The following is a 72,089-nucleotide window of genomic DNA, read 5'->3' as shown; positions in this document are numbered from 1 at the left end:
GTGCAGTCTTCGCATATATAGAGGAATCAGATGAAGACGAATACTTAGAACCTACTACACCACTTTAGGATTATTAGAAATCCTAGAAATTTTGTCGACATGAAATACAACTTGTATTGGAATAAACTTTACTCTTGTAACTACAGCTAACTTGAGTAATATGAGTTGCGTCTATTTTAAGCCTAGAAATTGCAAATGATTAAAGATACTTTGGCAAGGAATGATAGTCATAATGTGCAATGAATTTCTCTTAAGTCATTTCTTCTCAACTAATATAGATTGGGTCTTACTAGAATGTCGAAGCTTGGAAGTATTCTTTAGTATTACAAGCAAAGCCAATTGTCCATGGAGCTCAGTCTCGAACTAAGGGCAGGACAATTTGGAAATGTAGTTTCCAAGATAAAGAACCACTCCAATTTGCTAAAAAAATCCTAGGACACTTTGGTCTAAAGAAGAAAATCCTACCAAGGACAACCAAGAATCTTGTGACCACAAGTGATAAAGCTCCGCGTTGTTTCTACTGCAGGGAGTTAGGTCATTTCAAAAGGGAATGTCCAAAGCACCCTAAACACTGATGCTCTGAGTGCCACAACATTGGACATAACTATATCAATTGTCCCAATGGAACTCGAAGAGAACTTGAGCTTACAAGAAATAAGCCGTACAAGCTCCAATGATCTAGAATATACCAAGTGCTTAGGAAAAACCTAGAAAGATATCCATGAGATGTAATTACAATAAATTCTCTATTGTAACCAAGATTCGAACATATCAAATACCATAGGTTGTTTTTTTCAAAAAGAGCATATGTCTATGTGAGATCAGAGTAGCGCAGTAGAAGTGTGGTGTTCCATAACCCACATATTCCAAGATGATACCCCCTGTTTCTCTCGAGATGAGGACATCTCGATTTCTCTAAGGGGAGGAGGATGTAATATCTCCGCACAATAAAAGTTGGTTGGTTCGTAAGTTAGTTAGTCAATTAATAAGTTAGTAAGATTACTAACTAAAAACTAACTAAGGTAAAAACTAACTAACATTAATTATTGATAATTTTTATTTAATTTAAAATATTTTATTTAGAAAAATCAAGAGTCATAAATTCGATATTTTTCTCGAATTGGTAAAGACTGTAGCTACCCTTCACGTAAATTACAAGGTGAACGAGACTTATGAGTTATATTAATCACTAAGTTCATGTGTATAGTTTGGAAGGTCCAAAAACATTAGATTTTGGATAAAACTAGTATATTTTAGATACTTTAGATATTATCCTAAAAAAACGATATGGAACTAGATGTCATTTAAAAGAAAAGATAAGTGATATTTTAGTTAGTTTGAAGATTTAATAAAAAGAAAAATAAAGAAAAGTGACTAGCGAAATCGCGCGCGCCGCGATCGCAGTTTACAAGCAGTAGACAGCACTTCGAACAGAGAAAAGAAGAAAGAGTGAGCAGAGAGCTTTCTAACCAAGTGTCTTGGAGTTTTACCCCCCTTTCGGAGCCAATGGAACCATCAGATTTATGATCTGAGCATTAGATCACTGATCTTTCCAAGACCCCCCTCCACAAAGAGCTCCACTTCTCAACCACAAGCCCTCTTCTCTAATTCACTATAAATATGAGGCATGGGAGAGGCATAAGAAGCATAAGGAGGCACCGAGAGGCTGCGAGAGAGAGGTAGAGAAGAGGATACTCCTCCAAGAGATTGTGAGGAAGAGCTTGAAAGAGAGCTTGAGAGAGAGAGAGAGAGAGAGAATAGTCACCCCGAAAGGTTGCAAGGAAGAGAATTGGCTCAATTCCCTCTATCTCGATCCTTGACTTAACCATCTTCTCTTACGCTCTCCCATCTTGAATCTACTCCACCTTCTTAATCTCTTGAGTCTACCTGCGGACGATGGCCTCCAAGCAAGGAATGTCGCGTGCGGATGACAATCCCGCAACCAACAACAAGGCTTCGGGCAAAGGCATCACTATCAATCCAACTGCGGTTCCGGTCGTAAGTAATGTATTTTCAAATTGATAGATGCTTGCTTGGATTCTCGTATGAGATTCGTTAGGCTCCATACTATTGCACGTGTATAGGTAATGGGAAAGGATAATTTTCATCTCACCTATTCGGAAGATGGAGTTTGCGAAGTGCATATATCAAGGGTAGATAATTGCATCCAGTTACATATGACGTATTTGCTAGTAGAGCAATTACAAGGAAGAATCAGTCAAACGTTATGAATGGCATAGTCGTAAAAAAGAAGGACATTAAAAGATTGGGCATACAAGTGCTAGATTAAAGTATAGTCAAGGGTTATAAATAGCATAATTACTAAAAGAATATGACATTGAGAATCAAGAATAGAAAGTACTAGTTGAAAGTTAGATACTTCAAAGGTACTTAGCCTAAGAGCCCGAATATTAAGAAAAACTAGATTCTAGCTCAATGCACGGTCTATTAGAGTCTAATTACTTGAGATCATCTCGCACTTATCTTATTAAGTATTTACACGTTATGCCTATAACATGTTTGATATATGAGGATAAATTTCTATTTGCCTCATGACTTGACTAAGAGCTAGTACAAGAAACTGATCATAAGGGTTAAAACTAGGATGTCTTGAGATCCGTTGGATAAGGATGATTTTTGCCAATCCAAATTCAGGGTTGGGTTATCAATCAAGATAAGTGACCTATAGAACTTACATCATGAATAGTGTTTGAACCCTTAACATATGCCCTAGTCGAAGGAAGGAAGTGTTAAGAACATGTTTGCATGGTATTGCTCTTAGATCCCAAGGGGGAGAGCAAATATACGATGGAAATGTTATATCGACTATTCTTGCATTGTTTGGAAAGAATGCAATTGGTTTTGTTGATTGATCGAACAACATCCTAAATGTTTTTACATTCAACTGGTTGTTAGTTGTTGTTTGGATTATTATTCCAAGTGCTTGTGATTTATGGTAAATGCATGGCAAGGGTCTGTGATGACAAGTCGCCATGGGATTAAAGGAATGTTTTCTTGGAAAATGATATTAGGCTGAATGCCTTGTTTGTGCTTGATTCTTAAAGGATTTAATTAAGGAAGGATATATTGTACGGGTGGATCACCTCCATGGTCGCACCACGTATTAACCCGAAAGGGCACTGCTCGATTCATGGGCCGAAGGTCGAGTGGTGAAAAGGCCAACCACGGGAATGATGTTTCGCTCCTAGACAGCTTGTGGGTCAGTTGGAGCTCTGGACACCCCTTGCTAGGTCAAGAATGGAGTTGAAGACCTCCGTGGCCCCCAACATCTGGGTATGTTGGGAGATCCTATTCTAGATAAAGGATTGAGTTTTGTTGCCATGTGAATTGGACCAGTTACTTCTGCACGGCAGAAGGGATACTTTTGTTGGACAGAAGTGAAACATAATTTCTCCTGTATGGGCGGGAGACAAAGATTAACTTGAAGATAAGTTAAGGAACCTGTTTGATCTTGTTTATCAATAGATTGCTTTGCTCTGTTTTCGTGTCTGTGCTATAATTTACGCGAATGAACCTTGTTCCCTAAAAGGCTTAATTAATGAAGCTGATTTTAAGTGTCACACATAAATGTGGTAGGACCTAATTAGAAAACTAAAGCTATTAACGGAAGCGGGTGGGCGGAATCCCTGACGGGTCCGTCCTATGGCAGGGTGGTCCCAGAGAACTGGGAGGCTTCTCACAAGTTTTTATCGTCATTCGACCTTTAGGTATTGATAGGTTAGAACCCGATTCATGCCGTTTTAGGGGACCGGAATGGGACTATGCCCTATGGGCAGAGAGGCTGAGCAACGCATCCCTCTCGTTTCCCATTCTCTTTGAACCAAGTGTGGCATGGGTCTGCTTCGGGTTGGGTATCTGTGCATAAAGTAGGATGTCCAATACCGGACGCTAGAATGCTAACAGGAGACCTTGACAACTAGGAACCCAAATTTCAGGTCGATCCTAGTGGGTTCGGTCGTAAACGTTCCGTTGCGAGGTGGATTCGGGAAACCCTAGGCGACAAAACTCGAAACATTCCTTGGGAGTGCTGGGCAACGACGCTTAGATTCGTTTCTCGATAGACTGCTAAAAGAGTGCCTGGAAAGTCGATGGGCGGGCACCTCACACCAGGTGAACATACCATGGTCAATTCCCAAGTGGATGAGACCAAAGGCCATAATGATACATCTAAGAGTATGCACCACTTTGGGTTGCATATATGTGATGGGCCTAGGATTGAGACTTTGTCTAGTTTGGGTTGTAACACTGACATATACAATAATCCAAATAGGGGAGGTTTAAATGATCATAAATATGTGATTCTCTCTGTAAAGAGCTATTTTAGAGGGTATGTAAAGAGCTATTTTAGAGGGTAGTCCTAGTGATCCTATCCTTCTAGCCTACTAGGGACATGGTACGAGGAATCCCTATGTCAAAAAGAGATAAGTGAGGTAAAAGATGAGCTCAAGGTCAAGGAAGAAGAAGAAGACAGGTGGCAAGCAAGGCTCGCCGAAGAGACACAGAACCTCATGAGCCTACAACGACGCTATGATGATCTAGTAGTGCTACATAAAAACTTGCAAGGGGAGATGGAAAAAGTCTAGGATGTCGTGGAGGAGTTAGCAGTAGTAAAAGAAGAGAGGGGCTGAAGGTATCAAAAGTAAATAGAAAATTTGGAGAAGAAGGTAGTCTTAGAACTAAAAAAGTAGAAGAGATTAGAAATAGAAATTGAGGAACAAGAGTAGAGACTAATGATCCTAGCTCAAAGGCATGGCAAATGCTTGGAAGAGATGAAAAAGAGAGCAAATGAATGGGTGGGCAAAAGTGAAAGAAGAGTCAAAGACCTAGTGCGTCATCTAGCTTATGCAGAAGGTGACAGGGTGCTAGTAGAGAGAAAGGCGTAAAGGCTTTGTGAGGCAACTAGGGAAGTTTGCCAAGTAAAAGAGAAAAATAGTAAATATATATAGCATATATATAACATGGAGGTGTATAAAAAGGGGTTCTAACCCCTGTAGTAAGGAAAAATAAAGTTTTTTTTTTCAAAGAGCTTATGCTCATTGCCTTATGAAGGTCTCATAGGTTCCTAGGGACAAGTCTAGACCCAAGGTAGCTGATGCCTTACCCTTCTGGGGGGTGGCATTTAGCAGAAAGAAAATAAGGATGATTGGAGCAAAAATAAAAGTGAGTGAGAATAAAAAGAAAAATCATGTCACCTCATGAGAACTTGGTTGGTTCTTGGGTACCGACACATTGATGCCCTATTCAGCTCCCTCCTTTTTACATATCGGAGTATCGAATAAAGAATAGAGATTGAGATAATGTAACAAATATATAAAGGAGACAAGCTATAGGAGTACTCGCCTAGTAGGATTTCCTTATCTAGTTATCTTGGGTCAAGTAGGTAGAGCAGACCAACACTTTAGGATGACTCTTGTGATAGCTCTTTTAGCTGACATGTGTGTTGGAGTAGTTGGTTAGCAACTAGCTTTTGAAATCTTTGTCACATTATGCTTGACCTATCCCCCTCATGGAATTCATACCTTGATTTTGTTAGGGGGATAGGGTGAGAGTTGTGTTGTGCTGTGTTGTGTATTTTATTTAAAGCAGCTTGATGCTGTTTACATTTTGGGTGTGTGTAAATTGGTTCATGGGTTCAATGGGCTAAGTCATTCTATCCCATGGGTTGCCAATGAGAGCTTATTTTAAGATAGAATTTTAAAGTGCAAAAGTGGCTCGGAAGTTGTAAATGTGGTAGTTTGATCATAGATCGAGGAGTTGGAGTTTTCTTAGATGCATTTCGACATCGAAAATCCAATGCAAGTGTATGTTCGTCAAGTCAGAGTCTATTTGACCTCCCATTTAATGATTGCAAGGTTTGATGTTAGAAAGAAACTATTTGATCTAGAAGCCAGAAAGTGAGCGATGGAGGCTAAAGTTATAGCTTTTGATGCTAGGAAGTCGCCGTCTAGTTGAATTGCGAAATCGAGGCCGTTTGCACCTCTATTTGGCCTGAAAAAACTACTTGTGTCGATAGTGCGAACACAAAGGAGACGAACTAGTTAATTTGCTAATAATATTTAATGAAGCCCAAAGAAGTTAGATACTCAAGAAACTCAATGAGAGAGGGGCACACTTTTTGGTGCACCCCTTCATGGCCCCAAAAATTTGATTTTTCACCTAGTTGAATCACAAGGAATTGCTTGGACAATGGATTCCTACAAACTTTTCACTCCAAATCAGTGCAACAAGTAAGAGAAGTGATGCATTCTATTGAAAGTTCAGATTTAAGTCTTTCTCTCTCCTCCTTTTCTCTCACCATAATTTATATTCGTGTGGATTGAGAGGATGAGGGGGAATGGGTACTAGTTTGTGGTAGATGCAAGGAATGGAGCAAGGAAGCAAGAAGGTAGTGTCAGCATTCATGTGATGGCGTTTGGCTCTATTTTTTGGAAATACGATGCGTTACATGTATTGGATTTAGCATAATTGTCGATTTATTACATATTATGTCGTATCTTTTGTGTCTATCGTAAAAAATGGTTGAAAATGCTAGAGTTATGTTTGCCAACATCCAAAATCATAAAAAACCCAGTCACTTTCAATCGTTCACATAAAAAAGGTTAAAATTGCAAAACCTAAGTGTAGGATTTAATGCAAAAATGGAGATTTTGTTAGGTTTTGAGGGTTCAATATTGTTTACATGGAATAAAAATTGATATGCTAATGGACCATAATTTATACTAGTCACATAGATAAAAGAAGTTAGGAATTTGTGTTTCAATAAATAAAAAACCATGAAAAATAGTCTTTTTGAAGAAAAAAATTAGAGAAAATTTAGTTTTAGTGCACTGAAAATTATAAAAAATTAAGAGTGTATATGTGGATGTATAATGAGGTAAGGGAATGAATATTTTCCTTAGCCTACCTCCATTTAGGTGTGCAAAGTGTGTATTTGCTGCTTATTCGTACCCAAAAATGACGACAAAATCCTTTTACATCTATGCATGAAAGAAAAACCTAAGCGGTAGGAAAAAAAGGGCTAAAAAGAGATAAGATTTGAATAAGTTCTAATCTCATTGCATATTATGGCATATAGGCTTCAATTTGTTTAATTTTGAAGATGAATAATAGCACAGGTCATCCTAGTATTGTCCCTTTGCAACGTAGCATAATATTAGAGAAAAGAAAACATAGAAAGACCATTTCGGATAATACTTGGCTGATTTGTAGTTAAAATTGTTTGAGCACAATGAGTCATACACATTGCATTTGCATTTGAGTATGGTATCAAAATGAAAACTTCTAGATGCATAGCACATGTATGCCTAGTTGTGACAACACTGAGTGTGTGAGGTTCCTTTGATGTAGAGTAGCACGGTGATCTTTGGGGAGATGTCATGTGAGGTTAAAATATTCTTGGATCGTTATACACATCATGAGAGGATTTTGTCAGGTTTATTATTTATGTTTGAGAATGGTGTATCCTAATCCTTGGGGTGTAGGAGAACCGTAGGAGACACATTCAATCAAATGGGGGGATGCTCTATTTGTGTATATAATGAAGTGTTAGTCACTGTATGTATGGGACACTCCCTTTGCTTGGAGTTAAGAAGGGCAGTACATTGGACTACAATTTGAAATCATGTCTACAAACACATTTGTTAGATAAATCATTTAGTAGCATTTGGATGCTCCTAGTCGTGAAGCCATGTGGACTGTTTGGGGTGTATAGGAATTTGACTAGAGCCTTAGAGCTAGTGTTAGGCCCATTTTTTATCTTGATAATGGAGGTTTGGAACTACTTATACTCCTTGCCTGAGCCACCCAAACGTGTAGCCACTATATCATCATTATTAACCTCTACTTTAATAGACCCAAGAGCTTCAACGATGCTTTTAATCTTCAATGCTTAATCATCAACAAATAGATTTACATGCTTAACATTATTCAACTTAAACTTTAATTGTAACTTTCAAGCTTTAGTATTTACGCAAACAGTTTGACTATGTTATTCCATGCTTGTGTAGGACTATTTGCATCCTGTATATGCCCCATCATATTATCTATGCTTATGGAAAGCCAATATATAAAATTTTAACCACCCTTGTTCCATTCTTTAAATAGCTTGGCTTGCTCAAGCATGGCATTTTCCTCTGATAACTCTGGAGCCTCAATATTATCTCCTTCTATTTTCCAATAACATTTATTCATAAGGAAATTGGTCAATTTGAAGCATGAAAGTTATGCTTGTCAAGCTTGTCACCAACAATTTGATTAAATCCATTAAATATTGTGTAGCAAAACCCAAAAAATTTGCTTGTTTTTCAGTAATCTTATCAGTACATAAGCATATCCTGAACAACACTTGCAATCTCTAACGATGTTCAAATACTTTCTACCACATCTAACACCTATAACCTATTTGCAAAATAACAAGGTTTACAAAGTTTGTGTGCCTTATTAGGTTCACACACAAATAGCCTTTAACTCACGAAAAAAGGTCAAAATGCACCCAGAACAAAAATTTGACGACAATGAAGGTTTGTTACACTCCCTTGAGCATTGCAAGCTTGCAAACACAACTCATTAATTGGAGATTATATGAGAGAGATCTCCATAGGCATACTTCACAATAGAGCTTCCTTGTAGACTCTTATGCTTGCAGCTCACAACTCCTTGCCTAAATGTTGCTCTAATACCATGAAAAGATGGGGGGGAGGGGGGGGGGGAGCTTGAGCTCATGCAAGACATACAACACACAAAGAATGCACACACGATAAGAAGTTGAGAACCCTAGTCTCTCTTCTTCTTCTTCTCTAGTATAATAGTCTATAAGAACAAGAGAGAGTATAACGTACACAATATACAAGTGGTCCCTAACATGAACATGCTAAGTAGAAATATAATTAGATAGCTATCTCGTAACTCAAGTAGGTAGAATAACTAATATCCATTTCTAAAGTATTACTAGAATGATATGTTGATGTAGGTACCAACCATGAAAATGATATGAATGCGAAAATGGCCAGCTAAGTACGTGAGTGTCAACTCGCATTGAGCATGACATCTCAACATATAACCGAGTGCATAATATATTATGATGAAATAAAAAACCCAATGACAATCATTATCCAAACATCTCATGAACTTGAATGCTCATGGATACCATGAGAATAAAAAATCGAACATGTATGAGGCTGCTCATCTACATGTACCTCTTGTGAGTGGCCAAAGGTACAACATCCATATCATATATTTTTTCAAGAGTAAAATCCCTCATCTTTACTTCTAATTATTATCCATCAAAATCTCATCAATATTTGATTTAGAACCATCAAAAGTGTGCATATCTTCACTATATCCAACTATTTTAGCACTTTCCAAAGTAGAAAGCATCTTTGCCATTGTACCATATTCAACCTACAATGCATCCATCCTCTCTTGTAATTTTCTATTCTCATGAATAAGAGATTCCAAATTTTTTGATATGAATCCCTACTGAATGAGAGCATAAGGACAACCAATAACTTGAGATATCCCACCAATAATATCATTTTGTCTAAAGCAATCATGACCAACTAGTTTATGCATCATTTGCATAATGAAGGCTTTAAGAAAATCCATAAATTGACCTATAATATCTTTTAGAATAACATAAACAACCAATTTTGAGAATAGTCCTTCAAAACGAGAAAAGATTGCACTTCCTATAGTAGAACCACAATAATGCTCTCAAAATTCTACACTACCTACAACAAGATTGTAAGTTGTTTTTGACAAATCCAAGAGAAAAATTTCAATTTGCATGACCAACATGTCAACAAGCCAAGTACAATCAATTATTCAAAATTCTTGACAGTTGCTCCTATCAAACTTCTTGTTGAGATATCGAGCTCCACTCATGATACGCCAGGGTGACCGTTGTGCGTTTATGTCACCGACTTGTTAGCTGCAGATGCAGTTGGTACACCGCACATGAATAATAGCTAGATGACAACTATCCTTATCTACTCTAGTTCGTGGCTCAGTTAGTATACCACCTTAGTTAGTTGAGTTTGGTTTGAGACCCATATATAGGGTTCTTCTATTTCTTTGTACTAGAGTTCTTTTTGGCTTACACAACTAAGAAGAGGAAAACTGTTTTCAGCCTCCACCTGTGTGTGTATTCCCCCATTGTGCAAGCAAAAAAGCTACAAGTGAGACTCCTTTCTTCTCTCCCACAATCTTGACATGGTATCAGAGCCTGGTTCGTGGTAAGGAGCTCAAGAAAGCAAACCAAGTTCGCGGTGTTCTGGTAAGAGGACCAGTGTTGCTTTCATTTTTTGAGTTTGGGAGCAAGTCTCTATAGGTAGCACAACTGGAAAGTGCAAGAGTGCATTGTCTCAGATTGAGAGACCCTTCATGGTGTATCAGATTGAGAGACCCTTCACGGTTTCCCCGTTTTTTTGATTCGAGGCCATTTTGGTGCCTGTTTTGGAGGCGGAAGTTTTCCGCATGCACTCAGGAAAAGGCCCTTTTTTTTGCTGTGCGACCACTATTCTACAGGTCGGTGAAAAGTTACTGTAGAAATTGCATCGTATGCCTGTGCATAGAGACATTGGGAGTTACAGAATCATCCTTGTTGCCTATTGATGCAAAATCGTCACTAGGAAGTGACTGTGTGGTCAAATACCACTTTCGTTAGTTTTGCAGATTTGCCCTTGTGAGGCTGGAAGCTGTGTTTTTTGCAGTGACAGAATTTTTTGCAGTGTTCTGTAATGGCGTCTGATTCTCTTTCACAGATTGTCATTGAAAAGCTTGACAAGAACAACTTCCAAGCATGGAAGTTTAGAATGACGAATTTCCTTATGGAAAAAGGATATTGGGAATTCATTGCAGGAAATGAAGAAGAACCAGTTCTTCTTGATATTCCCAATCAACGAATGCAGACATTTAAAGGATGGCATGAGAGAGCCAGGAAAGTTACGTACTGGCTGTCTATCAGCATTTCATACTCTATGATTGTGCATATTCAGGATGTAAGTACGCAAAGGAGGCATGGGATACTTTGTAAAAAATGTATAGCACAAATACGCAAGCCAGGAAAATGCAGCTCAAGCAAGAGTTACACAATGTGCAAAGAGAAAGTATGAGCATCAATGACTACCACATGAAGGTGAAGAAGATTGCAGATGCACTTGCTTCCATTGGTTTGCTAGTGGAAGATGATGATTTAGTTTCTGTGACCTTGAATGGTCTAGGAAAGGATTATGCACAGTTTCGAACATCGATTTCCGTCCGTGAAAGATTTTCTGATTTTGAGGAGTTGATTGCTCTTCTAATTTTTGAGGAGTAGAGAAATGGTGGTGCATCTTCTTCAGGAGGAACTTCAAAAGAAGCTGTCTTCTACTCAAATGTTGGAAGAGGTAGAGGCAAAGGTAGAGGAGGCTGATCTGGAGGCCGTGGTAGAAATCAGAATATGCAACAAACTCAAGAAAACCAGTCCTATGAAGAAGGATGTGGTAACTCTAGAGGCAGGGGGAGCCAAAGAGGTCGTGGTGGATGGCAAAGAGGCCAAAATGCAAACATCAATGTTGAATGCTACTACTGTGGAAAAATGGGTCATATGGCTAAAGACTGCTATAAAAAGCAGAATGACATCATGAATGGAAAATTGCAACAAGGGAATTATGCATCTTCTAGTAGACAGGGTGATGAGACATAAATGAGCATTTGTTTATGGTGCAGTACATGACCAATTCTGTGACAAGTGCAGAAGAAAGCAACGATGTGTGGTATGTTGACTCAGGTGCATCAAACCACATGACAGGTCATGCAGAATGGATGCAGGATACAAGGAAAATGGAAAAACCAGGATTTGTGGAGACTGGTGATGATACTACACATCCTATTATGTAACTTGGAAAAATTCCTTTGTCTATGCAGGATGGGAAAAAGAAATACCTGTCGGATGTATTTCATGTCCCGAATATCACCAAGAACCTGGTTTCTGTTGGTCAAATGGTTGAGCAGGGCTTGCAGGTCAGACTTAATTCTCATGGATGCTTTGTTGAGGATATGAAAAATAAAGGTCGCTTGATAGCAAAAGGAAAGAAGAAGGGCAGAATGTTTACATTGGATGCAGACATGCATGAATTGAGTGCAGCAATGTTTGCACATGGGACTGGTGTAGTTGCAGATATTGATATCTGGCATAAACGCATTGGTCATGTTAATGTACAACGACTTAAATCAATGCAAGCCCAAAATATTGTTGCAGAATTGCCTAAATTCAAGGTTACAGAAATGCATAAGGTATGTGAAGCCTGTCAATTTGGAAAACAGGCAAGGAAACCATTTTCTAGACATGTTCAAGAGAGTAAGAAGCCATTGGAATTAATCCACTCTGATGTATGGACTACTAAAGCTGCATCTATTGGAGGCTGTCATTATTTTGTCACTTTTATTGATGATTATAGCAGAAAAGTTTGGGTGTATTTTATCAAAAAGAAAAGTGAAGTTTTTGGGCATTTCAAAACTCTTAAAGCTATGGTTGAAAAAGAAACATGCCTGCAAAGAAAATGCCTAAGGTCAGATGGAGGGGGAGAGTACCTCTCAAATGAGTTTGCAAGGTTCCTGTAGGAGTATGGCATAAAGCAACAATATTCATGCAGTCATACCCCACAACAAAATGGAATTGCAAAAAGGAAAAATTGGCATATTGGAGAGGTATCTCGTGCCATGCTCAACGAAAAAGACTTGCCAGATTTTTACTGGGCTGAAGCAGTTGCTACAACAGTCTACATAATGAATAGGACTCCCACTGCAGCAATACATGGGATGACTCCAGAGGAGAGGTATACTAGTAGGAAACCAGATATTTCTCATTTGAAAATTTTTAGTTGCATTGCCTATGTTCATGTGCCAGATGAGTTGAGATCCAAATTGGATCCAAAAGCTGAGAAGTGCATCTTTATTGGTTACTCTCTGCAGCAAAGCAGAAAGGGTATAGATGCTATAACCCTTCTACTCGAAAGTTTACAGTGAGTAGAGATGTTGTTTTTGATAAGATGAGTAGCTGGTATAAACCAATAAATGTGATTGATAATGTAGATGCACAAAATGGTAATGTTGCACAGAATTCGCAGCAGTAGTCACAAGATATTAGTGGACCTGGAGTGTCCTCTAGTAGTGGTTCACATTCTTCGCCATGGACAGGCAGATTGAGATTAGGAGAATCTTCTCAAAGCAATGCAGATAGTGGTATGCAGGTATCACGAAAAGGAAAAGAGAAGGTAGATTAGCCCATGTTTGATGTGAATGCAGGTCACTCTTATGTGGATGGTGAATCCAGTGGCTCAGAACAGAGCATTGATGATGAGTTGGGTATTCATTCTATTGTTACACCTGGAGTAAGGAAGACCAGGGATGTTTTGAGTGCACCTGGGAGTGAACCTACTTTGCGCAGGTCTACCAGAGCTAGGTATCCTGTGGATAGGCTGAAATATGATGGATTTACAGCCATTCACTATGCCTATATGGTCAAAGTGATACAGGAACCAGAACCCACTTCTTTTGAGCAAGCCATGGGAAAAGAAAAATGGGAGAAAGCCATGGATGAAGAAATGGATGCCTTGGAAGCAAATGCTACATGGGAATTGGTACCTTTGCCTAAAGATAAGAATGCAATTGGTTGTAAGTGGGTTTATAAGGTGAAGCACAATGCAGATGGTTCTGTGAACAGATACAACGCAAGATTAGTAGTTAAGGGGTATGCACAAACATATGGCATTGATTATGAAGAAACATTCAGTCCGGTTGCAAGGATGGCAACCGTAAGAGTAGTCATTGCTATGGCTACATCAAAGGGATGGTCTTTACATCAGATGGATGTAAAGAATGCCTTCTTGCATGGTGATTTGCAAGAAGAGGTCTATATGGAGCAGCCACCAGGTTATGTGCATGCTATTCATCCTGAGTTTGTTTGCAGGTTGAAGAAAGCCTTGTATGGCTTGAAGCAAACACCTAGAGCATGGTCTAACAAGATAGGACAGTATCTTGTCACTATTGGCTTTCAGATTTCCAAGGTAGATTTCTCACTTTATGTGAGAAAAATAGAGAAATGTATTTTATGCTGCTTGTCATTTATGTTGATGATTTGATTATCACAGGTGATAGTGATGAAGATATCCTTCATGTGAAAATGCTATTGAAGTAGAAGTTTGAGATGAAGGATTTGGGAGAGCTGCATTATTTCTTGGGCATTGAGGTGATTAGATCACCAAGTAGGATACGGCTCTTGCAGAGGCAATATGGATTGGACATGCTGTCCAAATATGGGATGATAGGCTGTAAGCCTATTTCAATTCCTTTGGAGCAGAATGTGAAGCTGAGCGTAGATGCAAGTGAGCTTCTGGAAGACCCTACTATGTACAGACGCATAGTAGGAAGTTTGATTTATATGACTATTACCAGGCCAGATTTGAGCTATGTTGTTGGAATGGTAAGTTAGTTTATGCAGGCTCCAAGGAAACTGCATTTGGATGCGGCTAGACGCATACTCAAGTATGTGAAGTCCACATTGCGGTATGGACTATTTTATGAGACTGGGGTTCAGATACAGTTGCATGGATACACTAATGCTGATTGGGCTGGTAGTATTTCTGATATACGATCTACTAGTGGACATGTGTTCTCTTTTGGGAGTGCTGCAGTCACTTGGAGCAGCAAGAAATAGCCTACAGTTGCCTTGTCAATCACAGAAGCTGAGTACAGGGGTGTAACAATGGCTGCATGTGAGGTAGCTTGGTTGCATAAGCTACTTTATGACATGCATCAGCCTACAGATGGGCCAATTGTCATTTATTGTGACAACATGAGCAGTATACACTTGGCAAATAACCCAGTCTATCATGCTAGAACAAAGCACATTGAGGTGCATTATCATATTGTGCGGGAGAGGGTTTTACTAGGTCTTATTGATCTAGTTTATGTCAGCACAAAGGATCAGGTAGTTGACATATTCACGAAGGCATTGCGCGCAGAGAAGCTGCGCAAGTTCAGAGACCTGCTGGGTGTGCAGGAATTGGGATTGAGCTCGAGGGGGAGTGTTGAGATATCGAGCTCCACTCGTGATACGCCATGGTGACCGTTGTGCATTTATGTCACCGACTTGTTAGCTGCAGATGTGGTTGGTACACCGCCCATGAATAATAGCTAGATGACAACTATCCTTATCTACTCTAGTTCGTGGCTTAGTTAGTATGCCACCTTAGTTAGTTGAGTTTGGTTTGAGACCCATATATAGGGTTCTTCTATTTCTTTGTACTAGAGTTCTTTTTGGCTTACACAACTAAGAAGAGGAAAACTGTTTTCAGCCTCCACCTGTGTGTTTATTCCCCCATTGTGCAAGCAAGAAAGCTACAAGTGAGACTCCTTTCTTCTCTCCCACAATATTGACACTTCTTACATACCACATAAATATCCATTGAATCCTGCAATCTTGCTTGTGAGACTATGGTGGTCACTTGAAGGAAGTTGACTTCCACTTCATACTAAACTTGTGAATCATTTTAGGGTCACCATAATGTGGCCAGATTGATACTCTAATCTTGAAACCATTTATTGGAGGTTGGATAATGTCTTCTTATAAAGTTACTAAAATTAAAGCACTTTGACCTAACTAGATTACAATCTAAACATGACAAGGCTAGAAACCCATCAAGTAGAGTAACATCCACAATAAATGATAGAGAACAAATATATAGAATCATAACTGAATAAGTAGATTACTGCTCCAAGGGCAAATCACTCTAGCATCTCTTTATAATCTTCCATGATTTCAATCTACATCACTACAAAGTCTTTCTAATATCAATCCAAACTAGTATAATATGTTACTGCTAATTTTTAGGTTCTTGGAACTATTGATCTTCAAGTTAATTATTGATTTTTGGATTCTTTGAGCTATTTATCTTCAAGGTTCTATTGTACTTGCTATTTTCAAGCTTCCTATAGCACTTCTTCCTATTGTATGAGTTACAGGAATTTTGATGACTATTGCAAGAACTGCAAGAATGCATGTTACTATTGTAGGAATTGCAAGACTACGAGTTCATGTTTACTGGTCTTCCCGCAAAAATTTTACACTCCTTAATTGCTAAAATCTCCTTCAAACTTGAAAAGATACTTTGCAACTAAAAAACAAGAAACTTTCTTAACACAAAAATTGTAATATACTTGTGCAACTAGCATCTAACTCATTCAAAATCATCATTGCCATGCTAAAGAACTTGACAATATGAACAACATCAACAACCATTCTTGTTGTAACATGAATTATATAAATCTCCACTATAGGTACTTGCATATTTCTAGTTGCTCCAACTTCAGGGATAAACTGACTATAGTCCTTAAACATTGTAGAAATATCAATCTTAACTAAAATATGAACACCATCATTTGATGCATACAAATCCTCAATAATGACATCTTGACTTGGAGTATGAGAAAATGCTAATTGAGTATGCAAATCAACAATTTCATTATCCTTCTTCAAAACAACTTCCTCAAGAGCATTAACAAGCTCAACATAATGAGAAATTTGCAAATCCATTACATTCTTTATTCGAGAAACCTTTTGGTGCAACAATGTTATCTTTTCTTGAAGGCGATTAATGACACATAGAGCTTCAATTGCTGCAAATTTTTTTGCATTCCATTCACTTTCAAGGTTAGAAGAAAGCCATTCAATCATCTCAATTGGAGATTGATTTATAGAACAGACCTTGTGCTTGTGAAACTTCAAAAAAACCATACAAAATAATTGAATTCTACAATTATTCACATTCAACTACTGACTCCTATAGAGAAAATGTAGTGCCAATCATGGTATGCTCAAACTTTAATTTTGTATCGATTATTACATATTGGCTAGCCTTACCTACACTTTTTGAAGTCCTTTATAGTAGCTTGACTTCCTTTCCTCCATGGAATAATTGGTTACTTGCTCCAAACCACTACTTTCCTTCCTACCATTTTCATGCATCAAGTTACTGCTTTCATAGAGCAAATTTACAATCCCCTATGGCAAGTTTGTAATTTCTTGCAGTGGAACACTGACTTGCTCTTTTGATTCAACAATGCAATGACCTGAAATAGTATATTGTATGCTAGAAACATATGTATCCTAAATAAATACATCCAAAGATGGTGCATTTTGCACATGTATTAGCATTCCAACTACTTGCAAAGCCTCTCATTGAAATCCAACTTAGTAGTTGCATCATTTTCTCAAGAGAAATAAGAGACTCAAGGAATTCATCCATAATAACATCTTCATTGAGCAAAACATAATTCTCAAGCTTGTCATCCATGACAACTTCATCTTCTTGAATGCATGACTTATCCTCTTCATCAACTAACTTATCATCTTCCTTGTTAATAACTTTATTCCTTCTTCCTTCTTGAGTAAAGTCAATTAGATTTTGATTATAATGGTTTACAAGATACCAAAATATGAAAAATATCTAAAAGTTTTTGATGCAAGGTATGTGATGTTTAACTCTCTCATTGGCAAGCTCCTTTGTTGGTTTTGGGGCACTCAAGATCCTTGACTTCTTTGGTTCTTATCCTCTTTCACTCCTTTTACCTCAATCATTGGTAAGACCAAATGGGGTGACAGATCCTATGCTCACCAAACCACCCTCATGATCTTGCGATGATCGGGAATGTCAGGAGGATATATACTAATCTAGCTAAATCATGTGTTTGTATCAATTTGTAGTCCAACGATTTTTCCCATCCCAACTCCAAAAAAGGGAGTATCCCACACACACATGTGACTAGGACCTCATTGCATATACATACAAAGTACAACGTAGCCGATCGATGTGGCTCCTATGGATCTCCTACACCCCGGGCATTGGCCCAAGGATACATTTTCTAAACATAAAACACAATCATAACATTATTCACTCTTTTTCCAAACTGTACATTCCAAGAAATATTTTTGTTTCCTCACTAAGAGCTCCCAAAGAAATTCATTCTATCCTACAGCTCTCAGGGATTGTCACACTCTCATCATTGGCCAATAGTTTTAATAACCAATTGCAATGCATCCGAGAAGCCGTTGACGCTCTTTTACATTCGCTGATGTCTCCTTTGCACTTCCTTGTTTCATTCCTCACATCTCGTCCATAAACCGCACCCATTCCCCCTCATCCTCTCAACCCATAGGGATAGCATTTATGGTGAGAGAGAAAGAGAGAGAAAGACTGAAATCTAAATTTTTCATACAACCATCAAATCATGCGCACTCTAGAGAGCAATTTGAAGTGAAGAATTGTAGGAATCCATAGCTAGGAGGGCTAGGAGGAGGAGGCATGATTTGAACAGTTGTAAAAGCTAAAAATTTAAGGAAAAAATGGAGCACCAAAAAAATAATACCCCCCTCCCCTCCCCCCTTCGTGATGTTTCATGATGACTAGCTTCTTCTAAGCCTCTTTAAACTTTAACTTGTAAAAAAACTGGTTCACTCCAACACATTCACATTGTTCAGAAGTGGTTTCGGGCTAAACAAAGGGGCCAAAGACCTTGGATTTGCGATTTGCTGGACAAGCGTTGGATTCTTGGTGTCAAAATGCATATAAGAAAACTCCAGCTTTTTGATCCGTGATTAATATATTTTTCATTAGAAATGCCTCTTTTATAGCTCTTGAGCCACTTTTGTGCTTTAAATTTGGCTCTAAAGTTCAACTCTCACATAGGTAAAGACCACCAATCATCATCCTCATCACTTGAACTTGAATCTAAATCTGAACCCAAAACATCTTTATATATTTCCTTAAGCTTTTCAACTATTGTGAGCAATCTCTCAACATATCTAACACTTGAACAAGTCCTGAATTTCTTGCCTTCACAATCATCATGCTATTCATAAGCATCATGAATAATATTCTCAAAAGAAATCAACTTTTCCTATGCTTTATCGATCTTGGAACTTGCATGCTCCTTTGTGCTTCTGAAAACTTCTTGCGGATACCATTGAACTCCTTGCATAAATCAACCATGTAGAAATACTCTCATGATTTCCCTTCAGCATTTTGAGTTATATCCATTCTCAAAGCAATCTTTGTACATTTTTTTCTTCTTGGATTTTCCCATTGTATGAAACTCAAAGGTGACATAAATCTCAATGCTTTCTAGGGTTTACAAAATAAATATGCACTCTTTCCTAACCATATTGATGAGTGTGATTGCATAAAAAACCATCCATAGGAATCATAATTGTAAAGAAAGCTAAGGCACAAACCTTCAAGTACTTGGGAACAAGTATATTCTCTATCCTTGTCTCCTTCTTTTCAAGTTGCCCACTCATCACATATCTTCTTTCTACCATGCAGTGAGCTATGGTAACAACAGTTGGGAGGCAGCACCATCAGCTAGAAAGCACCTTATTTTTGTATGCCAATAATAGCATCATGAGGCATAAGGGATGCATGCTGCTTCTTTGCACCTATTTCTTCCTCTTCTTTTCAAATCTTTCTACATGTTCTTCATCTTCATGGTTATAAGGTGGCATCTTCAATCTTTCACCTTTGCTACTCCAAGTTCTTTTAGGTATGAGCCACCACTCCTTTTGCTTCTTGGTACATGAGGGATACCTAAAGGTATCAAATATATTCTTCTAATCTACCATTTCTTAGGCTTTCAAAAGAAAAAAAACTAATGCTATAGAAATACCTACTAATAGGGCCGGACAAAGAAGAACCTTACTCATATAAATTCTTGAATTAAAAAATCCAAATTCTCAAAACATGCATAGCTCTTAAGATTATCCATCAAACTTGTCCAACATTGGATTCCTTTCATTGCACCAATCTAGGCTCTTTATAGAATAGGCAAAATGTATTACTTCCCCTTTTGCACTACTACTATAAGGATAACACATTCTAAAAATTCTTTGTGATGAATACTCTATCCTAATCCATGAATTAAGATTCTTCTATTTCTTCTCCTTCATTCTCAAGGGGCTTAGTCATAAATATAAGTATATATCACATGGGTTCAACATAAATGATTTTTTAAATACAATTTTTGCACACTTTTTAAATAGCACAAAAAAAGATGCCATACGAAGGTGTTACTTATAGATTTGAATAGAAAATTGTTATTTTTATTTAAAAAATTCACAGATAAGGATATTTATAAATAGGCATTGAATGAACGTGATATAGTCTTTTATTTTCGCTCTAACCGTCTCTTATTTCTATTGTTAACTAGATGCCATCCCTAGGAAGACAAGGCATCGGGCCTCGGGTCTTGTTGTGTCCCTAGGAACCTACCAGGCCTTTGAGAGGTGATGAACAACTGCTCAAGGATTTTTTTTCTTTCCTTTTCTATTCTTATAAGGGTTAGAACCCCTTTTAACACACCTCTATATATTCATATATTTCCTTTGAGATATTCAGGGTTTTCCCCTTGTATCATCACTTTGTTTGGTGGACTTTTCTAACTGCCTCACTAGTAGAATAGGGTCACTAGAACTCCCATGTAAAATAGGTCGTTCAGTGCCTGACAATGCCTTTGCATGAGGCAATGGCTACTCAAACGTCCCCCAGACATACTAATCTATACCTGGGACTTCATGACTTGATTGTCATTCCCCAACAAGTAAAAAGAAAGTACCCCTTACATACACATGTATCATTAATTGCTTAAGGGAAAAGGGAAAAGACTCGGAAAGGGGGACGAAACCGCCTGGAATGGCCATAAGAAGCTCCTCCTCAGCAAAGGCTCCCTCCAATGACTTCGTCAACCTGTATGATGCAATTACTAAAACAAAAAACCATTAAACGTACCTGCACCAAATAGACATAATGCCCTCTTGGCCTATTAAAACCTGACGAAACTGGCCCTCTTGCCCTAACATAGTCTGATCATAATATCCAAAGCAACCAGCTTTCCTAGCCTAAAATAGATAGGTCATTGTAATCCATGCAATACATGGTCTCCTTGGCATATATGTCACATCCTATCAAAGTAATCAGGATACCAAGGATAGCATACAATAAGACGGCTAGCCCCATGCTACTCATGCCATGCAGCTCAAGGCTTGATCTTAGGCTCTTTGTAAATCCACTAGCCCAAGCCTTCCTACCGATATAACCTCGATATGGCCTATCCTTCCTTGGGTACCATTGGCTAGGTGAATGACATCATTGGGCTCTCATGTCCCACATTTATTGTCATCCAAATGAACTGGTCGTTCAAGCGGCTTAGAGGCTCCTTCGGTAGAAAGAATCACAACTTGGTGCTCATTCAAACCTTCCCTATTTGGGTTTTGACACAAGTCAGTGTTGCAACCCAAACTAGGTAGGGTTACAATCCGAGACCCATCACATGATTGTATCCTAGAGCGGTGCATATTGTTAGATGTATCATTATGGCCTTTTATCACACCTGTGTGGGAATTGATCATAATATATTTGCATGGTGTTATTGACCTTGGATCTAATGCACCAGCCACATTTTGAGAGATCTTGGGTTTCCAAACCCATCTCACATCCCTTCTTGCATTCTTAGGCTACCTCGACTGTCCACATTGGTCCAATGGACTCACTATGGATTTATCACTAGTACGAGATGGCCTCATAGCCTTATGGCTTCTATTTATTACAAGTGGACCTTGGCATGGTACATCTTCTTCATGTGAGATGTCTTCCCTTTCCTTTGTTTACTCTACAATTGCTTAGCCATAGGAACCATGCTTTTACTAAAAGGAACAATCTCTACTTGAAAGAATGTCTCATTTAAAGATGGCAAATGTCTATTTAGAACCTTTCCATTGGCAAAACTAGAACCACCCATAGGATACTTATCCACACTCACATGCCCAATGGCTCTATCAATGTTATTGTCACAACCTCGGGGAAGTTACTATATGTATATCCTCTACATCACATGCGTTCAAGGCCTATTTATAAATATCCTTATCTGTGAATTTTTCCTGAATAAAACATAACCCTTTTCTATTCAATCTGTAAACAACCCCATTATTTTACACCCTTCTATATGTAAGAAATGTATAAAAATGGTATTTTAAAAATACCTTATTTTGAACCCACGTGATGCACACATATATTCATGAGTAACTTACCCGAGGTCACAACTACCTCTCATGGGAGCATTGCAAGCCTTGATGGGACTTACTGGGCTTGGAATCTTTTGATCCCCCGGGGTTATATTATCCCTACTATTGCCATTTTCTGCTTGGAGATTTTGGCTACCAAGGTTCCCCTCATAAGGTGCCTTGGTATCAGCAAGTGAGCTATCTCCTTGTAGAAATGGTTGGAAGCTAGGATGCACTTGTACTGAGTGGGAAAAACTCCAAAAGTTTTCCCAATATCTCCGAATATGTCTCTCAAAATCAATGGCATGCATCTTTACTTTCCTTAACGACTTAGGATTCTGCATTCCCACTTGGATTTGCATGTTAATCTCTAAGCCACTCAAAAAGAGCTCACATAGCACATCACTTGGTAATGCAGTAGCTCTTCTTGGCCAAAGCCTTAGAATATCATCAAAGGCTCTAACGTATTCTTTAACAAAAGAATAGGACTCGTGCCTAATCTACATCAGCTGCCCTAAAACTCGGGTCATAGGCACCTTCTTCTCATATTCATCTAAAAATTGATCACTATAGACCCCCTTGGAGGCTCCAGTACCATTTTCTAGCCTCTTCCTTTAGGGTACTTGAGAATACCTGCATCCAATGAATATCATCATACCCACTTGCAAGGAAAGTTAGGCCGTATTCTCGTAAATGCACCATCGGATCCTCATTAACCAGCCCATGAAACACTAGGAGATCCCTATAAGGAGGATGGCATTTAGTCCTTCCCTTCGGGATCAACACTGAGGCATTAAAATCCTCGTATTTCTCTTGACCTAGTATCAACATGTTAGGGTCTTTAATTTCTTCCACTTCCACCTTTACTAGTGTTGAAAAGTCATTCGCTCCATGAACTTCCCTTTCCGCCAACTCATAAAGTGGTTTAGGGAGGCCAACACTATGCAATATGGAATCTATGCCATCATCTGCTAGTGGTGTTTTAGTGAGTCTATTCTCATATGCCCCCACTTTGCTCAAACTTAGGATAAATCCTAATAAAGTCTTCCAGGCGAACAATGCTATTCCGCACACATGACATCATCAAATGCTTTATGGATCTTAGCAATCACACTATGATACCCAACTGCGTCGGGCGCTAGCATCGGATGTTTCTTGAGATCATAGTCAACCTGTCCTCCTATGTGCATATTGGCTATCGTTGTCACAATATTTTCTTCTATGACATTATCATCGTGAATGATCATAGATGACTGTGCCATCTTAGCATTACTTTCATTTTCTTGTTTCTCTAATCCCCATGGGCTGTTAATCTTAGAGGTAGCTCCATGGATATTTTTCCATAGTGACCCAAAATCAAACATGGTGTCACTTTCTAGGCAAAGGCTATAATAGTCAATCACATGGCACATCCAAAATTCCACTAGACCATTCAGGATAGACAAAGTATCTTTTGGGTTTTGGGGATTTCTTGGATTAATTGTCATAATGATGAACAAAGTTTTAACCAATCTAACTTGACATCCACTGCTTCAAGGCGGCTCTCAATTAAAACATAAGGCTAACAGGTCTTGTATATCACCAAGATTCAGAAACCACCACTTCTAGGCAGCTCTCAGAAAACGCACCACCTGTCGGGATCTAAAACAGGCCACCCAACATTGGCTCTCTAGCACTAGCCGGACCTCTAAGACACACAAGACACCCCTCACAGCCTCACGGCCATGTGTGTCTAAGGCTCACACTACACTAAACTCTAATATCGATTTTGCATTTGTAATAGGACATAGTCCAATGTTTACCTTCCCCTACTCCTCAAAGGGAGATCCCATAACATATATGTATAATACCTCGTAGCAAAAACATAGCGGAGCACCTCTCGGCTGACTGCCGTGGCTCCATTGCAGCTCTCCTATGTCAAGGGGATTGGCCCCAAGATGCACTACCTAACATATGAAACATAACACACAAACTCCACTCTTTTCTTGTTTTGTACGATCCATGAATATATAGATCCTCACCAAACAGTCACAAGGAAACCATACAACTAGCCTATAGCTAAGGACCTCCTCACACTCTCAGCATTGGTCAATGTTCAGCTTACAAGTGCTATGCATCTAGGAGATTATACCATTTTGTGCATCATGCACAGTGCATATAATCCTAGTGTACAAACAATATTTATCAAATCAACATTTTGTGATGTGCAAAACCAACCCTTTCATGATCTTCACTAAATGTATGCTTTGATGTATGGAGAGTATCACCGAGCTCTCGTGCTACTAGTCCCTTAAACTGTAATATCATAATTCTAAATGGAATGCACAATCAAATATTTCAAAGGCTGAAACCCTCTCAACCCTCTTAATCTCTTAACATCACCCTTTTCCTCTAACGTTTAGGTTATGCTGCGTTGCATAGGTGTAGCGTTTTGTTTTTTTGTTTTTTTCGATATAAAAAGCAATAAAGACACACTAAAACATAAAAAAAAGGGTGATCTAAGGCTATAACTCATGCCTCAACCTTGCCAAATATGCAAGGATATTATCCATATTTTTTTTTCTATTTTTTTGGGATCACAAAAACCTTATTTTCTCCATTTTTCTCTAATTTTTTATATTTATTTATCAAGAAAATAGAGCATTTACTGGTTTTTCTAATTATGACAACTGAGAGTCATTCATTTTCTACGTTTCAACCCTCATGCATCATTTTTATCAAACATGAAATGACAAAAACACCATTTTCTTTGTAAAATGGGTATTTTTCGGGTTTTAGAAAATTATTTTCAGTACTATCACATTATGTATTCTGATTTTTTTTCCACACAACTCTTGAAAAAAACAACAAACAACATGTCTACCAATTTTCATCCGATATGAACACCATTTGACCAATAAAATATAAAAAAAAGCCATTTTTCTTCATAAAAGAGAGTTACTTGTTTTTTTCCTTGTTGTAAGTTTTTTAAAGTCTGATTTGGGACAACAAAATAGTCCACCATTGATACTTAGCCCTTCTCCAAGAATCCATCCTCGGCCCCACTCGATTTGGAAGCAATCCAGTACCACGCCGGATGAGCATTAATCAATCGGGCTTCTTCCACATGAATTGCCTCTTAGGGGAGAGAGAAATACTAAAAATCAGAATTTTATTCCCTTCATCATATTACACATGGTTACCATCAAAATCTTGCCCTCTCTGCATGGATCAAGGATCTCCCTCTCTCTCTCTACATGATTGAGTATCCAAGAGGCACAAAAATCCCCAAAAAATGGGGCGTCAATCAAAAAACGCCCCTCCCTGCATTTCAACATGTTCTTACATGTTTTCTTCATTTACAGTTTCATTTCATTTCATTTATAAAATGTCCACTTTAAAAAAACCACTTTCACACTCCTGTAGAAGGGTTTTCGGTCTGTTTAGGGGTGTAAACAGACTCCGATTCGCAATTCGATTAGACAGCTCACTTCATGACATCAAAATCTATATACTTGGGCCAAACCTTGCAAGGATTAAATGGGGGGTCAAACGACCTCCGATCGACGAACCAAGACTTGCATTGGATTTTGACATCGAATTGCATCTAGGAAAACTCTAGCTCGACCATCCGCCACCGTTTGATTTTTCATGAAAATTGACTCTTTAACATCTCTTGGACACTTTTCGACTCCAAAAATGAGCTCCAGCGCTTCAAGAACGGGTCCAAATGGGGTCGTAAAATCCAGCTCTTAGTGGATCACCTCAGGAACATCTTCAAGCCTTCGAAGTTATAGTAAGGCACTCAAGAAACACTTAGCGTATTGCAGAATGGATTCACGATCTCTTTGTTGTAGAAGATCCCACTGTTTAATTACTTTTTCATGGAATTGAGGTGGAAGAAAATTATGCAAAATTTTCTTTTGAAAGGCCTCCTAAGTAGTAGGACAATCAATACTTTTGCTGACAATAGTCCACCATAACGATGCTTTGTCCACTAGATGGTTAGTGACACATTTGAGTTTATCTTTTTCAACATACTGCTCTTCATGGAAATAATCATTAAATTGACTGATAAAAGTGAGAACAGTTTTTCCGTCACCTTAGTGAGTGAAAATGAGTGACCGGGACATGATGCTTCATGAAGTCAAGTGGGGTAATACATGTAAATATCATTTTTTTTGTCTTTCTAACACTTACCTGTAGCAAGAGTCGGGTTGATAAACGGAAATCCCAAGTGGTATCATGCATGTTTGACACGTGGTTGAGATATTTCAATTTTGAGACACGCGCTTCATGTAGGAAGATAAGAAAATGTGTTCTCATTTCCGATTTTGAGTCCCCCGAGTGGAATTTTATGTAGCAAAGGGCATGTTTGCCATCTAGCAATTAAGGGGAAGCAAGGGGCGACTTGAAAAATTAAGGGAAAAAGCAAAAATGTGAGTAGTTTTTTTTGGAAAAAAAGAGGAGAAGTGTTGGACACAATACAACACAACAAGTGTGAGAGAGAGAGATTGAGAGAGGAAGGGAGAAGAAGAATCTTGCAAGCTGAAGAAGGGAGAAATCTGAAGCTCAGAAGAAGAATAACAAACTGTCAAAAGAAAGAGACTGTGAAGTTGAAGTTATTGGAGCTGAGAAGTAGGATGGCAGAGTTGCTGAAGTCAATGGGCTGATGCGAGTTCTCAGTTCTTAGATGATGGTAATAAGAGTCTCCTTTTTGTCTTGTTTTCTTCTACTGCTTCGTGGGACAGAGAGTTTGCAGATCAGTTCTGGTGTAGGGATATGAGTGAAAGACAGTAGAGGGCTGTTCTTCTTCACGATGAGAGTGATGTTTGCTGGTCGTTGAGTGAGGCTCCCAGTCAGTAGAGAAGAATGGAAGTGAAAGGTCGCTACATCTGGAATTGGGTATGTAACAGAGAATATGTATTATGATCGAATGTTGAATGCACAACCTCAAGTTATTGGAAAATCTAAAAGAATTTGCAGCCAAGAAGATAATGGATCAGAGTTTGTAAAGTTCAAAGCTCCTGCAGCTCTTTATCAATGCAAGATCATGCTTTTGGAAGAGAGAAGTTGTGTTTGCTATATAAAGCGTGCAGGAATTTATGACTGTAGGCTGTGCATAGCTGTTTCAGGATAGCAAATCAAGGAATTTGATTCTGACTTGTGATGAAGAATTGTAGATTGGAAAGAGAGCTACAACTTTCCTTTTTGAAGCTTGGCGATCGGAGGTCTGATTAGAAAGTTATGAGCTGTTCTGTGTGCAATGATCTATGATGCAATATGTGTGCTTTATGAGGCAATTTCCATGCTTTATGAGGAAATAGGTGAATTCAACAGCTTCTACAACACCAACTTGGTTTCTCGTGGAAATCATCATGATTATCCATTGATATATCGATGTAAACTTGGTTTTGATGCAGTAATGGAATGTCTATAGCTATGAAATGCTTGTAGCAATTGAATGGGCATGAAAATTTGCCGTATAAAGTTTTGATTCCCTGAGTATTTGGTTTGTATTTATGTGTGCTTTGAAGGAAGAATGATAGAGAGGGTCTACAATTGATTTTGTACTGCTGAAGCAATCATGCTTTGTGGAGCAGTTTGCTGTGGGGGTTGCCATCCCTAAAAAATAGGAGTGGTGTGAATTTGAAAGCTCATGTTGTCAGAGTCTATGCCATGGTTGTTTCCGCATAAAATCTTCTCTAAAAGTGGTAAAATTTGAGCTTGAAAGTTTGAATTGTTTAAGTGTTAAGTTGAAGTCTCAGTAAGGAGAAAGTGATCAAGAATTTTCAATCATGTGTTTAGTGGAGTCGTCTTGTGGGTTTCGTTGAGGGAAGATCCTCAGTCTTTATCCTGTGTTGTTGTCTTGGGGGTTGTTAGAGGCCAACTACCCAATTCACCCACCATAGATTGGTGCCCCTGCTGAGGATCTCCCGTGTTGAATATCTCTTGTTGATGTTATTAGTTGGGAAGTGTAAGGTTTGGAAACCAACCTGTACACAAACTCAAGCATGGCGGCTTTTGGATATGAACCCTTCTTTGGTACTGAAAATGAGGATGCTAATAAGTTTATCAAGAGATTGGAGTGGATGGCTTACCAAGATCGAAGAGACACTAATGCAGATAAGCTTCGAATGATTAGCATGTTGCTTGAAGGTTCTGCAAGATTATGGTGGAAGTCACTGAATGAAGAGACACGGATGAATTGGAATGAAGTCAAAAATGAGTTCCTTACGAAGTTTGCAACTAAGCAAACTCCTGAAAGTTTATGGAAATCTTTGGAGAAGATGTTTCAAGGAGAAAATGAGGAAGTGTCTAAATTTGCAGTGAGATTTGAAGCAGCTTCCCATGATGTTCTTGAAAAAGGACAAGTTTATTTCATTACTCAAACCTGGAATTAGAGAAAAAATTCTAATCAAAGACCTTGATACATATGAAGACGTTGTCAAAATAGCCAAGGAAAAGCAAAGGAAAATAAAATTGAGGTCGGATCAATCAAGAGGTATTGTCGTGCATGCATTTTTACGGCCTCATCAAGCTGACAATGTTGCAAGAAATGCAAGACATCAAGCTGCAAATCTTCATGGGGCATTTGAAAGAGCGGAGAATGGGACTCAACAAGGTCATAGGAAACCTGATGATGATGTGATTAATAAATTGCAGGAACAGTTGGCAAATTTGAATTTGAATATGAGCCTATTGCAAGCAAGGCAACCTTAAATGCAACCTAGATGTAGAGGACCAAGGACTAGATGGGAAAGCTTTGAATGCTTTAAGAGCAGGGAGAGAGGCCATATTGCTCCTGATTGCCCTTATCCAAGAAGAACAGGAGGGGAGATGTATCCCATGCCACAAGGGAATGCTAGGCAAGATGGTAGACCTCAACAGAAACAAAGGCCACTTGAACTAGCTAGGCAATAGTTGGAAAGAAGACCTAATGAAGGCACATTGGGTATGAATCTGATTGAAACCAGTGTGTTTGATGATGGGGAAAATACAAATGTTTTTGCTAATAAGAGAGTTAGAGAGAGGGATATTGAAATTGAAACTCAATGGGCATCAAGGATTAAAAAGGGAAAACAGGTTGCAAATGATCCAGAAACTAGCAAGAAAGCTAAACAACAAAGGAAGATTCAAATGGGGGACTTTTCTTTGGGAGTCAATCAAGTTCCTTACAACTTGCTTGAGGATTTAAAAGTTAAAAAGGCCGATGTTACATATGGTTAGCTACTGCAGATGAACTCGTCTTTTAGGAGGCAATGGCATGGTTTGGTTAGCATCAGGAAAGGAAAAACCCAAGTTGGGCATGTTGGAGTGGTATACCTATTAGATGTGAAAGACATTATACCTGTCATGGATGCATGGATACATGGAAGGAAAATTGATCAAGTTTATGTTGATGGTGGTGCACAAGTTTGTGTAATCATTGAAGAAGTAATGTTGCAAATGCATCTTAAAATGATAGGGAAGTCACTGTTTAAGGTTAAAATGGCAAATAGCTCAAAAGTGAAATGCTTGGGAGTCATTGAGAACTTGGAGATCAACATTGGAGGCCAAAGAGCATGTTTGGATTTCCATGTTATGCCTGCAAAACTTGGGGCATATCCTCTCATTTTTGACCGACCATGGTTGATTGGTATGAGATCCAGACAAGACTGGTATTGAGGTCAATTGGAACTCTATCTAGAAAAGCACAGTGATCTTTGACATTAAAACATGGTCCATCATTCAAAGTGGACATGAAAGTGATGTTGGAGGTCATGAAAGAAGTGATTTAGAAAACTCCAGCCTTGATGAGGAAGATAGAGAATGGGAAGATAGCCTACTCTCTAGGGATGTTGATCTCTTCGGGTTGTCAATCCAGGGTTCAAAAAAAGAGGAAAAAGTGGTAAATATTGCTGCAGGAAGTGCAGACTTCATGAAGGAAATATGTGATCAGCAACCTGAAATGAATATTGGACTGCCTAAGCTTATGAATATGCTGGGAAATGACTTGACTAATGATGAAAGAGATGAATATTCAGCCATTTTTCAAAAATACTAAAAACTATTTGCTATAGAATACCACCAACTGAGGGGTACTAATAGTATTATGCACCATATCAAATTGAAAGAAGGCTATAAACTAGTGGCTCAAAAACTTAGAAGATTTGGTACAATTCAGGAAAATGTACTTAAAGCTGAAATTCAGAAGTTGCTTAATGCTAAATTTATCTATCCTGTTGATGATGCAGAATGGGTGTCTCCTGTTGTAATCAGACCAAAGAAGAATGGAAAGTGGAGAGTATGTGTTGATTTCAAGCCTCTTAATGCAACTACTAAGAGGGACTACCATCCTCTTCCATTTTAGGATGAGATCTTGGATCAACTGGCTGGTCATGAATTTTACAGTGTGTACGATGGATACTCTGGATATTTCCAAATTAGAATAGCAGAAGAAGATCAGAAGAAAACAACGTTCATTACCCCATGGGGATGCTTCTGCTATAGAGTGATGCCTTTTGGCGGCCTGATGAATGCATACGCCAGCTTTTCAAGATAGGTTAGTTGGGTATTTGCCCCTTTCATTGGGAAATCTTTGCAGGTATTTATGGATGAATTTTGTGTGTACAACTCAAGGGCCTTACACTCTAAAAATCTTGATGAAGTTTTTTGCAGACTTGATGAGGATGGTGGTCAGTTGAACCCTGATAAATGTAAGATAGCAAGAACTAGAGGGATACTCTTGGGTCATGAAGTGTCTGCTAATGGTATTTCACCTGAGTCTAGTAAAGCGGAGGCTCTACTTCTTATGGATTCTCCAAAAACGGTAAAAGAATTGATGAGCTTTGTTCAAAAGTTGAGGTATCTATCAAGGTCATTCCATATGCTGGTTGAATATGTATATCCTTTACAGAAAGCAACTCAAAGGGATCCTTTAGTTTGGATGCAAGTTGAAGAGGATGCATTCTTGTAGATTAAAGAAAAGTTAAGCACTTTTCCAGTTCTTATGTCTCAAAACTGGGATGAACCTTTCTTCATTAGCATTAGTGTTGGAAAAAATGCAGTGGGAGCCGTTTTAACGCAGAAGGGAAAAGGGATGTCTTATATGAGACCGGTGTTTTGTATAAGCAGATCCATTGGAGTGACTGAAAAAGCTTGGATGGAAGATGAATTGTTGGTATGGGGGCTAGTATATGTAGTTAAAAGATGGAAATCATACTTGATTCAAAAACCATTTGTAGTACTTACTGGTTCCCAGTTGCTTCCACAAGTTTTGCGATCTGCTGAAAATGCTCCAAGAGTTACTAAGTGGCTGTTGGCATTGCAACAATTTGAATTTACATGTTTGAAGGAGGGTAATGTAAGAGCTAGATCGATTGATATCTTGACTTATAAAGAACCTGTTGAAAGTGCAGTTGTTATAAGATGGAAACTGATTCCGCATTCGCAAATTCATGAGGAGATGAACGATAAAGATGCTACCTTGTTTTTTGATGGCAATTACAAAAGAGTGCTGAAAAAGGGAGGATCGGGTTTTGTCGTTATGGATGCTGAAAATTGAGAAGTCTATTTGGAAGTCAAGAGAGTAAAGAGATACAAAGTAACAATGAAGCTGAATATGCAAGTTTATATGCTGGTCTAAAACAGTGTATTCAGCTGGGATATAAAAAGATAGTTGCAAAAGGAGATGCTATGTTGGTGGTTAGACATGTTCAAAATGTTTGAAAAACCAAAAAAGATATTTTGAAGGACTGGTTGTTTGAAATAAAAGGCCTCATGAGGCAGTTGCAAAAATGTGAAATTTGGCATGTTGGTAGGGAAAACAACCGTAGAGCTCATGAATTGGTTGAAAATGCTCTTTCCCAGTATGTTGCTACCATGAGGGTGGATAATCCTAGATATGAGGGTAGGGAAAGCCTTCACTGATTGAAGAGTTTCTAAAAACTGGGGAGTTAAAGTCATTGGCTGATAAATACAAAAGATATGCCATTATCAGAAAGGCCAAGGCATATGTGCTCATAAATGATCAATTGTACATGAAGGGGATTGATAATGTATTAAGAAGGGTGCTGGATAGTTTTGAGATTCCTGCTTGTTTATCTTCTTGTCATGAGGAAGCATGTGATGGTCATTTTTGTTTTGAGCTTACCAAAAGGAAAATTCTACTAGCAGGACTTACTTGGCCTAGTCTAAGTATTGATGTTGCTCATTGGAGTAAAAGTTGTCATGCTTGCCAGTCATATGCAAAAAGGGTACTAATTCCAAAACCTACTAAAGCCATTGTTGCCTATGGACCCTTTGAGAAGTGGGGTTTGGATTTTATTGGACCTTTGCCTGGTACAAAAATAGGAAAGTCTTACATCATTACTGCAGTTGATTTATGACCAAATGACCTGAAGCTAAGGCTACAAGGAATTGCAAGAAAGAGGATGTAACTCAATTTCTCATAGAGGATATATGCTACAAATTTGGGATACCACTAGAAATAGTGACAAATCAAGGTCTTGGCTTTAGAAATAAGCTACTGAGAGAGTTAACATGGAAACTAAACTTGAAACACAGATTTGCTACTCCTTATTACCCTCAATGCAATGGATTGGTGGAAGCATTCAATGGAACGTTGCAGAAGATTCTCTTTAAGTTGGTGGAAAATCATCCTAAATATTGGGACAATTATCTACATCAAGCTTTGTGGGCTTGTAGAAAAATGCAGAAGACAAGTACAAGATTCACCCCTTTTCAGTTAGTATATGGTCAAGATTCTTTATTACCTATGAATGTCATGTTTCCTACGATGGAGTTTGTAAGAAAGCATCATTTAGATCAGACAGAATTGGGAATTGACAGAGGACTGAACTTGCATACCCTATAGTTGGATAGGCAACAAGCAATGAATTGTTATGAAAAACAAATTGTGAAGAGAAAGGAATGGTTTAATAAACAATTAAAGAAGAGCTAAAGAAGAAGAATCTTGCAGAGGGAATGCTGGTTATGAGATATGACAGTAGCTTGGACTCTACTTTTCAAACCAAGTTTCGAGTTAGATGGGAAGGACCTTTCCTCATAAAGAAGAAGTTTGAAAATGGCACTTACTTGCTACAAGATTTAGATGGGACTGTTCACAATAGTAGAATCAATGGGTTCCGTCTAAAAATATATATATGCAGGATCCTGTAACGGAAGGGGATGTAAGTAGTGTACATACTGTACATAAAGTAGGTTGCTTCCAATTTATTGTTTGGGGTAGATTCGATTTTCTGAAATTTGGTGTTGATCAGATGGTTGTAAATGATGGACAACATATTCAAAGTGTTCTTTGAAACCTATAAAGGTCTCTTTCAAGTTTAGTGTTGATTCAAGCAAGAATGCAAGAGTTATAGTCTCTGGAAGGTTGATGCTGAAGTGGACTACATGCAGCTCTACGAAACAAATTTTCAAAAAAAGGTGTTTGTCTTTGTTAGATGTTTTTGAAGCTTTTAATAAAGGTTTTTTCAGACTTTGTGTTCCAAACTAGGGGGTGGCTAATCATGGTGAGTGAAAATGAGCAACTGGGGACATGATGCTTCATGAAGTCAAGTGGGGTAACACATGCAAATATCCTTTTTTTGTCTTTCTAACACTTACTTGTAGCGGGAGTCGGGTTGATAAATGGAAATCCCAAGTGGTATCATGCATGTTCGACACGTGGTTGAGATATTTCAATTTTGAGACACATGCTTCATGCAGGAAGAGAAGAAAATGTGTTCTCATTTTCGATTTTGAGTCCTCGAGTGGAATTTTACATGGCAAGGGGCATCTTTGCCATCTAGCAATTAAGGGGAAGCAAGGGGCAACTTGAAAAATCAAGGGAAAAAGAAAAAATGTAAGTTGTTTTTTTTTGGGAAAAAGATAAGAGAAGTGTTGGACACAATACAACACAACGAGAGAGAGAGAGAGAGAGAGAGAGAGAGAGAGAGAGAGAGAGAGAGAGAGAGAGAGAGAGAGAGAGAGAGAGAGAGAGAGAGAGAGAGAGAGAGAGAGAGAGAGAGAGAGAGAGAGAGAGAGAGAGAGAGAGAGAGAGAGAGAGAGGAAGGGAGAAGAAGAATCTTGCAAGCTGAAGAAGGGAGAAATCTGAAGCTCAGAAGAAGAAGAACAAACAGTCAGAAGAAAGAGATCATGAAGTTGAAGTTATTGGAGCTGAGAAGCAGGATGGCAGAGCCGTTGAAGTCAATGGGCTGATGTGAGTTCTCAGTTCTCAGATGATGGTAATAAGAGTCTCCTTTTTGTCTTGTTTTCTTCTACTGCTTCGTGGGGCAGAGAGTTTGCATATCAGTTCTGGTGTAGGGATATGAGTGAAAGACAGTAGAGGGCTGTTCTTCTTCACGATGAGAGTGATGTTTGCTGGTCCTTGAGTGAGGCTCCCAGTCAACAGAGAAGAATGGAAGTGAAAGGTCTCTACATCTGGAACTGGGTATGTAACAGGTTGGTAATAGGGAATATGTGTTATGGTTGAATGTTGAATGCACAAGCTTAGGTTATTGGAAAATCTGAAAGGATTTGCAGACAAGAAGATAATGGATTAGATTTTGTAAAGTTCAAAGCTGCCGCGACTCTTCATCAATGCAAGATCGTGCTTTTGGAAGAGAGAAGTTGTGTTTGCTGTATAAAGCGTGCAGGAATTTATGACTACAGACTGTGTAGAGCTATTTCAAGATAGTAGATCAAGGAATTTGATTTTGAGTTGTTATAAAGAATTGTAGATTGGAAAGAGAGCTACAACTTTCCTTTTTGAAGCTTGGCGATCAGAGGTCTGATTAGAAAGTTATGGGCTATTCTGTGTGTAATGCTTTATGAAGGAGTTTCTATGCTTTATGAGGCAATTTCCATGCTTTATGAGGAAACATGTGAATTCAACAACTTCTACAACACCAACTTGATTTCCCGTGGAAGTCATCATGATTATCCATTGATATATCAATGCAAACTCGGTTTTGATGCAGTAATGGAATGTCTATAGTTGTGAAATGCTTGTAGCAGTTGAATGGGCATGAAAATTTACCATATAAAGTTTTGATTCCCTGAGTATTTGGTTTGTATTTATGTGTGCTTTGAAGGAAGAATGATAGAGAGGGTCTACAACTGATTTTGTACTGCTGAAGAAATCATGCTATGTTGAGCAGTTTGATGCGGGGGGTTGCCATCCCTAAACAATAGGAGTGGTGTGAATCTGAAAGCTCGTGTTGTCAGAGTCTATGCCATGGTTGTTTCTGCATTAGATCTTCTCTAAAAGTGGTAAAATTCGAGCTTGAAAGCTTGAACTGTTTAAGTCTTGAGTTGAAGTCTCAGTAAGGAGAAAGTGATCAGGAATTTTTGATCATGTGTTTAGTGGAGTCGTCTCGTAGGTTTTGTTGAGGGAAGATCCTCGATCTTTATCATGTGGTGTTGTCTTGGGGGTTGTTAGAGGAGAACTACCCAATTCACCCACCAACGTTGCCCATTAAAAGTACAGAATGCATTTTTTAAACTTATCTTGGCTTCTTTCCTAAGAGACTGTGCTTTGAGTGTCGCGTTAGTCGTATGTCGTATAACATCTTCGGGTTACGCTCCATCTTGATCAGCAGTGGATCATTGAAGAGTAGCCAGTTAAGCTTGCAAATTTTGACGTGCTCTTCGTTCCTCTTGAAGTTGCATCATAATTAGGTTCAATTTTTGCTCCATTGTTAGTTCCGGTAAATCACCTTTGGCCATAAAATCTTCCATAGTTTGATCGGACATCCTGCAAAATCTCAAACAACCTCACACACTCGAAATCTTGTTAAAGGGATGAGCGTAGCTCAAGTTTGGGTTTACAAGGCTTGTTTTTAAAAAAAATATATATGGATTTTTGCTATCTTGCTTCTTTTGTGGAAGAAACAGTAACTGATGTTGGTCTTCTTCCAAGTGGAAAATAGATTACGTGTGATAGCCTGCTTGCTCAAAATTGACTTTGTTAAAGAGCAGGTGTGAAGAAAGGCTTGCTAAAGCTTTCAAGAGAAGTTCAGGAAGAGTTTGGTGTGAAGATTTACTATGGGAAGGTTTAAGATTGAAATTTTGAAACTTTAGGAAAGCTTAAGAACCTTAAGCTTGAGATTTTAAGAAAAAAGCTTAAATCAAATCGTTTTGGCAATGTGCAGGGACAAGAGGATGTCGACGTTAGATTCGGTGACGATCAGTACATACTCCCGCCGTTGACGATTGAATTTGAGGCTTAAGCTTTATTAAGCTTCGTAATCTCAACTTAATGAAATTCCTTATCTGGTTCTTAAAAAAAAAACATCTTTATGAAGGAGCTTCCCAAGTGGTCCTCTACCTCCAGAGAGTGGTCCTTCATGATCTGACAACACAGCACGGGGTTATTCACTGCCATGAACACACTAGTATTGATGGTTTGCCTATAGATCCCTTTCGTTCCATGAGCTTTGTCTTCGTACGAGATGGTAAGCGATCGGAAGCCCTTGATCTTAGCTTCGCTCTGATACCACTACTGTGCAAATCGGATGCTGGATGCACATGTAGTGAGCGCCAAAAGGTCCCCAAAAACAAAGAACTCTACTAAAACTCATAAAGTAAGAAGAAGGTTTTGCATAACATGAAGCAAAAACACAAATTGGGTACAATCTCCTCTCATGCCTTGTGTGAGCACTCCACAAGACATGTATTTATAAATTTATTAATCTTCAAGCTAAAAAATAGGCCAATTTACAATTAGCATGCTTTGGCTTTTGTATTTGCTTTTGCCCAAATAAAGAATAAAGCGGTTGGGAGCCCTAAAAGCCGGGTTGTGCCCAAATACAATGTCCAATAATGAAATATTTAAACTGAGCCCCTATGCGCATACAAAATAATAAATATTTGTCAAGCACTTCAATAAATAAGCGTGCCTAAATAAATATTAGTGCCATGCCTTTAATAATAAGGCACGTGCCCATCAAAAATGATAATTTCTTCTAGGTAATTTGAATACACGCCATCACCTGGTGCTTCCCAACGCCTCTGATGCCTGCTCTACACATCAACTGAAGCATTCACAATTGTTAGAAAATAATACAATTAAACCAACAAAAGTGAATACCTAGCAGTCTTTAGCTACAAAATAATAAAATAGGTTGGAACTCTGTCCTGACCTTAATTTAATACGAGTGCACTCTAAACTCATAAATGTCCATTAATTTAAATATGTATTTTGCAGAGTCACCCATTGTGGAATCACCCATGTGCACATTAAATTAATCTGACGCCTGAAAAGGACAGGTGTCCCCATCAACTTCTTGCACAAGGAATCCACCTTGTGTACGAGCCCCGGCAAATAAATATAGTTTTATGGAATCCATTGCAAAACCTCATAGAATCCACCGTGGTCTCATGGAATCCACCGTGGAATATGCCTCTTGGCATCAACAACACTATAGAATCATGATAGAATACCACATAGCCTTTATGACATCATTATGAAGATAAGGAACAAAGAGTAATAATGTAATAGAGCACAAAAATGAAGTAGAAATATGGCACAAATTGTCAAGACAGATTTCGTTATCAAAATCCCATCACCATCCACAGTGTGATTATAACAACAAAGATAATAACAAGAACCTTTTAGGCCACACCTATCTCAACTACATATAACCACTAATCTCATGAAGTTTAAAATCCTTTCTCATCAAAGAAAAAAGGGACTTAAGTAAAGGCTAAGGTAAAGATACTAAGAGTAATATAAAGATTAAGATAACTATAATGTCTCATGGCTAACAGCTCCTTTGTCACCTTCTTCTTTCCGTTACTTTGAACTACTCTCTCCTTTAAATGGGGCTATAGGGTTTTTTACTTGTTGTGTGGTGGATTGGTCCTTGTTATACATAATCTCTTCTACGAATGTTTTAATAGCCCTTTTATAATCTTTATGTGATTTTCTCATTCCAAATTCTAATTTTGTCTATTCCTTCTTTGACTTATTTTTAGTAGCATTATGCACGATTACTCATTCCTCATCAATGTCTCCTTCTTCCAAGTCCTCCACAAGGATGAGCTTTATTCTTCCTCTTCTCTATGCTTCTTCTTTTTCTTGCTTATGCCATCATTATGGTTGGTGCTTCCTTTCTCTTCTATTTGCCTCTTTTCTGTTGAGATGACAAGCTCAACACATGTGGACATTGATGATGGACCGTTTGGTTAGATGGGTCCACATGTCTACACTTAGCACGTCGGTGGTCATTATGACTCTCACATGGCCACTGACTCATTACTTATTATATTGAGGTTGTTACACCTATTTACAGCTGGCATAGTTATAGTGCCAGTCGACTAGTGTAGTCGGTTATGCATTGTTTGACTTAGTAGGACACTTTCCTTTATGTTGTATCTTATCTATACTTTGTGTACATTGTAAAGTGTGTGGAAGAAGAAGAAGAAATCATCAAGAAAACGTTTTGGCCTCCATCTCTCTTCTTGTCTCTTAAGTGAGCTTCTCCTTGTGCATTCTGTGTGTGTTCGGCACAGCATCTTGAGCAAGTCCCCCCACCACACGATTCTTGACATGGTATCAGAGCCACGCCACTGAGAGAGGCTGATTTCAAAGGTTGAAGCGAAGGAGAAGAAGCAAGGTTCGAGCAAGCAAGCCACGGGTAAGAAGCTCTCCCATTCTTCCACTCTCTCTCTTGGATAGTGCATGTGGAGGCACTGGAAGTAGGGTCGAGCAAAAATCTCAGATTGCAGTGAGATTTGGTGTGCGCAAAGAGCACTGTGTATTTTGCAGCCAAGCCCTTTAGGGCTTAGTCCCAGTTATTTTGGGCGTCTGAGGCCGTTTCAGGCCCCGTTTTAGAGCAGCAAGGTTGCGGACGGCAGTTTCAGGGTACACTGTGACTTCGGCTGTATTGACTGAAATTGTATGCGCAGGTTACAGATTTCATATCTTAAGTTCAAAGGTATTTACCAGTGAGTAAACACAAGGTTTATCTACAAACTGGTTGCATATTGCATGTATTGTTGAGCAGACAATGAAAAAGGCTGCCTGGTGTATTCGTGCGCACTACAGTCGAGGGTTGCAAAAGATTTGCTTGCTGTTTGGTATTATTTTTGTGATAATGGCAGAGAATAGTGGAAGCCCCATCATTGAGAAGCTCGACAAGAACAACTACCCTTCATGGAAATTTCGTGTCACAAACTTCCTTATTGGAAAAGGCCTCTATGAGTTTGTTTCAGGTGAAGAAAAGGAGCCGGAGGTGAGTGATTCTCCAACTGCAGAAGAGACAAAGGCACGGAAGGAATGGAATGCAAAAGATAAAAAGGTCATGTATCGGTTGTCTACAGTAATTGACAATAATATGCTGGGACACATTAGAAATGCAAAGAATTCATATGCAGCTTGGACCATACTTGAAAGTATGTTTTCTATAAATACAAAGGCATGAAAGATTCAACTCAAGCAAGAGTTGAATACATTAAAGAAAGGGAAGATGTCTATCAATGAGTATGCATTGAAGGTAAGGAGCATTGCAGATGCCTTGGCAGCAATTGATGCAATGCCTGATGATGACGATTTGGTGTCGTCTACCTTGGGTGGAATTAACAATGAAAAGACTTGAAAGTCTTTTATAACTTCCGTATATGTCATAAAGCCATTTCCAGATTTCGATGAGTTGGTCTCCCTTATGATCACTGAAGAGATCAACATGTAGAGTGAGACATCTGAAAGAAGTGGTGAACAGGTCCAAGCCTTCTACTCTAGTTCAGGAAGGGAGCGTGGCAGGTTCTCTTCAAGAGGCCGTGGTACAGGATGTGGTAGTGACAACCAGCAAAACAGATTGAATCAGCAATTTGACGATATGCAGGTTTCAGGAGGTCGTGGTAACTTTAGAGGCAGGGGAAGCTTTAGAGGAAGAGGTGGATGGCAGAACAAAGGTTCTAACAACTCTGGTATTGTGAGCCACTACTGTGGCAAAACAGGTCATATCACAGTCCAATTTTATGCTAAGAAATATGATATCCGCAGTGGTAAGTTGCAGCAACGAAACTATGCATCGTCTTCACGACAGAATGAAGATAAAAATGAACGTCTGTTTGTTATGCAGCATATGTTGAATGCTGTTACAGGAAAGGGAACACATGATGATGTTTGGTATGTTGATTTAGGTGCATCCAATCATATGACCAGCCATGCAGAATGGTTTGGGGAGATGCAGGATTTGCAAAATGCAGGTTATGTGCAGACGGGTGATGATTCATGCTACCCAATTTTACACATTGGAAAAGTTCCCTTGTTCTTGCATGATGGTAAGACAAAGAGTCTTTCAGATGTATTACATGTGCCATCTATTACAAAGAGCTTGGTGTCAGTCGGTTAAATGGTAGAGCAAGGGTTGCAAGTAAGATTTAATGCAAAGGGCTACTTTGTAGAAGACTTCAATGACAAGTGCAGGTTAGTTGCAAAGGGAAGTAGAGTTGGACGTATGTTTACTCTGGATGCTGGAATTCCTACTATGAATGCTGCTATGTATGTTAAAGGAAAAGGTGTTGTTGCAGACATTGAAATTTGGCACAAACGCATTGGACATGCAAATGTACAAAGGCTGAAATTAATGCAGTCCAAAGGGTTGCCTAAATTTAGAGTTGCAGAATTTCATAAGGTATGTGAAGCATGTCAGTTTGGTAAGCAGGCAAGATAACCCTTTTCACATGACAGAGATGTAAGCAGAAATATCCTTGATGTTGTGCATAGAGACATTTGGGGGCCTACACAAAATGTATCTCTTGGAGGCAGTTCATACTTTGTCACATTCATTGATGATTGTTCTAGAAAGCTATGGGTATATTTTATGAAGGAAAAGAGTGAAGCTTTTGAGCACTTTAGAACTTTCAAGGCTGTAGTTGAAAGAGAAACATGCTTGAAAGTAAAGTGCTTGAGGTCAGCTAGAGGGGGAGAGTACCTCTCGAATGAGTTCAGTGATTTTCTGAGGTCTCATGGGATAAAGAGACAGTTCACATGCAGATATACCCCACAGCAAAATGGGGTTGCAGAAAGAAAAAACATGCATATTGTAGAAGTTGCACGCGCCTTGATGGCGGAAAAGAATATGCCTAAGAATTTTTGGTTTGAGGCTGTTCATACTGCTATTTATATTATGAACAGAACTCCCACAGCTGCAGTCCATGGGATGACTCCCGAAGAATGTTTTACAGGTAAGAAGCCTGATGTCTCACACTTGAAAGTGTTTGGCTGCATTGCGTATGTTCATGTGCCAGATGAGTTGCGGAAGAAACTGGATCCAAAGGCTGAAAAGTGTGTCTTTATTGGATACTCTTTAGAGCAGAAAGGGTATCGCTGTTACAACCCTATCACATGTAAGTTCAGAGTGAGCAGGGATGTCATCTTTGACGAGATGAGCAGTTTGTATGTATCTAGTGGTGATGCATTGGATGATGATGATGATCATGACACTCATGTGCAGGCTGAAAAGCAAGAATCACGTACTCTTAGTGGACCAGAGACATCATCTGGTAGTTCTTGGTCTCGGAGACTAAGGAGTACCTCTACATCTTTAGGTGCATCTAGTAGCACTATAGGTAAAGACAAAGGAAAGAATAAAGTGTCATAAGGCATTGATGCGGTTCTTGATGGGATGATGAGCTTGGCATTCCTTAAGTGAGGACTCCAGGTGTGCAAAGGGCACGTGTTAATGTAAAGACTCCATTGAGTGATCCAGTGGTATGCAGGTCTAACAGGGTGAGATACCCTATTAAAAGATTTGGTTTTGAAGGTTATGCAGCTCACCATTATGCTTACATGGTGAAACTAGTTGAGGATGTTGAGCCCACATGTTTTGAGGAGGCTGTTGGTCATGCTGATTGGGATGCAGCAATGGATGAGGAGATGGCTGCATTAGAGGCCAATAAGACTTGGGATCTAGTATCATTGCCAAAGGGCAAGAAAGCTATTGGATGTAAGTGGGTTTATAAGATTAAGCACAATGCAGATAGTTCTATTAGTAGGTACAAAGCTAGGCTGGTTGCAAAAGGCTATGCCCAGATATATGGCATAGATTATGATGAAACCTTCAGTCTAGTTGCTAGGATGGCAACTGTCAGATGTGTGATTGCTTTGGTAGTAGCCAAAGGTTGGAGGTTGTAGCAAATGGATGTGAAGAATGCCTTCTTGCATGGTGATTTGCAGGAAGAAGTGTATATGGATCAGCCAGCAGGTTATGAAGATTTAGAGCATTCCACGTATGTGTGCAGGTTGAAGAAGGCACTCTATGGGCTCAAGCAAGCACCTAGAGCATGGTCTGACAAGATCAGAGAGTATCTTGTCAATATTTGCTTTTATGTTTCTGATGCTGATCACTCACTTTATGTGAGAAAGGGAGATGCAAGTTCAGTCATCATAGTCATCTATGTGGATGACTTGATTATTACAGGTGATAGTGATAGTGGGATTGCTGAAGTCAAGGACTTCTTGAAGAAGAAGTTTGAGATGAAGGATTTAGGTGAGCTAAGGTACTTCCTTGGCATTGAGGTGATCAGATGTGATGATGGTATATGGTTGTCCCAAAGACAGTATGACTTGGATATGTTGTCCAAGTATGGTATAACTGCATGCAAACCACTTTCAGTCCCGTTGGAGCAGAATGTAAAGTTGAGTGCTGATGTTGGGGATGAGATAGAAGACCCTACTATGTTCAGGAGGATAGTGGGGAGTTTGATCTACATGACCATTACAAGGCCAGACTTGAGCTACGCTGTTGGTCTTGTGAGTTAGTTTATGCAAGTACCTAGAAAGCCACATTTGGATGTTGTCAGATGCATATTGAGATATGTGAAGTCCACATTACATTATGGACTTTTCTATGAGGCAGGTATAGATGTACAGGTGTTTGGATACACATATGGAGTTTGGGATGGTAGTATGTCTGAATAAAGATCTACCAGCGGATACACGTTCTCTCTTGGTAGTGCAGCAATTGCTTGGAGCAGCAAAAAACAATATACAGTTGCTTTGTCGAGTACAGAGGCTGAGTATAGAGGTGCTGCTGTTGCAGCATGTGAGGTAGTATGGCTACAAAAGTTAATGGATGATTTGGATGTGCAGGTGGAAGGTCCAATTGTGATTTATTGTGAAAACATGAGCAGTATATAGTTGGCTAGGAACCCTGTGTTCCATGCCAGGATAAAAGATATTGAGGTACACTACCACTTTGTGAGAGAGAAGGTACTAGCAGGTGAGATTGACTTGGTGTATGTCAGCACACAAGATCAGATAGTTGACATATTCACGAAGGCATTGGGTACAGAAAAGCTTCAAAAGTTTCGAAGCTTACTTGGAGTTGCAGAGATGCAGTTGAGCTTGAGGGGGAGTGTTGAGATGACAAGCTCAACACATGTGGACATTGATGATGGACCGCTTGGTTAGATGGGTCCACACGTCTACACTTAGCACGTCGGTGGTCATTATGACTCTCACATGGCCACTGACTCATTACTTATTATATTCAGGTTGTTACACCTATTTATAGCTGGCATAGTTATAGTGCGAGTCGACTAGTGTAGTCGGTTATGCATTGTTTGACTTAGTAGGCCACTTTCCTTTATGTTGTATCTTATCTATACTTTGTGTACATTGTAAAGTGTGTGGAAGAAGAAGAAGAAATCATCAAGAAAAAGTTTTGGCCTCCATCTCTCTTCTTGTCTCTTGAGTGAGCTTCTCCTTGTGCATTCTGTGTGTGTTCGACGCAGTATCTTGAGCAAGTCCCCCCACCACATGATTGTTGACATTTTCTCTTTCAACGGTGTCCTCAGATGAATCCTTGGATAGTGTGGGTGGCTCTATATGTGGTGACAAGATCTCTTAGAGGGGCATTCTCATAACGACAACAATGATACAAGTATGTGAGCTACCATAATTTATTGATGCTATGCTTGGCCTCCATGTGATTAAGCTTCACATTTGGATTCTTTGGGGTGACCTTTTATGCCTTGGCTATGGATTGTATGACATGCTCCAGCCAACAGAGCATTTAAATTCTACTTAACCATGTGTCAATATGTCCTCTAGGATGTTGAGAGGACAAGCTCAACACATGCGGACATTGATGATGGACCACCTAGTTAGATGGGTCCACACATCTACACTTAGCACGTCGGTAGTCATTATGACTCTCACATGGCCACTGGCTCATTACTTATTATATTCAGGTTGTTACACCTATTTACAACTGGCATAGTTATAGCGTGAGTTGACTAGTGTAGTCGGTTTGACTTAGTAGGCCACTTTCCTTTATGTTGTATCTTATCTATACTTTGTGTACATTGTAAAGAGTGAAAGAAGAAGAAGAAACCAGCAAGAAAATATTTTGGCCTCTATCTCTCTTCTTGTCTCTTGAGTGAGCTTCTCCTTGTGCATTCTGTGTGTGTTCGCGGCGCAGCATCTTGAGCAAGTCCCCCCACCACGCGATTCTTGACATGGTATCAGAGCCACGCCACTGAGAGAGGCTGGTTTCGAAGGCTGAAGTGAAGGAGAAGAAGCGAGGTTCGAGCAAGCAAGCCACGGGTAAGAAGCTTTCCCATCCTTCCACTCTTTCTCTTGGATAGTGCCTGTGGAGGCACCAGAAGCAGGGCAGAGCAAAAATCTCAGATTGCAGCAAGATTTGGTGTGTGCGAAGAGCGCTGTGTATTCTGTAGATAAGCCCTTTAGGACTTTTCCGCAGTTATTTTGGGCATTTGAGACCTAGAGCCGCAAGGTTGCGGACAACAATTTCAGGGTACACTGTGATTTTGGCTGTTTTGACCGAAAGTGGGTGCGCAGGTTACAAATATGTAATTCTTGAGGTGTTTGTATGAAGCAAACATAAGGTTTATCTGCAAACAGTTGCAGATTGCATGTATTGTTGAGCAGATAGTGAAAAAGGCTGTCTATGTATTGCTGTGCACTACAGGTCGAGGGTTGTAGAAGATTTGCTTGCTGTTTGGTATTAATTTTGTGATAATGGCAGAGAACAGTGGAAGCCCCATCATTGAGAATCTTGACAAGAACAACTACCCTTCATGGAAGTTCCGTGTCACGAACTTCCTTATTGGAAAATGCCTTTACAAGTTTGTTTCATGTGAAGAAAATGAGCCGGAGGTGAGTGATCCTCCAACTGTAGAAGAGACAAAGGAACGTAAGGAATGGAATGAAAAATACAAGAAGGTCATGTATTGGCTATCTACAGTAATTGACAATAATAGGTTGGAACATATTAGAAATGCAGAGAATTCATATGCAGCTTGGACCATACTTGAAAGTATGTTTTTCGTAAACATAAAGGCACGAAAGATTCAACTCAAGCAAGAGTTGAATACATTGAAGAAAGGGAAGATGTCTATCAATGAGTATGCACTGAAGGTAAGGAGCATTGCAGATGCATTGGCATCGATTGATGCAATGCCCGATGATGATGATTTGGTGTCGTCTACCTTGGGTGGACTTCACAATGAAAAGGCTTGGAAGTCTTTTGTAACTTCTGTATATGTTAGAAAGCCATTTCTAGATTTCGATGAGTTGGTCTCCCTTATGATCCACTGAAGAGATCAACATGCAGAGTGAGACATCTGAAAGAAGTGGTGAACAGGTCCAAGCTTTCTACTCTAGTTCAGGAAGGGGACCTGGCAGGTTCTCTTCAAGAGGCTGTGGTACAGGACATGGTAGTGACAACCAGTAAAACAGATTGAATCAACAATTTGGCGATATGCAGGTTTCAGGAGGTCGTGCTAACTTTAGAGGCAGGGGGAGCTTTAGAGGAAGAGGTGGATGGCAGAATAGAGGTTCTAACAACTTTGGTATTGTGTATCACTACTGTGGCAAAACAAGGCATATTACAGCCCAACGTTATGCTAATAAAGATGATATTCGCAGTGGTAAGTTGCAGCAAGGAAAGTATGCATCATCTTCACGACAGAATGAAGACAAAAATAAACGCTTGTTTGTTATGCAGCATATGTTGAATGCTGTTACAGGAAAGGGAACACATGATGATATTTGGTATGTTGATTCAGGTGCATCCAATCATATGACTAGCCATGCAGAATGGTTTGGAGAGATGTAGGATTTGTAAAATGCAGGTTATGTGCAGACGGGTGATGATTCATGCCACCCAATTTCTCACATTGGAAAAGTTCCCTTGTCCTTGCATGATGGTAAGACAAAGAGTCTTTCAGATGTATTACATGTGCCATCTATTACAAAGAACTTGGTGTCAGTCGATCAAATGGTAGAGCAAGGGCTGCAAGTCAGATTTAATGCAAAGGGCTGCTTTGAGGAAGACTTCAATGACAAGTGCAGGTTGGTTGCAAAGGGAAGTAGAGTTGGACGTATGTTTACTCTGGATGCTGGAATTCCTACTATGAATGTTGCTATGTATGCTAAAGGAAAAGGTGTTGTTGCAAATATTGAAATTTGGTACAAATGCATTGGACATGCAAATGTACAAAGGCTGAAATTAATGCAGTCCAAAGGGTTGGTTACAGGTTTGCCTACATTTAGAGTTGCAGAATTTCATGAGGTATGCGAAGCATGTCAGTTTGGTAAGTAGGCAAGACAACCCTTTTCACATGACAGAGATGTAAGCAGAAATATCCTTGATGTTGTGCATACACACATTTGGGGGCCTACACAAAATGTATCTCTTGGAGGCAGCTCATACTTTGTCACATTCATTGATGATTGTTCTAGAAAGTTGTGGGTATATTTTATGAAGGAAAAGAGTGAAGCATTTGAGCACTTTAGAACTTTCAAGGCTGCAGTTGAAAGAGAAACATGCTTGAAATTAAAGTGCTTGAGGTCAGATGGAGGGGGAGAGTACCTCTCGAATGAGTTCAGTGATTTTCTAAGGTCTCATGGGATAAAGAGACAGTTCACATGCAAGTATACCCCACAGCAAAATGGGGTTGCAGAAAGGAAAAACAGGCATATTGCAGAAGTTGCATGTGCCTTGATGGCTGAAAAGAATATGCCTAAGAATTTTTGGTTTGAGACTGTTCATACTGCTGTTTATATTATGAATAGAACTCCCATAGCTGCAGTTCATGGTATGACCACCGAATAATATTTTACAAGTAAGAAGCCTGATGTCTCACACTTGAAAGTGTTTGGCTGCATTGCGTATGTTCATGTGCCAGATGAGTTGCGAAAGAAGCTTGATCCAAAGGCAAAAAAATATGTATTTATTGGATACTCTTTAGAGCAAAAAGGGTATCGCTGTTATAACCCTGTCACATGTAAGTTCAGAGTGAGCAAGGATGTCATCTTTGATGAAATGAGCAGTTGGTATGCGTCTAGTGGTGATACATTAGATGATGATGGTGATCATGACACTCATGTGTAGGCTGAAAAGCAAGAATCACGGACTCTTAGTGGACCAGAGATGTCATCTAGTAGTCCTTGGTCTGGGAGACTAAGGAGTACCTCTACATCTTCAGGTGCATCTAGTAGCACTACAGGTAAAGACAAAGGAAAGAATAAAGTGTCAGATGGCATTGATGTAGTTCTTGATGGAGACTCCAATGGCTTAGAGAGCTTGGATGATGAGCTTGGTATTCCTTTTGTCAAGACACCAGGTGTACAGAGAGCTCAGAATAATGTAAAGGATCCATTGAGTGATCCGGTGGTACGCAAATCTAGCAGGGTCAGATACCCTATTAAAATATTTGGTTTTGAAGGTTATGTAGCTCACCATTATGCTTATATGGTGAAAGTAGTTGAGGATGTTGAGCCCACTTGTTTTGAGGATGCTATTGGTCATACTCATTGGGATGCAGCAATGGATGAGGAGATGGCTGTATTAGAGGCCAATAAGACTTGGGATCTAGTATCATTGCTGAAGGGCAAGAAAGCTATTGGATGTAAGTGGATTTATAAGATTAAGCACAATGCAGATGGTTCTATTAGTAGGAACAAAGCTAGGGTGGTTGCAAAAGGCTATGCCCAGACATATGGCATAGATTATGAAGAAGCCTTCAGTCCTGTTGCTAGGATGGTAACTGCAAAGAAGTGTATATGGATCAGCCAGTGGGTTATGAAGATATAGAGCATCCCACGTATGTGTGCAGGTTGAAGAAGGCACTCTATGGGCTCAAGCAAGCACCTAGAGCACGGTCTCACAAGATCAGAGAGTATCTTGTCAATATTGGCTTTTATATTTCTGATGCTGATCACTCACTTTATGTGAGAAAGGGAGATGTAGGTTTGGTCATCATAGTCATCTATGTGGATGACTTGATTATTACAGCTGATAGTGATAGTGGGATTGCTGAAGTCAAGGACTTTTTGAAGAAGAAGTTTGAGATGAAGGATTTAGGTGAGCTAAGGTACTTCCTTTGCATTGAGGTGATGAGATGTGATGATAGTATATGGCTGTCCCAAAGATAGTATGGCTTGGATGTGTTGTCCAAGTATGGTATGACAGTATGCAAACCACTTTCAGTCCCGTTGGAGCAGAATGTAAAGTTGAGTGCTGATGTTGGGGATGAGATAGAAGACCCTACTATGTTCAGGAGGATAGTGGGGAGTTTGATCTACATGACCATTACAAGGCCAGACTTGAGCTACACTGTTGGTCTTGTGAGTTAGTTTATGCAAGTACCTAGAAAGCCACATTTGGATGTTGTCAGATGCATATTGAGATATGTGAAGTCCACATTACATTATGGACTTTTCTATGAGGCAAGTATAGATGTACAGGTGTTTGGATACACATATGCAGTTTGGGATGGTAGTATGTCTAAATAAAGATCTACTAGCGGATACACGTTCTCTCTTGGTAGTGCAGCAATTGCTTGGAGCAGCAAAAAACAATATACAGTTGCTTTGTCGAGTACAGAGGCTGAGTATAGAGGTGCTGCTGTTGCAGCATGTGAGGTAGTATGGCTACAAAAGTTAATGGATGATTTGGATGTGTAGGTGGAAGGTCCAGTTGTGATTTATTGTGAAAACATGAGCAGTATATAGTTGGCTAGGAACCCTGTGTTCCATGCCAGGATAAAAGATATTGAGGTACACTACCACTTTGTGAGAGAGAAGGTACTAGCAGGTGAGATTGACTTGGTGTATGTCAGCACACAAGATCAGATAGCTGACATATTCACGAAGGCATTGGGTACAGAAAAGCTTCAAAAGTTTCGAAGCTTACTTGGAGTTGCAGAGATGCAGTTGAGCTTGAGGGGGAGTGTTGAGATGACAAGCTCAACACATGTGGACATTGATGATGGACCGCTTGGTTAGATGGGTCCACACGTCTACACTTAGCACGTCGGTGGTCATTATGACTCTCACATGGCCACTGACTCATTACTTATTATATTCAGGTTGTTACACCTATTTATAGCTGGCATAGTTATAGTGCGAGTCGACTAGTGTAGTCGGTTATGCATTGTTTGACTTAGTAGGCCACTTTCCTTTATGTTGTATCTTATCTATACTTTGTGTACATTGTAAAGAGTGGAAGAAGAAGAAGAAACTAGCGAGAAAATGTTTTGGCCTCCATCTCTCTTCTTGTCTCTTGAGTGAGCTTCTCCTTGTGCATTCTGTGTGTGTTCACAGTGCAACATCTTGAGCAAGTCTCCCCACCATGCAATTCCTGACATAGGAGACACTTAGGTATCCTACTTGGGGTGGTTGACATTTTTTTGTAGGTGAACACGTGATGGTGGAGCTATGTTGTCATCATTAGCTCTTCCTTTGGTATTGATCTATGGTCCTTTGTTGTGTACTAGTTTGACTATGGTCCCATCAATTCTGACCATTGAACTCTCATCCCACCTTTTCTGTGTTTTAACATACTTTCCTAATCAACTTCTCATACCCAACCTCTCTTCTAATAGCTTTGGGTTGAAGTCAATGCCACTTTTCATGGTAGTTCTCATTATCTTTTATGCTGTATATGAACTTGTTGAATCTCTTGGTTTGGTTATAGTTCTTGATCAATCCAAAGAAAGTTAAATTCTTTGAGACTACAATTGGCTATGAGTTCTCTTGGTAGTCTTGTATTTTTCAACCAAATTCTCAGGGTTGTTGAGAAGTCAAAACCTCAAGCGGCCTACTCCCTACATGCTTGCTTCTAGTTTCAGTTTATCCTTGTCTAGTGGCTCTCTAATTGGTAGGGGCTACATTGTGGTTGAGAGAAATGGTGTTTGTGTGGTTGCCATTTGTAAGAAAAAATGAAATTTTGTGGGATATTTTTAATTAATATTTAAACTGCTAGTACATTCTCACCTGCTAGTACATTCTCTCTCACAAAGTGGTAGTGTATCTCAATATATTTTGTCTTGGCATGGAACACAGGGTTCCTAGCCAACTGTATACTGCTCATGTTGTCACAATAAATGACAACTGGACCTTCCACCTACACATCTAAATCAGCCAATAACTTTTGCAGCCATACTACCTCACATGCTACAACAGCAGCACCTCTATACTCAGCCTCTGTACTCAACAAAGCAACTGTAGATTGCTTTTGGCTGCTCCAAGTAACTACTGCACTACCAAGAGAGAACATGTATCCGCTGGTAGATCTTCTATCAAACATACTACCAGCCCAATCTGCATCTGTGTATCCAAACACCTGTACATCTGTACCTCCCTCATAGAAAAGTCCATAATGTAATGTGGACTTCACATATCTCAATATGCGTCTGACTGTATCCAAATGTGGCTTTCTAGATACTTGTATAAACTGACTCACAAGACCAACAGCGTAGCTCAAGTCTGGCCTTGTAATGGTCATGTAGATCAAACTTCCCACTATAATCCTAAACATAGTAGGGTCTTCTATCTCATCCCCAACATCAGCACTCAACTTTACATTCTACTCCAGCGGGACTGAAAGTGGTTTGCATGCTGTCATACCATACTTGGACAACATATCCAAGCCATACTATCTTTGGGATAGCCATATACAATCATCATATCTGATCACCTCAATGCCAAGGAAGTACCTTAGCTCACCTAAATCCTTCATCTCAAACTTCTTCTTCAAAAAGTCCTTGACTTCAGCAATCCCACTATCACCATCACCTGTAATAATCAAGTCATCCACATAGATGACTATGATGACCAAACCTGCATCTCCCTTTCTCACATAAAGTGAGTCATCAGCATCAGAAACATAAACGCCAATATTGACAAGATACTCTCTGATCTTGTCAGACCATTCTCTAGGTGCTTGCTTGAGCCCATAGAGTGCCTTCTTCAACCTGCACACATACGTGGGATTCTCTAAATCTTCATAACTTGCTAGTTGATCCATATACACTTCTTCCTGCAAATCACCATGCAAGAAGGCATTCTTCACATCCATTTGCTCCAAGCTCCAACCTTTGGCTGCTGCCAAAGCAATCACACATCTGACAGTTGCCATCCTAGCAACTGGACTGAAGCTTTCTTCATAATCTATGCCATATGTCTGGGCATAGTCTTTTGCAACCAGCTTAGCTTTGTACCTACTAATAAAACCATCTGCATTGTGCTTAATCTTATAAACCCACTTACATCCAATAGCTTTCTTTCCCTTCGGCAATGATACTAGATCCCAAGTCTTATTGGCCTCTAATGCAGCCATCTTCTCATCCATTGCTGCATCCCAATGAGCATGACCAACAGGCTCCTCAAAACATGTGGGCTCAACATCCTCAATCACTTTCACCATATAAGCATAATGGTGAGCTGCATAACCTTCAAAACCAAATCTTTTAATAGGGTATCTCACCCTGCTAGACCTGCGTACCATTGGATCACTCAATGGAGTCTTTGCATTGATGTGTGCTCTCTGCACACCTTGAGTCCTCACTGAAGGAATGCCAAGCTCATCATCCAAGCTCTTTGATCCACTGGAGTCTCCATCAAGAACTACATCAATGCCATTTGACACTTTATTCTTTCCTTTGTCTTTACCTGTAGTGCTACTAGATGCACTTGAAGATGTAGAGCTACTCCTTAGTCTCCCAGACCAAGGACTACCAGATGATGTCTCTGGTCCACTAAGAGTCCCTGATTCTTGCTTTTCAGCTTGCACATGAGTGTCATGATCATCATCATCATCCAATGTATCACCACTAGATGCATACCAAATTGCTCATTTAATCAAAGATGACATCTCTGCTCACTCTGAACTGGCATGTGTCACGGTTATAACAATGATACCCTTTCTGCTCTAAAGAGTATTCAATAAAAACACATTTTTTTGCCTTTGGATCAAGCTTCTTCCGTAGCTCATTTGGCACATGAACGTATGCAACACAGCCAAATACCTTCAAGTGCGATACATCAGGCTTCTTGCCAGTAAAGCATTCTTCAGGAGTCATACCATGAACTGCAGCTGTGGGAGTTCTGTTCATAATATAAACAGCAGTATGAACAGGCTCAGACAAAAAATTATTAGGCATATTCTTTTCAGCCATCAAGGCGCGTGCAGCTTCTGCAATATGCCTATTTTTCCTTTTTGCAACCCCATTTTGCTGTGGGGTATACCTGCATGTGAACTGTCTCTTTATCCCATGAGACCTCAGAAAATCACTGAACTCATTCGAGAGGAACTCTCCCCCTCCATCTGATCTCAAGCACTTTACTTTCAAGCCTGTTTCTCTTTCAATTGCAGCCTTGAAAGTTCTAAAGTGCTCAAACGCTTCACTCTTTTCCTTCATAAAATATACCCATAGCTTTCTAGAATAATTATCAATGAATGTAACAAAGTATGAACTACCTCCAAGAGATACATTTTATGTAGGCCCCCAAATATCTGTATGCTCAACATCAAGGATATTTCTGCTTACATCTCTGTCATGTGAGAAGGGTTGTCTTGCCTGCTTACCAAACTGACATGCTTCACATACCTTATGAAATTCTGCAATTCTAAATGTAGGCAAACCTGTAGCCAACCCTTTGGACTGCATTAATTTCAGCCTTTGTACATTTGTATGTCCAATGCGTTTGTGCCAAATTTCAATATCTGCAACATCTTTTCCTTTAGCATACATAGCAGCATTTATAGTAGGAATTCTAGCATCCAGAGTAAACATACGTCCAACTCTACTTCCCTTTGCAACGAACCTGCACTTGTCATTGAAGTCTTCTATAAAGCAACCCTTTGCATTAAATCTGACTTACAGCCCTTGCTCTACCATCTGATCGACTGACACCAAGTTCTTTGTAATAGATGGCACATGTAATACATCTGAAAGACTCTTTGTCTTACCATCATGCAAGGACAAGGGAACTTTTCCAATGTGTAAAATTGGGTGGTATGAATCATCACCCGTCTACACATAACCCGTATTTTGCAAATCCTGCATCTCTCCAAACCATTCTGCATAGCCGTTCATATGATTGGATGCACCTGAATCAACATACCAAACATCATCATGTGTTCCCTTTCCTGTAACAGCATTCAGCATATGCTGTATAACAAACACATGCTCATTTTTGTCTTCATTCTGTCGTGAAGACAATGCATAGTTCCCTTGTTGCAATTTACCACTACGAATATCATCCTTCTTTGCATAGCAATGGGCTGCAATATGGCCTATTTTGCCACAATAATGGCAAACAATAGTAGAATTTCCAGAACCTCTATTTTGCCATCTACCTCTTCCTCTAGAGCTCCCCCTACCTCTAAAGTTTCCTCTACCTCCAGAAACCTACATTTCACCAAACTGTTGATTGAACCTGTTTTGCAAGTTATCGCCAGCACGTCCGATAGCACGACCTCTCGAAGAGGATCTACCACGTCCCCTTCTTGAACTCGAGTAAAATGCTTGGATCTGTTCACAATTTCTTTCAGACGAATCACCCTGCATATTGATCTCTTCAATAATCATGAGAGAGATTAGTCTATCAAAATATGGAAATGGCTTCTGTACATATACTGAAGTAACAAATGATTTCCATGACTTCTCATTGTTAAGGCTACTCAGAGTGGATGAAACCAAATCATCATCATCCGGCATTGCATCAATTGCTGCTAAAGCATCTGCAATGCTCCTCACCTTCAATACATACTCATTGATAGTCATTTTCCCTTTCTTCAAGGCATTCAACTCTTGCTTGAGTTGAATCTTTTGTGCCTTTGTATTTACTGAAAACATGCTCTCAAAAATTGTCCAAGCTGCATGTGAAGTTTCTGCATTTCTAATATGTCCCAGCATAGTATTATCAATTACTGTAGATAGCTAGTACATCACCTTTTTGTCTTTCACATTTCACTCTTTCCATGCTTTTAACTCATCTACAGTCGGAGGGATACCCACCTCTGGCTCCTTTTCTTCACCTGAGACAAACTCATAAAGGCTCTTTCCAATGAGGAAGTTCGTCACACGGAACTTCCATGAAGGGTAGTTATTCTTGTCGAGCTTCTCAATAATGGGATTTCCACTGTTCTCTGCCATTATCCCAAACAAGGATATAACACAGTAAGCTAGTCTTCTGCAATCTTCTACAACACGTACACAGTAATACACCAAGCAACCTTTTTCATTGATTGCTCAACAGTACATGTAATCTGCAACCTATTTAAATGAAGGTGAGGCCCATCTAGTTATAGTGCATCTTGAAGGGCAAGTGGGAGATTGCTGAAAGATGCCCATGAGCCAAACAAAGCCTTTAGCATTGGACAAGCAAAAGAAGAAGTTGAGGGTATAGAAGAAGCAAATTTATCTAAACCTTATGGCCAACAAAGCTATAGTAACCATGGAGGCTAGTATGGGGAGGTGGTTAAACTAATGTGCAAGGATGAAGTTAGTGCATTGTGTAGTGCAATAGGATTCTAAAAGATTTGTTGATTTTTTGCATGAGCAAACAAACAAAAAGATGGCAAAGCATGTGTATCAAAAATCTAGTTGCAAGGTAAAGAGGAGACATAGAGATAGAGAGAGCATAGATAGACAAAGAAGATGCAAAACACATTCGAAAAAGACTAATGTGTAGATCAAGCGAAGATTAAAGTTAACATAGCAAGAAGAAATACAAAAGGAAAAAAAGGCCTACAAATTGTGGAAAAAATAGTCATTTTTGTAACAGTTGGTGCCATTATTTATTAGTGTCGTTGGGCTCCCACCCATGAAAATTGTACTTATCAACTAGCATCATATGCTTGTTTATTCTCCCATCAAGGCTAACACTCAATTGCACGTAAACAAAGCCATAAATGACTGAAAAGGAACATGAAAGGGGTAGGATGCCCAAGGGGGATGGGGAAACCCTAATCCTAATTTTCTTGTATTTAAAGGATGAGAAAGAATAGAATAGGCTATTCATGTGCGAAAATATGAGTTCTTGATTTCTTGCTTTTTGGTTGTTTGTGAGAGAGGGAGAGAGTGAGAGTGAGATAGGAGAGAGAGAGTGCATGCAAGTGATGAGGGACCATATGGGTGAAGCCTTCTTCTTCTTTGTCTTAAGCACTCTCTCATGCCTATGCTCATACTTCCTCCTTGCATGCAGAGGCTGTAGGGGATTGAAAACAAAAGGATCACACTCATGGATCATGGAGCTTCACAAGGGCATCCTTCACACTTGAAGAGAGGCCATGCAAGCTCATTACAAGAAAAATCTTTGATGCTTGCAAGAGGCTAGGAGAGAGATAGTTGTTGTACTTCACAAATCAAGCCTCTTGAATGAATAAGAGGTTGTCCAAAGTCCCATTGTTGAGCTCACATAGCATAACATTTTGGCTCCATTGTTACTGGGACCAAGGGCACATTGGCTGCATAGTCCCTTTTATGCTTGCATAGTCGAAAAGGAAGGGTACGCCAAAGCTAGCTCCAAAACATGTGCATATTAGCTAGAACTTGTGTTTGATATTTAAAAGAGAAAATTTTCTTTGTTAAGTTTGGATGTTGTATTCATACGCATACGATCATCAGGACACATAACTTATTATCATGGAATGAAGGAATGATTAAATGGAATAATAGAAGGATTGATTGCATTATTTAACTCAAATTAATTAGTAAATCTCAAGATTACTTGATGGAAAAAATCATATTTGTATTGCATGAGAAAAGTGGGAAGTTGGACAAAATGGTTGCATGTTGATGTACAAGTGCTCATTGTAATTCTTGTAATTGGTTCATTGTGACAAGGGAAGAAATAGAGAGGAGAAGTATGAAATAGGAGAAAAGGCAAGGGGGCATGAGCATTCAAGAAAAAAAAGGCAAGCCTTTGAAGGTGAAATGCATATGTGATCTTTTAATAGGTTTAATTGATAAAGCAAAGGGTTTTTTTGCCAATTTGAAATTGTGGAGAAAGAGGATAGTAGAGGCACCTAATTTCAACCCCTCTTCTTTGAGCCTATTCTACATCTTCTTTTGCTCTAATTTAGCCCTCTCTTACTCACCCCTCAAGCCCTCTTACTACAGTAGCTTGAAGTGCCCTCCCATAATCATCAAGCCAAAGAGAAGAGAGTAGGGATGAGAAAGCCAAGGATTGAAGAGTTGTAGGAAAACACACATGGATAGTAGAAGGTGCCAGTTTTAGCCTATTATTTAGTCCATAACCTTTGTAAACCAACAACCACTTAAGGCATATTCAGCCTACTCATCTCCTCCTTCTTCTCTATATCCAAACTTGTGAGGTGCCCGCCCATCGGCTATCCAAGCACGCTTTTAGCGGTCTATCGAGAAACGAATCTAAGCATCATTACTCGGTGCTCTCATGGAATGTTTCAAGTTTTTTCGCCTAGGATTTCCCAGAATCCACCTCGCAATGGAACGTTCACGGCCGAACCTAGTAGGAACGACATGAAATTTGGACTCCTAGTTGCCAAGGTCTCCTAACAGCATTCTAGCATTGGATCCTAGACATCCTACTTTACACAGAGGTATCCAAGCCGAAGTAGACCCATGCCACACTTGGTTCAAAGAGAATGGGAAACGAGAGGGATGCACTGCTCAACCTCTCTGCCCATCGGGCATAGTCCCATTCTGGTCCCCTAAAACGACATGAATTAGGGTTCTAACAATTCCTAAGGGTTGTCGGATGGTAAAACCTTGTGAGAAGCCTCCCAGTTCTCTTGGACCACCCTATCGTTAGGACGGACCCATCAAGGATTCCGCCCACCCGCTTTCCTTAATAGCTTTAGTTTTCTAATTAAGTCCTATCACATTTATGTGTGACATTTAAAGTCAACTTCATTGATTAAGCCTTTTAGGGAACAGGGTTTATTCACATAACTTATAGCACAGAAACAAAAACAAAGTAAAGCAATCTATTGACAAACAAGTTCAAACAAGTTTCTTAACTTATCTTCAAGTTAATCTTTGACTCCCGCCGATACAAGATAAATTATGTATCCCTTCTGTCCAACAGAAGTATCTCTTCTGCCCTGTAAAAGTAACTGGTGTTGAGATGACAAGCTCAACACATGCGGACATTAATGATGGACTGCCTGGTTAGATGGGTCCACACATCTACACTTAGCACGTCGATGGTCATTATGACTCTCACATGGCCACTGACTCAATACTTATTATATTCAGGTTGTTACACCTATTTATAGCTGGCATAGTTATAGCGCCAGTCGACTAGTGTAGTCGGTTATGCATTGTTTAACTTAGTAGGCCACTTTCCTTTATGTTGTATCTTATCTATACTTTTTGTACATTGTAAAGTGTGTGGAAAAAGAAGAAGAAACTAGCAAGAAAACGTTTTGGCCTCCATCTCTCTTCTTGTCTCTTGAGTGAGCTTCTCCTTGTGCATTCTGGGTGTGTTTGGCGCAGCATCTTGAGCAAGTCCCCCTACCACACGATTCTTGACATGGCATCAAAGCCATGCCACTGAGAGAGGCTGATTTCGAAGGCTGAAGTAAAGGGGAAGAAGCAAGGTTCGAGCAAGCAAGCCACGGGTAAGAAGCTATTCCATCCTTCCACTCTCTCTCTCTTAGATAGTGCCTGTGGAGGCACCGGAAGCAGGGTCGAGCAAAAATCTCAGATTGCTGTGAGATTTGGTGTGTGAGCAGAGCACTGTATATTCTACAAATTGGCCCTTTAGGGCTTTTCCACAGTTATTTTGGGCATATGAGGCGGTTTCAGGCCCCGTTTTATAGCCGCAAGGTTGCGGACAACAATTTCAAGGTACACTGTGATTTCGGCTAGAAATGGATATGGAAGAAAGGAAGAACCTAGGGGTTGTGTAAAAGCTTGGGGATATATAGAAGATATTGATGATTGAGTAGCTACAGCTATGTGATCATAGAAGATGTTGGTGATATATAGCTATAGCTATGTGGGCATATGAGGGATTAAATGAGAAGATTTTATGAAGTGAAGGTAAGAGAGTGACTAAAATAGAAGCATTTCTTGTCCTCATTAAGGCATTGAGCTTTTCTTCAAATAGACTAAGCATTAAGACTTCTTCAGTATCTTTTTCAAAGTTTCGAGAGTGCCTCATGGCTCAAATTTTTTTCATGATTTCACTATTTTGTGAATCCAACATGCTCATAAGTGTATTTTATTTTTTCAAAGACATAGCTAGTTTTCTAGCCCAATTATTCCAATTTGCAAGAAAATCACTTGTAGCAATACTATGAGAAGTGGTCCACTTTACCCTTAAAAGATATGAGGAACTAGGAAGGAACCAATGGAAAGAATCACCCTTCCTATAAAGAATGCCTAAGCTAGTTGAGCTAATAAATTATCTATTTCATTGCTTGAACAAATGATTTAGCTCTCATGGTTCCTCTATTTTAATTTCATTTGCATTACTAAATATAAAATAATCTCAAGTACAATTAGGCTACATGTGTAGGAATACTTTGGCTTTGCTAAGCCACTCTTGGAATAATAAAGCCCAAGGTTGGCTCTTTGTAAGCCTTTTCAATATAGCAAAAGAGAATTTCACCACCTTGGTTCTTAAGGGCTCAAGACTACCACTCTCTACAAACTTAAAAGCAATAATATATTCCCAAGCCATGGAGCTCTAGCCTCATTTATTGCCTAACTGAAGGTAATGCTTAAAAAGGATCCCCATCTCGATCTAGTTATTAACAATTGAGAAACGAAAAATCATGGCACAAAATATCATTATAAGAATGAGGACATACCTCAATAGGGTCAATCTGCTTGCAAGCCCATAATAAATCTTCTTCTTGATCTTTCATCTAATTCTAAGATATTGATTATTGCTATAAGAAATTAGCAAATAAGGTACAATGTGACTACATCTAGGGATAAGCCATGCATAGGATTTGGTTGTATTGGAGGGTCGCATAAGGATTGAATATTTGTGAAGCTCTTTCAAAGAATAGCATATATGTAGCGATGTCAAGTACCACATTTCCTTGGCCCAATGGGCTAGCAATGTACAATTCCTCCTCTATGAGAAGTTTATTCAACATAGGCTGATCTAGGAATGGTTTAGATAATTCAATATTTAGTACATTTGTAAGTACCTTAGGAGGTTGGTTTTATGTGCATTGGACCATTCATGGAATTCCACACATAACTCAACTTTCCTCAGCCAAGGTTTTAGTTGAGCACATATTTTTGTGACTAAAGCCCATATAGTTTACTAGTTTCCTCAACTTTAGCCCATATATGGTGGAAGGAAGGGATCAATTTTCTTTTCATTCCAATGCATGTAGGGCGTCCATTTCACTAATACAATTATCAAGGTGGAAGGAAGGGATCAAGCGAAGCTCCTCAACTTTAGCTTTTGGTATATACCATATAAGTATATGTGTTGTTTCTAGGTAGCAGTTATAAATGTGTTCTTGCTCATCCCATGTTAATAGCTAGTGTAGGAATTCCTCATATTCCTTTGGTGAATAGCCAAGATCAACATGCACTATTATGTATATGTGTTGTTTCTAGGTAGTAGTTATAAATGTGTTCTTGTTCATCCCATGTTAATAACTAGTGTAGGAATTCCTCATATTCCTTTGGTGAATAGCCAAGATCAACATGCACTATTGTGTATGCCAACAATTTTATATATTTTTTGATTTCATTGTAGCACTCCATTACTAATCAATTCTCATCTTGTGCATTTTGTTTTACATCATCCGTGAGAGATATTTATGTCAATTTGGGCTTCAAGTTTGTCTTTTCAACATGGAGGTACACCATGAATGTTGTAAAAATCCTTGTGAATTTAATACATTCCACCTTTCTTCTTTTTACTCGCAATCAAGTCAATCTCTCTCTCTCTCTCTCTCTCTCTCTCTCTCTCTCTCTCTCTCTCTCTCTCTCTCTCTCTCTCTCTCTTCTCTCTCTCTCTCTCTCTATGTGAATGATCTTTCTAATGTTCTACAAGATGGTTAATTAGACTAGACTATGTTTCGAAAACCACATTATAAATCACATAATCCAAATCTTAATTCAATCACTAGAAATAAAATTTCACTATCTGTGCATGTTTATACCTCTCCTTATCCCTAATACGAAGTGTATAATAAACTTTGTGGGCAACATGTCTTGGTCTTGGCAATGGAACCAAAACATTTTGTTGTGTGAGCTCAACATCACAATCATTGGACAGATCCTTATTTTTTTAAGGGTTTTGATGTTGGGGGTAAATGCACATGTGCCTAGCCACCCGTGTATTAATTACACTGACAATACCCGCATACTTGCACACATTTACACTACATGTGGAAGGTGCTTGAAGGCGCCTATCACTATCACTTCATTATCTATTCTTTCAGTGACAATTGAATAAAGGGAAGGCTGGTCACAGATTGTGACAGTTGGAGTTTCCACATCTCTCTCTCTCTCTCTCTCTCTCTCTCTCTCTCTCTCTCTCTCTCTCTCTCTCTCTCTCTCTCTCTCCTTCCACCATAGCTCTTGCTTTCGCTCCATGTCTCCACTTCAGGGCTCACTTCCCTTGAATTGGTATCAGAGCCATTGCACCAGCATTGAGGAACTCTGGGCCCCTTCAGTTTACTTCAGCCCAAGAAAAGCTTCAGCTTGAAGGTTCTTTCTCAGTTTCTCCCTCCACTTGAGGCTTATTCTAGAGCTTTGAGACCATTGCCCAAGCCTTTGAAAGTGCTTAGTAGCACTCATGAACACTAGTAGGACTAGCAAAAAAAAAGTGTGATTTGCACTAGTTTGTTGGTCTACATCCCTGCTTCGCCCAGTCACTCCTCTAGCTCCCGTGTTGTCATTGGACACTTGAGAATTCACTTGACATTGTATTCAACACTCTAGGATTGAGTTAGGCATCATTTGAAGCTCCCAACATCAGCTATTTATAGTTTGTGACAATTTGCTATCATACAATTCACGATAGCACTTCATTCATTGTCTGGAGGTCACTTATGCTTCTTGGGATATCTATTTGATGCCTGATCATCTAGGGATGTTATGCCAATGTATTAGAATGCTATGGGACTAAATTAAGCACTCTTTTGCTCAATTTTACGGAGGTTTTTTACTATTGTAATAACTAGGGCTGAAGCTTATGTTATCAATGAAAGCATATGCCTATTGCTCTTGGGTGCTTACAAATTATTTGGGGTGATGTACCAATGCTTATGGCTCACATTACATGCTTAGTTATGCTCCTAGCTTGCTTTTGAAGTAAGGTTGCTTATGGTTCATATTACATGCTTAGTTATGCTCCTAGCTTGCTTTTGAAGTAAGGTTGGAGCTTTGAATCTTGGCATTACATTCACTATTATGTATGATTATTTTATGCTCTAGTAAGAGCTTTGCAAGTTACTTAGGTGGAATTCTCCCGGATATATGCTACTTGCATGATGTTTTGAGCTTTGTTTGCTAATCTAGCATTTGAATTTTTTGTTCAAGAAAATGGGAGCTACTACTTAACACTTGCATGTTACATTGAACATTTGGTAATGCAATTGAGCTTAAGGGCCTTACAGTGAGACTGTGGGACTTAATGACATGTACATGCTCTTGTTATGCTTTATGTATGTAGTTGATGCTTAATGGGCTGATCTAACACTGCTTTTGGGCTGTCATCTATCTTTGTCATGATATTGTTAGTGATGTATGCATCTTGGTTGGCTATGTATTGAGCTTCCATTACAATGCTCAGTCCATTGTACCTTTAGTTGGTCTCTTCTATTACCTGTACTGAGACCCACTCTATGCATGATGGTTATGCCTATGGGATGTATCTAAGTCTAACACACTAATCCTTTGACATTACTTGGTGCCAGTCGCATCTTCACTCACTACTTGTTGGAGCTATTCCCTTGTAGTTGCAGTTTGTCTTATATAAGCGATTGCCCCTTTTTTGCATTGATTTCTTATTGATGTACTTCATCTTGAGCATGCTATATAATTGTAGTTTACCACATTGTTTATGCAAGCAATTACTTTCATTTGATAATTCTTTGCATTGAATTTGTGGCCAATTCTTTATTTGGTCAGTACCCCTTGTTTTTGGCTTGATTTAGCAATGGTTCTAGGGCTGTTTACAATAACTACAGTAGCTTGCTTTGAAAGTTTGTGTACTTGTTTGCCTTTATTATGGATGGTGGCTCAAGTGATAGTGCTCTCTTTAATATTGACAAGTTGGATGGCACCAACTATAGCTATTGGAAGGCCCAAATTTGGCAAGTTTTAGCATATGAACTATCTCATAGTAAGTCCCATGGCTATAAGTTCTCATTGACTTGTCACTTCACTGTGGGAAAGAAGGGCATATTCAGCCATATTGCTATAAGATGTGCAAGGACAAGTGCAAAGAAAAGGGAAAGGGTAAAGTACATGACAACAATGATAATCACACCATTGTCCCTAGCAAGTTAGGAGTTAAGATTGAAGAGATTAATGTTGTGCAGACTAATTCTGATGATGATTTTGTACTTGCAGCTTCTTCTCTTGATATTTCATAGCTGACTGAAGCCTTGTCTAGGTATACTCAGTGTTGGCTAACAGATTCAGGGACTTCCTTTCATGTGACTCCTCATACAGAGTGATTTTACTCCTATCGTAGAATGACTAGATCTATTTGTTTGGGTAATGACTTGGAATTAAAGATAGTTGATATTGGTCATGTCCATGGTTCAGGTTGCATGTTTACTCTTCATGATGTATTTCATATATTAGATCTCATGAATAGCATTATCTCTACTAGTACTTTGGATGATGCAGGTATATAGTTTCTTTTAGCGATTTCTCATGCAAAATTGCCCATGGGAATCTTGTCATTACATGTGGTGCTAAGTCCAATACTCTCTACCCCTTGCTTGTATCTAGTCAGTTGACCATATTTTGGTAGCGGATGTAGTTTCACATGTATCTCTGTGGCATCCTCACCTTGTGCATATGTCCTTGAAAATTCTTACCCGTTTGTAGTATCTTCTGCCCATTCACTATAAATTCTTTGAGTCTTGGGATCATTGTTTATATCGCAGGTAGACACACAATATGCATAAAAAGTCTAGTACAGCACACATGGGTAAGCCTTTGGCTCTTGTTCATTCAGATGTATGTGGTCCCATGCCCTGCAAGTCATTAGGTGGCATGAAGTATTTTGTTACCTTCATTAATGACTATATACATAATGTCTGGGCATATGCTATTAAGCAAAAATTAAAAGTCTCAGCTACATTTCAGTGTTGGCTTGTTTTGGTTAAGAAGCAACCTATGTATAGGCTGAAATGCCTAAGATCATATAATGGGGGTGAGTATGTCTCTAAAGCCCTTGAGAAATTTTGTGACAAGGAGGGTATTAAGCGTTAGTTGGCCGCCCCATATACCCCACCCCAGAATGGTACGGCTAAGTGCATCAATAGGATAATTCAGGAGCAAGTTCGCAGTATGCTTAGCCAGACAGGCTTACCACAACATTTTTGGACTGAGGCAGTTACTACTATTGTACACTTGATAAATTAGTCCCCACGTACTGCTCTTAACTATCAAATTGCAGAGCAGGTATTGTGGAAAACCTCCCTCATATGCTCATTTATGTGTCTTTGGTTGTGAGGCTTTATGCCATGTACCCAAGGATAAGCACAATAAGTTGGATCCTAAGTCTAGGAAATGCATCTTTCTTGATTACAGAGATGGAGATGGGCTATTTCCCTATGGGATCCATAGGCTCAGAAGGTTGTCTGTAGCCATGATGTTGTTTTCTATGAGAAGAAAATGCATAAGTAACCTAAGCATATTGCTGAGGTATGCACAGTGATATTTCAAAAAAGGAGTCTCCTACTACTAATATATGGCCACCTAGACAACCTACAATGGCAATAGTAGTAGCTAATGCCCTAGTGGCCCAGGTCCTTGATGCTCCACATGGTGTATAGGCCCCACTACCAGCTTTGAGGTGGTCTACTAGATATAGATGCCATCCTACATGGTTTGAGACCTCTATGGATTATGTTACAATGATAGATGCTAGTAAGCCTCTTACTTATGATGAGACCCTACACAAATGTGATAGTCACTCTTCAAAAGAGGCTATGCAATTAGAGTATGACCCACTATAGAATAATCATACGTGGAATTTGGTTTGTTTGCCTTGTGGAAAGTGTGTTTAATCATGTAAGTGGATGGACAAATTGAAAAGTATCATTGGACAAGCCAAATAGGGATATAAGGCCAGATTGGTTGCTAAGGGCTTCAAGTAGGAACATGAAGTATTTTCTCATGTTGTGAAGATGACTATCCTACAGTTGGTACTGGTTTTGGTTGCTTAACTTAACTTGGATCTTTATCAGATGGATATCAAGACTAAGACTATTTTTCTTCATGGGTGTGTTTATACACAAAGAAGGCTCGTGATGGCAATCTTATGCTTTTGATCCTCTATGCCTCCTTTTCTTTTGAGATAGTAGAGTTCATTTTGTGGTTCTCCCCTCCTATTTGGCTGAAACCTTCAAAATGAGTGGTTTCATTTGTAGGATGTTAAGCCTATTGTTTGTCCATTACCTTCTCATGTGAAGGTTAGTCAGATCGATTATCCATAGTCTGATGAGAAGAAGGCCAGGACGGCCAAGATTTCTTATGCATCCATAGTGGTTAGTTTGATGTATGCCATGATAGCCACTCGTCCTCATGACATAGCATTTGCAATGGGAGTTGTGGCATGCTATATGGATATACGTGGCAAACAACATTGAGATGTTGTCAAGGTTATCATGAGATACCTAAAGGGCACAACAACTATGTACATATGTTATGGTGGCCAGGATACAGGAGTCATGGGGTACACTGACTCTGATTATGCAAGACATGTAGACAGTAGGAAGTCCACCTCTAGCTATATTTTCACTTTTTCTAGAAGTGCTATTTCTTGGATGTCCAGGGTGTAGGAATACATGGCCCTATCTACTATAAAGGCAGAGTATGTTGTAACCACTGAGGCTTGCATGTAAGTTCTCTTGTTAGGCTATCTAGTGGCAAACCTTGGCATTGCTGATATGGTCCCTACACTCCATTCAGACTTCATGAGTGCTATTTAGTTGGCCAAGAATCCAGTCTTCCATGCGAAGATGAAGCACATTGAGGTGCATTACCACTTTATCCGAGATGTCATTAAGGACAAGTCCATTGAGCTTTTCAAGATCTCAACTGACCAAAATCTTGCAGATTTTCTTACTAAAAGTCTCTTAGCAGATCATTTTTCCTTCCTTGAGAAGTTGATGGATGTTTAATGAGATGACATCTTTCCTTCTCAGCCTGTTGTACTTATGTACATTTGTACTTTGTCACTTTTTTCTTGCTCTCTCCTCAATAGGGGCACATTTACCTTTAAGTGGGAGGTTATTGTGGGTAAAGGCACCTATGCCTAGCCACCCATGTATTAGTGACACTGGCAGTACCTGCATACCCGCGCACTTGTACAAGGCACCCATCACTGTCACTTAATTTTTTATTCTTTCAACGATATTTCAATAAAGGGAAGGCCGGTCACACATCGTGACAGTTCGAGTTCCCGCATCTTGTGTGTGTCTCTCTCTTACTCTTTCTCCTTCCACCATAGCTCTTGCTCTCACTCCTTGCTTCCACTTTAGGGCTCACCCCCCTTCATTTGACCCATGAAGCATGCATGTATCTCTCACATAGCCTACTCACATGCTCACATGAACATAAACAAATCGATACAATATAATGAACACACTTACTCTTGCTCCTTCCACCATAGCTCTTGCTCTCACTCCTTGCTTCCACTTTAGGGCTCACCCCCCTTCATTTGACCCATGAAGCATGCATGTATCTCTCACATAGCCTACTCACATGCTCACATGAACATAAACAAATCGATACAATATAATGAACACACTTACTAACACTCACCATATTGTAGTCATTCACATCAGCAAGCTATGTTCAATGATATATGCATGTACTCACTCCCTTATCCCCTAGCTTCTATTTTCATCCACTTGCTTGAGCGGAGTTGATGCCACAAAACGAGAGGAGATGAAGAGATAGAGAAGAGATTCATGTTACACTTCTCTCACTCCCTCACAAACTCAACACCACATACTCTAGCTCATGCAATCAAATCACCACAAAGAGATGGAGATGAAGAGGAAAGAAGATAATGAATGAAGCGTCACTATCCACAAGTCCCTCACTCCACATACAGTCACCTTCACTCTCACGCACTTGGATAATAGAGTAGTAAGAGAGATAAGAGCGTACACCATTCTTTCTCATCTTGTTTATACATGATGTTTAAGATTAAGGTTTTCTTGGGCATTTAGCATTTCTTTATGCCCACATGACCAGTCATCCCTTATTACATGCTTCTTCTAAGGTGAAATAGAATAGAACTTCCTTATTTTTTCCCTAGGATTCTACTACTCAAAAATGCAAATAGCATGGGATCAAACCCCCCATTCTTGAATCTACAAAACTAATAATGTAAGTAATACAACCACTTTGTGATTTACAAAACAATGGTGTTACTACTTTTTGCACATTGCTAATGGTGATCCTTGGATTGTCGTGGTGCAATGGCAAAAATATAATACATTTCTAGTGTGCTTTGCATGATTTAAGCAATAGTTTCTTTTTTGTGTTGCTTCTTGCGATTAATAGAGACTACCACTAAAGCAAGTTCCTTGAGTTGTGATGGGAGGTGGAGGTCTGTGTGATAGGTGCAATACCCTTGACTATGTGGTGTGAGATTTGTGGTGACTGAGCTACCCTTATTGGCATTCTGTCAAAACCTCATAAATTCACACTAGCTCTATACAACACATCTTGATTCCTCCAAATGTAGTATAACTAGCAATATCAGGGAGCAAAGGAGATGGGGAGAAGAAGAGAGTGGAGGAGAAAGCGAGGCCTAGTAGGACAAGAAGGGGAAACAAAGGAAGAAGACAATAGAAGAGATGCGAAGAGGTGCTAGAAAAGACACCCAAATATAATGAGAGATAGAGAGACTGTGTGTGTATGTGTGTGTGTGCATAGGTTGAATGACCATGTGATGACACCCAAATATAATGAGAGAGAGTGAATGTGTGTGTATGTGTGCACATGCACATATGCATCCACGTGTGTGTGGGTTAAACAACCATTTGACAATAACATAGGTCACCTTGTCAGGACCACAAGTGAAGCTCCACATGTCAGGCTTATAAGTGATCCTCTAGCTATGTGTGAGATTGTATAACTACAAGTGCTCAATATGAGAGAAGAAAGAGGACGAAGTGTGGCATAGAAGAAGGATAAGGGTGAGAATAAAAGAAAAATAGGGATAAAGAAGATATTCAAGAAGAAAAGGGAGGTTGTACATTAGGGGCGCACTAAGGAGGAAGAAGGAGAGGTGATACGTTGTTAAAAAAATAAAGAACACCCGCCTCCTTGGTGTAAAAATTACATGGCACAGGGAACAAAATCTGAGAAAGAGATAGAGATTACACAAAAGATAAGAGGAGAATTAAAAATTTTCTTTAGCTCCAAACAACTGATACAAAGATGGCTCTATCCACCCGTGCGCTTCCACTGTGAGTTTTGAAGAGCTTAAGGCTAGCTGGAATAGCTCTCACAGGGCAAAATATAGATGATTGCTGTGAAGGGGCTTAGCTTTTATAGCTTGTGAAGGGGGTCATGATGGATGACCTTCCATATGCACTTGTGTTTGTTGACCTTTCATGTGCTCATGTGTCTGTTGACCTTCCATATGCACATGTGTCTATTGACCTTCCATGTGCTCATGTGTTTGTTGTCCTTCCATATTCATGTGTCTGTTGACCTTCTATGTGTACTCCACTAGTTGGCTAGGGAATATTCCCTTTACCGTTGGTTGGCTGGGGAATACTCCCTTTACCTTTGGCTAGGGCCCCTGATAACTCCTTACCCCATAACTCGATGCAATGTGCCTCGAGTTGCTACTAGCTTAACTACTCTGTCTAACCCAAAGTTTAGACCCACAATGGTCACCTTTTTGCCATCCGGTCACATAGACCTTATCTGACATACGAGTTAGGACTCAACCAATATCTAGGCTCACATATGGCTTGTCCTCATAATGGGGGCCTTACAACTTTGAGCACCATGGATCATTGGTGGTACCTTATGAGGGTGGGGCATTGAGCATATCTAACACCCCTCCCCCCCCCCCCCCCCCCCTCAATGTCCACCCACATGAACTATCTCCTTGGCCCAATGCCGAGTCTTTGAATATGAACTTGAAGTAGATCCTTCATAAGTGCTTTGGTGACGATATCCCCTCCATTCTCCTCTGTTGGACAGTAGACTAGTTCCACTATCCCATCCTCAATCAAATCACGCACATAGTGATACTGGATCTCTATATGTTTGGTGCACGCATGAAACACTGGATTTTTGGCAATGGCGATGCAACTTTGATTGTCGCATCTCAACACAGTTGGTTCTTCATCTTGCACTCCCATATGCCATAGGATCCTTCTCAACCTTACTGCTTCACATGCAACAAAACAAGCTACCTTGTACTTTGCTTCGGTAGAAGACAATGCCACTGTTGGCTGCTTCTTACTAATCCAAGAGAAAATTCCTAAACACAAAGAGAAACAATAACCAAAAACGGACTTCTTGGAATAACTATTTCCTACCCAATTCGAGTCACAGTTCCCAACAAAAGAAGTTCCGGAACTGTATGTGATACCATAGTCAAGAGTTTCCTTCAAGTATCTGAGCACCCACATCCAAGCTTTTCAATGACTCTCATGAGGTTTGTTTGAGAACTTGCTCAAAACACCAACAACATAACTGATATCTGGTCTGGTGTTACACAAGCAGATTAGCCAACCTCCTTTACCTCCCAATGTCTGCGAGTGCTGATGTATCCTCAACGATGGATAACTTTGCATTCACCTCCATAGGTGTAGCTATCTACTTGCACTCAGTAATGACAAATGCCTTCAGGATCTCCCATGCATACTTCTTATGAGAGATGAAGATCTTTCTTGGCTCTTGCCAGACTTCAATCCCCAAACAATAGTGCAGCAAGCCCAAGTCTATCATTCAAAGACATTCGAGTTTGGTTGATCATATCTTCATAGTCACCTATAATAAGAAGGCCGTCCACATATAGGACAATCACTACAGACTTTTCACCATCCCTGTAAACATAAAAGTTAGTATCTGGGGCACATCTTTTGAAGTTTAAGTATAAAAAGAACTTATCTATTCGCTGCTGGTACCATGCTTTGGGGGACTTGTTTTAGCCCATGCAATGCCTTCTTCAACTTACACACTTTGTTCTCAGAATGGGGGACCTCAAACCCTTGTGGCTAAGCCACATACACCTCCTCCTTGAGGTCACCATTTAAGAATGCTAACTTAACATCCATTTGGTAAATTGACCACTGCTTGTGGGTGGCAACTGCAAGTATTGTGTGAATAGTGGTCATTCTAGCAATTGGGACAAATGACTCTTGAAAATCAAACCCTTCAACTTGTGAATGTCCCTGTGCAACTAGTCTAGCTTTGTATTTTTCTAAGGTGCCATCAACCTTGTACTTTACCTTCCAGATCCACTTGGTGCCAATAACCTTCCGCTTTGCTGGTCGATCCACTAACTCTTCCAAGTGTCATTCCTTATTATTTTGTCATACTTGGCTTGCATAGCTACCTTCCATGCTGGATCTGCAAATGCTTCTTCTAAGTCAGTTGGGTCCTTTACTTCTCTCATAACCTCAGCCATCAAGGCCATATTGATAATGTGAGCATAAGCCCTCCTTTGCTCCTCTATTTTTTGAGATGTCCTTGGTCCACTGTCTGCCTTCTCCTCAACAGATGCAGACATAGGATTATTGTGGTCATAAAGTTGCTTCACCCAACATGGCAATGGCTTTTCCGGTGGGGTGATGTCACATTGGTGAACTTTTTCCTCATCATATGAAGATTATGCTTCCTTCTCCTTAAGGATAGGAACAACTCTCAGGATAGGTTCATAGTGGACTACATCTTCACTTGATGATAAAGTGGAAGAACTTGCCTTCTCCTCCTCCACTATATGTGGCTGCTCCTTGAACACCACATCACGACTCGTGATGATCTTCTTTGCCTCTTGGTCATATAAACTGTAAGCCTTTTGCTCATCACTATAACCCAAGAAGATACATTTTCTGCCTTATTTCTCTTCTCATATGGAACATGTGCATAACATTCACATCCAAAATTTTTGAAATGTGAGATAGATGGTTTCTTACCAGTGTAAGCCTCATGAGGTGTTTTTTCCTTGCGAGCCTTTGTGTAGCTCCGATTTAGAATGTAGACTGTAGTATTAATAGCTTCAACCCAAAAATAGTTAGGCAATCCCTTGCCCTTTAGCATGCATCTTGCCATCTCCACAATGGTGCGATTCCTGTGTTTCACAATACCATTCTGCTGAGATGTGTGAGGAGTTGTGATGCTTGATCCTTTTGCTCTTACAAATGTCTTCAAACTCCTTTGAGTTGAACTCATTACCACCATATGTTCTGAATTTCTTCACACTTTTCTTTGTTTCATTCTCAACAAGTTTTAGCCATTATTTAAACTTAGCAAAAGCTTGAGCCTTATCACAAAGGAAGTACACCCACATCGTCCTACTGTAGTCATCAACAATCAACATAAAATAAGAAGATCCCCCCAAGGCCTGTGTAGGCATCTTACCACACAAGTCAGCATGTACCAACTCTAGAGGAGCCTGTGCTCTATTCTTGCTTTCTTGTGGAAATGCCTTTCTTTGTTGCTTGCCCGTCATACAAGCTTCACATGGTTCCTTCAATTTAGTCACTATAGGTAGGTGAGCAACCATACCTTGCTTATGCATCTCCTTCAACATTGCAAATCCGATGTGTCCAAACCTTTCATGCCAAATCTTACTTGTGCCCACTCTAGTGGTGGCTATAAGAGTACTTAGCTCATACAGGTTGTTCCTTCTTTCTCCTTTGCCAACAACTTTGCCAGCACTATCAAGAATTTTTGCACATTTCTTCTTGAACCTCACTTCATGACCAAGATTAGTCATGGCAATAACTAATAACATATTTCTCCTCATTTCAGGAACATACAACACATTTTAAAGCTTGTTGACTTCACCATTTGCAGCAACAAAAGAAATAGTACATGTGCTCGGAGCAGGGCATTTTGCATCATTTTCAACCATCACAGTGATGGATTCTTGTAGAGGCTGCATAGAACTGTATAGACCATTCTTGTTGGTCGGGAGGCCCCACTATCCAACACCCATGAGTCAGTGGTAGATTCCTCTTGTGTGCCGAGGAGTACACTTCCTCAATGGCTGCCATGAATAACTCTAACTCTTCTTTAGGTGTATTGATTGTCTCTTTCCCTTTACTTTTAAGGGTACCATTCTTTTCATCTGCCTTCTTGACATGGCAATCTGTGATTGCATGTCCTTTCTTCTTGTAGTAAAAGCACTCTCCTTGAAACTTCTTCTTACTGCTCTTCTTCTTTTTGTCACCATCATTTTTTGTGGAGGAACCACCTTTGCCTTTTGCATTGGCAAAGAATGCAACATCTCCATTGTTGCTTCCTTCTCGAGCTTTAAGCCTCAACTCCTCCATCAATAATGCACAAAACTCCTCAAAAGTCAAAGCTTGAGGTTTCACCTACGTACTAAGGG

Source organism: Lygodium microphyllum, chromosome 3 (genome assembly GCF_053477565.2).
Source record: "Lygodium microphyllum isolate KBCC chromosome 3, Lygodium_microphyllum_v1.1.10, whole genome shotgun sequence".
In the NCBI taxonomy this organism is placed as follows: Eukaryota; Viridiplantae; Streptophyta; class Polypodiopsida; order Schizaeales; family Lygodiaceae; genus Lygodium; species Lygodium microphyllum.
This window is presented reverse-complemented; position numbering follows the sequence as displayed.